The sequence below is a fragment of the Hordeum vulgare genome, chromosome 5H (genome assembly GCF_904849725.1).
Source record: "Hordeum vulgare subsp. vulgare chromosome 5H, MorexV3_pseudomolecules_assembly, whole genome shotgun sequence".
Taxonomy (NCBI): Eukaryota; Viridiplantae; Streptophyta; class Magnoliopsida; order Poales; family Poaceae; genus Hordeum; species Hordeum vulgare.
In genome coordinates this window covers 449,719,603-449,791,691 of record NC_058522.1, presented here as the reverse complement: position 1 = coordinate 449,791,691, position 72,089 = coordinate 449,719,603, and the positions used below count along the sequence as shown (strand labels likewise).

Genomic DNA, 72,089 nt, shown 5'->3' with positions numbered 1-72,089 from the left:
TGGTAATTTTGCGTGTAGGGATTGCCGCTCGTTTATTTATCCGTGTATAGGTTATTATCTCGCATTTTTGTGTGGCATTATTTTGTGTTGCAACCCCACATGTTTTATATGTTTTCGGGGTAGAAAAATCCCTGTGCAATTAGTTTTAGCTTGTGAGCAAGTTAGTTCGCGCGATATTTTGCCATGTTGCCCTCTTGTCTATTTCGTAGGATTTATTCCGTGCTTCGTTTGAAGGAGGTGTCAACTAGGGAGTTGTTCTTGGATGTTTACTCTAGCCCTGGTAATTTTGGTTGCAATAGAAATGCATGTTTAGGTGTGGTTTGCTTGCTCTCAAGTTGCTAGAAATAGTGCTGATTTGGAGGTGCTAAAATATTTCTAAGTCTGAGATCTGTTATATTTTGATGTTGTCTTTTCTTGCTTCTATCTTTTGTTCTGTAGCTCTTTTGAGGTTTGTGCAATGGAGTTAGTTGAAGACCTTGTGATTCTCTGGCATGCTGTGAATTTTCATGCCATTTAGAGTCCTGTAGCTATAGGTTTTGCTGCTGTCAATATGGCTTCAGATCGAAAACTGCACTTTCATGAAGTGTGATTTTCACTAAGTCTGAAATAGTGTGTGAGATGCCATTTTGTGTCTTCCTTCCCTAGTGATCCATGATGCCATGCTAGTTGTTGTTAGTTGTTTGTAGTAGTGCTTCTTGCCCTCTTTCGTGTCATGCCTTGCTTGAGTTTATCGGAGTTGTGTAGCCCGTAGTTGTGGGGCGTAGAAAATGCTATGTGGCTGATTTTGGCAGATTGTAGTGATTTCTAGTTTTGCTCGTAGTTTTTGATCCGTAGCTCCGATTTGATCGTGTCCTATATAAAACTTGCTTAGAATCTTGTATAGTTTCATTTTCTCTTGCTGTTTGTATGTTTTGAAGTGCTCGTGACCGTCGTTGCACACATGTTGCATTCATGCCCTCATATCTTGCGGTGCTTGTATCTTTTGACCCGTAGCTCCGTTGGAGATGTTCTCTATGTGTAAATTGCTTGTAACGACGCGTGGAATCACGTGAACCTATTTGTTTTTCTGTTTAACAACTAATTAAATGTGTTAGTTCAGATCTGGAAAGAATTGTAAATTAACATGTGAGGTCGTCTCGGAGATGCTATATGTCATTTCCGACCTCATTTAAAATGCCTAGATAGGTAGTTTAATTACGCTTCACCTCTTGCCATGTTCAACCACATTTAATATTGCCGTGTATCTAATCGGGATAAAGCTAAATTAATAATCGTGGAGTTTCGTCAATATGCAACTCGTTGCATATTGAACTTCACTTAATGTGTAGTGTTTGATTGTGTGAATTGTCATGTCGTGACTTGCGTGTATTCAGCTGCTCATGCATCATATATGTTGTGCATCGTGTGGTGAATTCCGTGTGTTGATTTGTGTTTCCGGCTTGCTTCGTCTCGATAGAGTTCCGCAGCATGTCGGATTGTGAGGACCCGTTCGACTACATCGGTTCTTCTGCTTCACGGAGGCATTCTTCTTCCAAGCGGGATCTCAAGCAAGATGACCATTTCCCCAGATACCATTACTATCATTGCCATGCTAGTTTTATCGCTTCTATCGATTATGTCTCGTTGCCTACCACATGTTAAATATCAGCCTCTCAATAATGCCATGAAAACCTTCAACCTGTTCAACCTAGCAAACCACTGATTGGCTATGTTACCGCTTCCTTAACCCTGTGTTAGCATTACTAGTTGCAAGTGCAGTTGCTTCCATGTGATAACATGGGTTCCTTGTTATATCACCATATAAATGCTATTTAATTTAATGCACCTATATACTCGGTAAAAGGTGGAAGGCTCAGCCTTTCTAGCCTGGTGTTTTGTTCCACCTTTGCCCCCTTAGTTTCGGCTACCGGTGTTATGTTCCATAAATGAGCGCTCCTAACACGATCGGGGTTGTTATGGGGACCCCCTTGATAATTCGTTTTAGATTAGCTGGTCTGGCAAGGCCCAACATTGCTACTATTTGCCCAACATAATAATTTGATAATACTGAAAATGCATAGGGAGTTAGCGCTACCCGAGGAGTAATTCTACATAATACAGGGAGGGCCAGTGCTGATGGTGCTGGTCCAAAACAGAGCACTGTGCGGGGCCACCGCGAGGAAACTCGAGGTTTGGCACTCATACGCGTCGCTTATTCGTCGTGTCCTAAGAACGAGATACGCGACTCCTATCGGGATCGTCAACACGTCGGGCGGCCTTGCTGGATTAGTTTTACCTTTGACGAGATATCTTGTGCATCGGGATACCGTTGATGCTTTGGGTAATCTTAGAGTTGAGGTTTTCCACTAAGGAATCCGACGAAATTGCGAGTTTCGTGATCGAGGATTTCTATGCGGCTTGTGGTAATTTGTGATGGACTAGTTGGAGCACCCCTGGAGGGTTAAATCTTTTGGAAAGCCGTGCCTGCGGTTATGTGGCAACGTGGAAACTTTGTTTAACACTGATTCGAGATAACTTGAAGTTAACTTAATTGAAATATGCCAACTATGTGCGTAACCGTGACTGTCTCTTTCGTGAGTTCTTTCTCCGATCGAGGACATGGTGGGGTTATGTCTGACGTAGGTATGTGTTCAGGATCATTTATTTGATCATCAGTAGTCACGTCCTTTATGTGTAGATCTTCCCCCTCTTATTCTTGTACTCGTAAGTTAGCCACCAAATATATGCTTAGCCACTGCTACAACCTCACCACTTAACCATACCTCACCTAATAAACTTTGCTAGTCTTGATACCTTTGGAAATGAGATTGTTGAGTCCCCTGTGGCTCACAGATTACTACAACACCAGTTGCAGGTACAGGTAAAGGTTACTTGACGCGAGCGCGTTGATTGGTCATTTGGAGTTTCTTCTTCTTCTTCATCATCGATCTAGGATGAGTTCCAGGCCGGCAGCCTGGGATAGCAAGGATGGACGTCGTTCTTCTTTTGTCGTTTGTTTTCATCCGTAGTCGGACCCTGCTCTTCTTCATGATGGTTATGTATTGTACTGATGTGACTCTGATGTAGCTTGTGGCGAGTGTAAGCCAATTCTATATATATATATATATATATATATATATATATATATATATATATCTTCTTTTCAGTACATGTACTTGTAATGATAGCCATTCTTGTGACACGACGAGATGCGCTTCTATCCCTGACGAGGCCTTCGTGCCAAATTGAAGATAGGGTCACATCCTGGGCGTGACAAGTTGGTATCAGACCAGTACCGACCTAGGAGCCCCCTTGATTGATCGAACTTGGCCGAGTCGAGTCTAGTGAAAAACTGCTTTGAGTCTAGTTATATATCGGAGAGTAGGATTCTTTTTTCTTCTCTTCTATGCTCTAGTGAGCAATCTTGACGTAATAATTTAATTATACTCCTCTTCTCACTCAAATTTTTTTTTAGGATCACGCGGATATTTTTGGAATCTATATGATGCCGATGTGACGGAGTTCTGTCTTGGTGCCTCCTAGTTGCTTTAAGTTTCAGGGGAGTTGAGCTCCAGGGGATTCTTCAGCACATCGTTATCATTCAGATTTCTTAGTATCTCAGAACGAAGGATGTTCGTGATTGCTTCAATACTAGTAGTGGCGAGATAACCCCGATGTCCCCAGTACTGGTGCAGATTGTTCGGGGGTACTGCCATACTTTGTATCGTTGTGATCACGAGGGTATGTTGTAGATGAAGGTCCGAGATTCTGGTTGTGTGTTGACGGATGTGATACAGGTGACGAGTTAGTATAGGAGTTGTGTGATATTACTCCTTGTATCCGTGTACCAGATTGCATGACCAATATTTCAGGAATTCATAGGTGGGAATTCAAGTAGTTACTTATAGGACGATCTTCCAACAAATTTGTGTTGCTTCGATGTCAAGTGGTGATTTCAGATCTTTTCTAAGAGGTGTTCTCATATTTTTATGAGAGTATTAATTCTTTTGCTCTATCAATTGTCTTATCAATTCCTTTCAACCGGAGTCATCGTATCAATTCCATTCAACCGGTGTGCTTCTCTTCAAGTGTAGTCTATCCTCTCTAATTTTGCAAGATCGTTCTCTCATTTCATCCGGAGTTCATCTCATCTGTCCCAAGTCGTCTTTGTTTTTCCCCGCCCTCCCGCCCTTTTTCTTTGGTGATTGGATTTCATCCAAGCGCATTCATTTCATTGTGCTTCCGCTATTCTTCTTCCTTTCGTAGCCGGTGATTCATTGTGAAGAGTCTGAGGAGCTTCGTGTTCATCTTTATTCAATCGTGTTATCTTTTCCGGTGAATTTAATTCAGTTGTCCGTGTTCATCATGTCCTTTTCATCCTTGTTAATTCTTTCCCATGTCGGAAATTTTTATCAGTCTATCTTGTTATTAATTCCTCTCTCTTTCTATCCTCAGTGTTAAAGATATTTCAGAAGTTCTGGTTTTCAATCCTTCAGTTATTTCGGAGTTCTCAACCTCATCTAGTTCTCTTCATAGCGGTGCAATATCTCTCTTCTAAGCAATCTTTTCTAACGGTGGTTTCTTTGAGTGGGCCCATAACCCACAGGTTCTTTCCCAGGATTTTACCTGGCTCTTTTAATCTTTTCCTGGAGATCATTAAATCGTTTCAACTATGACGTAAGTATGATTTCCATCAGTCATATTACTTCTTCAAGTTCTATTTGAATTAATTCTCATATTTGGCTCAACCTTTCTTTCTTCTTTATTCCGGAGTGTCTCATTATCCTTGGTGCTGTTTCTCGTCATCATCCTCAGCTTGCAAATTCGAAGGAGTGTTTCTCTCGAATCTTGGTCCATTCTATTGTAGATTCATCATTTCAGCTTGGTGTCGTCATCTTTTTTGTTCCCAGTCATGAGTAATCTCTTTCTTGCTATCCGGTGCTTTTCTGAGTTGTTTTCATTCTCGATCCTCTGAAGGCCATCATTTCAGAAGATTTTGTTCATTCTCAGCTTGCAGCTTTCATTCTCAAATTCTTCTCCATTGTTGTCTCTTCGTTCGTCTCTCATTTATTCTAGTGCCTTGTTCTAGTTTTCTCTCAGGTGGCTCATGATCTCTTCATTCTCATGTATCTCCATTCATTCATGGTTGCCTCATTATTTCAATTCTCACCGGTGTCTCCTTCAAGACTTCTTCTAGTTTGTGGTCATATCTCTCCTCGATCTTTTCAAGAAGAATAAGTTGTATGCTAGATCCGTTGCTTGTCATCAATTTAATTTGATGAAGGATGAGCATAACAATAATTCTTATTAGTGTCCTTCCTTCTTCCAAGAGATTTCAATTCTTCTTCCGGAGGGCTCATGATATCAATTCTTTTCTCAAGTGCTTATCTTTCTTTTCCGAAGTTCCAAGTCTATCAGTATCTCTTTGTGAAGCTTCATCTAAATCCTGGCAAGGTCGTAATCTTATTCTTTTCTACCTTCATATTTTTGCATCATTCATTTGTATACGGTGGTCCTTCATGGTGATTCATCAAGGTATCAATTCATTCTCAAAGTGTTCTTCAAGATTCTTGTTGGAGTACCTCAAGTATCCTTTCTCTTGCATTTCTAAGTGCATTTGTTCTTCCTTATCTTTTGAGGTGGTATTATAGCATTCTTGTTAGTGTAGGAGCCTCGAAGAGTTTTCCTTTCAAGTATGAGATAATTAAACCCACCAATTCTATGATCATGAGACATGTTTCATCCCATGATTTCTTCATTGAGTTATCTTGGTTTGGATTTCACCTAAAGCTTTTCCTATGGATTGTTGCTATCATGGTGCTTGTCATTAATCTAAGTTCTCAATGTATCCTCTTGGTGTAAGAAATTGTTCATATCTTGTTTCTCCCAATCAATCCTTGTTTCTGCTAGTGGTTGGTTGTCACTTCATTAGTTTGAAAGATTTCCATAAGTCCACTACTATCTTGTTCTTTTCGTTGTTGTTTTCCCAACAACTCCGTTCAATTCTTCTTGCAAGGGTGCTTGCCAAGTTCATTTGAGATAGTAGTTTTCATTCTTTTCTTGATTCTCTTCTTCCGCTTGAGCTAGTTCCTATTCTATTGTTCCGGAGGCTTTGTGATGTTGCTCTTTTGGGTCTATCATGTTGTTCTATCAAGATATTGGTGTTCCCTTGTTCTATTTAGTTGTTTGTTATGTATATTGTCTATTTCTTCCATCTTATCGAATTTTTTGTCCCATTTTCCTACCGAAGTGATGCCAAAATTTTCCGTGAATTCTTGCTTCTTTCCCATATCATTCCTCATCTCTTTGCAACCTTCAAGGATCGTTGGTTTCACTCGTTTGTCAAAGAAGCGACTAAGTTTTGCCTCTTGTTCTTTCTCATCCTCTCCCCCTTTCATTCTTGGATCTCGGGGCGAGATCCTCTTGTAGTGTAGGAGAGTTGTGACAGCCCGATGCCGACGTTCCAGAAGATTCCCCTCTCTTTCCGTTTTCGTCGTGTGTCTATTTTTTATTTGTCGCATCATCATCGCATCATGCGCATCATCAGCATTGCATCGCCGTTTCTTTGCCGCCAGTTTTCAAACTTGCGTCCGTTGTTAGTTGCCGGTTCTCGTCGTTGTTCGTTCTGAGCCCGTTCACACACGCACGCGCCCGCGGCATCGTCGTAACTCTGTTTTAAAAGTGTGCGTAAAATTGTCTCTGATCGGGGTGAAACTTGGCATGCGGACGTAATTAGTTATAGCTAGGCCGCCTGTCGAATTTTGTCGCGATCGGAGTTCGTCTGGTACCCGAACGGTCGACCGTAGCGGCACCATATTCGTTCTACCGTCAAACGTCTTTCGGTGTTATTAATTACTTTGCCGCGCCGCCCGCTTTCCCTCTCGTCTCCCGATACATACTCTACACAGATCACTAGTTCCACCTAGCCACTTCCTCCGTTCGTGGTCATCGTATCGTGATCGGACGGACGAGGTCCACCCCACCAGAGAAAAACCCTATATAAGAAACACCCCCCTAGAGAGAGCCCTCTCACTTCACTAGGGTTTCCCCTAGTCATTTTTGCAGCCACCCCCCTCAAAAACCCCACCTGCTAGCCCACACCCTTCAAATCCCGCAGCCCAAACCCTCTGGACAAATCTGGCCATTGGATTCACATCTAATGGCTCAGATTCGCCCAAATCCCCACCTACCGGACATGTCCGCGGTCAAACCGGACACGTCCGGATGTCCATAGTGCGAGCCGATCCCATCCCGAGCAGGAGCTCCGTGCAGCCTTGCCCGCGAGCGCCGGCGTGCCGATGCCGCTTCCTCGTCGGAACCAGGCCAGACCACCTCGCCCTGCTCCTCTCCTCCTTCTCCCTCCATCTCTCAGTACTCTCTCTCCCCCTCGCAGGTACTCAGCGCCATGGCCGGACCTCGAGGTCCCGAGCTCCCGATCTCCTCGCCACGGTGCTGCTTCGAGTCGCCGCCACAGGGAACGGAGTCCCCACGGCTGGATCCGGCCGGATCCGCCGGTTTCCCCGCTGCCTACGCCCCCCCCCCCCTTCGCCGGTTCCACTGCTCGCCGCCGCCTTCGTCGCCCGACGAGAGCGCCGCCAGGTCCCGTCCCGAGGTCCACGAGAGGAGAACGACAGCGCCTCCTGCGCCTGGCCTCGTGGGCCTGCTGTAGCCAGGCCGGCCCGGCTCCCTCCCTTCCCTCCAGGCAGCAGTAGGGCAAGGCCCAGGCGCCCCGAGGCCCAACCAGCTCCACCTCTCCTCAGCGACGCGCCGGCCAGATCCGGCCCAAGAGACTAGGTGAGAATCCCCCCTGTTGAGCCCCTCTATTCCTTGCCCGAGGCGTGTGACTCCCCTGTATGCCCATGTGTAGTTTAGGCCCATTAGATAATTAGGATTTTTACGAATTAGGAATATTCCAGAAATAGACATATATTAGAATCCCCGTATCTTTAAATCCGTAAATTAGATCGCGATGTGTAGTATATGGTTTTGGCGTAGATTTTCGCGTAGAATCCGTTTTTTGCAACATGTATAATTCTTTGACGTCGTTTAGAGTGCCTAACGCCTAGTTTAGCGTGCTGTCTCGATAGGTTTATTGTCGTAGTTATTTTTCGCGCATGTCCGGATTGCCCGAATGCCTTAGATAAAATGTCCATGTTTTAGGAACCCTCTTGCCATGTATTTTAGAGTAGACGTTGGTATTTTTGCGTGTAGGGATTGTCGCTCGCTTATTTATCCGTGTATAGGTTATTATCTCGCATTTATGTGTGGCATTATTTTGTGTTGCAACCCCACATGTTTTATATGTTTTCGGGGTAGAAAAATCCATGTGCAATTAGTTTTAGCTTGTGAGCAAGTTAGTTCGCGTGATATTTTGCCATGTTGCCCTCTTGTCTATTTCGTAGGATTTATTCCGTGCTTCGTTTGAAGGAGGTGTCAACTAGGGAGTTGTTCTTGGATGTTTACTCTAGCCCCTGGTAATTTTGGTTGCAACAGAAATGCATGTTTAGGTGTGGTTTGCTTGCTCTCATGTTGCTAGAAATAGTGCTGATTTGCAGGTGCTGAAATATTTCTAAGTCTGAGATCTGTTATATTTTGATGTTGTCTTGTCTTGCTTCTATCTTTTGTTCTGTAGCTATTTTGAGGTTGGTGCAATGGAGTTAGTTGAAGATCTTGTGATTCTCTGGCAAGCTGTGAATTTTCATGCCATTTGGAGTCCTGTAGCTATAGGTTTTGCTGCTGCCAATATGGCTTCAGATCGAAAACTGCACTTTCATGAAGTGTAACTTTCACTAAGTCTGAAATAGTGTTTGAGATGCCATTTTGTGTCTTCTTTCCCTAGTGATCCATGATGCCATGCTAGTTGTTGTTAGTTGTTTGTAGTAGAGCTTCTTGCCCTCTTTCGTGTCATGCCTTGCTTGAGTTTATCCGAGTTGTGTAGCCCGTAGTTGTGGGCGTAGAAAATGCTATGTGGCTGATTTTGGCAGATTGTAGTGATTTCTTGTTTTGCTCGTAGTTTTTGATCCGTAGCTCCGATTTGATCTTGTCCTATATAAAACTTGCTTAGAATCTTGTGTAGTTTCATTTTCTCTTGCTGGTTGTATGTTTTGAAGTGCTCGTGACCGTCGTTGCACACATGTTGCATTCATGCCCTCATATCTTGCGGTGCTTGTATCTTCTGACCCGTAGCTCCGTTGGAGATGTTCTCTATGTGTAAATTGCTTGTAACGACGCGTAGAATCACGTGAACCTATTTGTTTTGCTGTTTAAGAACTAATTAAATGTGTTAGTTCAGATCTGGACAGAATTGTAAATTAACATGTGAGGTCGTCTCGGAGATGCTATATGTCATTTTCGACCTCATTGAAAATGCCTAGATAGGTAGTTTAATTACGCTTCACCTCTTGCCATGTTCAACCACATTTAATATTGTCGTGTATCTAATCGGGATAGAGCTAAATATATAAACGTGGAGTTTGGTCAATATGCAACTCGTTGCATATTGAACTTCACTTAATGTGTAGTGTTTGATTGTATGAATTGCCATGCCGTGACTTGCGTGTATTCGGCTGCTCATGCATCATATGTGTTGTGCATCGTGTGGTGAATTCCGTGTGTTGATTTGTGTTTCCGGTTTGCTTCGTCTCGATAGAGTTCCGCAGCGTGTCGGATTGTGAGGACCCGTTCGACTACATCGGTTTGTCTGCTTCACGAAGGCATTCTTCTTCCAAGCGGGATCTCAGGCAAGATGACCATTTCCCCAGATACCATTACTATCATTGCCATGCTAGTTTTATCGCTTCTATCGATTATGTCTCGTTGCCTACCACATGTTAAATATCAGCCTCTCAACAATGCCATGAAAACCTTCAACCTGTTCAACCTAGCAAACCACTGATTGGCTATGTTACCGCTTCCTTAACCCTATGTTAGCATTACTAGTTGCAAGTGCAGTTGCTTCCATGTGATAACATGGGTTCCTTGTTATATCACCATATTAAATGCTATTTAATTTAATGCACATATATACTTGGTAAAAGGTGGAAGGCTCGGCCTTTCTAGCCTGGTGTTTTGTTCCACCTTTGCCCCCTTAGTTTCGGCTATCGGTGTTATGTTCCATAAATGAGCGCTCCTAACACGATCGGGGTTGTTATGGGGACCCCCTTGATAATTCATTTTAGATTAAAGCTGGTCTGGCAAGGCCCAACATTGGTACTATTTGCCCAACATAATAATTTGATAATACTGAAAATGCATAGGGAGTTAGCGCTACCCGAGGAGTAATTCTACATAATACAGGGAGGGCCAATGCTGATGGTGCTGGTCCAAAACAGAGCACTGTGCGGGGCCACCGCGAGGAAACTCGAGGTTTGGCACTCGTACGCGTCGCTTATTCGTCGTGTCCTGAGAACGAGATACGCGGATCCTATCAGGATCGTCGACACGCCGGGCGGCCTTGCTGGATTAGTTTTACCTTTGACGAGATATCTTGTGCATCGGGATTCCGGTGATGCTTTGGGTAATCTCAGAGTTGAGGTTTTCCACTAAGGAATCCGACGAGATTGCGAGTTTCGTGATCGAGGATTTCTATGCGGCTTGTGGTAATTTGTGATGGACTAGTTGGAGCACCCCTGCAGAGTCAAATCTTTCGGAAAGCCGTGCCCACGGTTATGTGGCAACGTGGAAACTCTGTTTAACACTGATCCTAGATAACTTGAAGTTAACTTAGTTAAAATATGCCAACTGTGTGCATAACCGTGACTGTCTCTTTCGTGAGTTCTTTCGAGGACGAGGTGGGGTTATGTCTAACGTAGGTATGTGTTCAGGATCATTCATTTGATCATCAGTAGTCACGTCTGTTATGCGTAGATCTTCCCCCTCTTATTCTTGTACTCGTAAGTTAGCCACCAAATATATGCTTAGCCGCTGCTGCAACCTCACGACTTAACCATACCTCACCTAATAAACTTTGCTAGTCTTGATACCTTTGGAAATGAGATTGTTGAGTCCCCTGTGGCTCACAGATTACTACAACACCATTTGCAGGTACAGGTAAAGGTTACTTGACGCGAGCGCGTTGATTGTTCATTTGGAGTTGCTTCTTCTTCTTATTCCTCATCGATCTAGGATGGGTTCCAGGCCGGCAGCCTAGGATAGCAAGGATGGACGTTGTTCTTCTTTTGTCGTTTGTTTTCGTCCGTAGTCGGACCCTGCTCTTCTTCATGATGGTTATGTATTGTACTGATGTGACTCTGATGTAGCTTGTGGCGAGTGTAAGCCAATTATATATATATATATATATATATATATATATATATATATATATATATATATATATATATCTTCTTTCGACACGACGAGATGCGCTTCTATCCGTGACGAGGCCTTCGTGCCAAATTGAGGATAGGGTCGCATCCTGGGCATGACAGCCTAGTTTCTAAGGAGTTTCACCCTTGAAGGTATAATTAGCGAGCATGGTGGAAATCTCAACCTCAGGTATCCTCCTCTTATTAGTCACAATATCTTTCATGTACTTAGCATACACAGACATTTTGAGCATATATGTCAAACGCATTTGCAGAAAGACAGGTCTAATAATTTCAACAAATCGCTCAAAATCCTCATCATCCTTTTTCTTGGATGGTTTGGGAGGAAAGGGCATGGGTTTCTGAACCCATGGTTCCCTTTCTTTACCATGCTTCCTAGCAGCGAAGTCATTATTATCATATCTCCTAGTCTTAGGTTGTGGATTATCAAGATCAACAGGTTCAATCTCCTCATCCTTATCATTGCTAGGTTGAGCATCTTCATGAACATCACTATCGATATTATCATTAGGCTCATGTTCATCGCCAAATTGCGTTTCAGCATCAGAGACAGAGACATCATTTGGACTCTCAGGTGTAACAGCAGCATGGTTGCTAGCATGCAAGTTCCTATCATCTTTATTCTTCTTCCTAGGATGACTAGGTGCATCAGTTCTAACTCCTTGAGAATCTTGTTCAATTCTATTAGGATGACCCTCAGGATACAAAGGTTCCTGAGTCATTCTACCACCTCTAGTGACGACTCTGACATAATTGTCATTCAACTCATTGAGCAAGTCATTTTGAGACTTAAGCACTTGTTCTACTTGAGTAGTAACCATAGAGGCATGTTTACTCAGAAGTTTAAGATCATTGACGTTTTTGTCCACACAAGCACTTAAATGACTAAGCACACGAGCATTCTGTTCCAATTGTGTGCTAACATAATCATTGAAACTCTGTTTTTTGGCAACAAAGTTATCAAATTCATCCAGGCATAAGCTAGCAGGTTTATCAAAAGGAATATCACTCTCATTGAATCTAGGAAGAGAATTTACTTCTACTACCTGTATCGGGTTATCAAGACCATGGATCTCTTCGATAGGTGGTAGATTTTTGACATCTTCAAATTTAATGCCTTTCTCTCGCATAGATTTCCTAGCTTCTTGCATATCTTCAGGACTGAGGAATAGGATACCTATTTTCTTAGGAGTTGGCTTAGGAGGTGGTTCGGGAATAGTCCAAGCATTATCATTGCACAAGATGTTATTCAATAGGATCTCAGCTTGTTATATAGTTCTTTCCCTGAAAACACAACCAGCACAACTATCTAGGTGTCTCTAGAAGCATCGGTAAGTCCATTATAGAGCATATCGAGTATTTCATTCTTCTCAAGAGGGTGATCAGGCAAAGCATTCAGCAGCTGGACGAGCCTCCCCCAAGCTTGTGGGAGACTCTCTTGTTCAACTTGCACAAAGTTGTATATTTCCTGCAAGGCAACTTGCTTCTTATGGGCAGGGAAATATTTTTCAGAAAAGTAGTAGATCATATCCTCGGGGCTACGCACACAACCAGGAGCAAGAGAAGTGAACCAAGTCTTAGCATCATCCGTTAGCAAGAAAGGAAACAGCTTGAGGATATAGTAGTTGAGGATCTTTTCCTCACTAGTGAATAGGGTGGCTATATCGTGCAGTTTGGTAAGATGGGCTACAACCGTTTCAGACTCATAACTGTGAAAAGGATCAGATTCGACCAGAGTGATTAACTCAGGGTCGATAGAGAATTCATAATCCTTATCGGTCACAAAGATAGGCGAAGTAGCAAACTTCGGGTCGTATTTCATCCTAGCGTTCAAAGATTTTTCTTTCCACTCGCGCAGTAATTTCTCAACATCATAGCTATCCTTACACACAAGAAAGTCCTCAGCTATCTCTCCCTCCATAACATAACCCTCACGCATATCAGGCAATTCATATCTAGGAGAGCTAGTTCTAGCGGGCAAAATAGCAGGTTCTACTTCAATAGTATCAGCAGTTTCCGAAGTATCATCACATCTAGCAGCAACTCTAGCAATTTTTGCATCAAGGAATGCACCTAGTGGCAAAGCAGTATCAAGCATAGCATCATCATAAGCATCATGGATAGCAGAAGTAGCATCATCAAGCACATGCGACATATCAAGATTTCTAGCAGGAGGTGGTGTCGCAAACTTGCTCATAACTGAAGGTGAATCAAGTGCAGAGCTAGGTGGCAGTTCCTTACCTATCCTCGTAGTTGAGGGCAAGACTTTTTTAGTTCTTGGATCTTTTGGATTCCTCATAGTGACCAGCAGACGTAAATCCCAAGTGACTCAGAGGATATAGCTATGCCTCCCCGGCAACGGGGCCAGAAAATAGTCTTGATAACCCACAAGTATAGGGGATCGCAACAGTTTTCGAGGGTAGAGTATTCAACCCAAATTTATTGATTCGACGCAAGGGGAAGCCAAAGAATATTCTCAAGTATTAGCAGTTGAGTTGTCAATTCAACCACACCTGAAAGATTTAGTATCTGCAGCAAAGTATCAGTAGCAAGGTAGTGTGATAGCAACAGTAGCAACGGTAACCAGTAGCAGCAGAGTAACAGCAGTAGTAACAGAGTAACAGTAGGAGAAGTGATAGCAGTAGCGGCAAAGTAACATAGCAAGGACTAGTTGGAAAAACTCGTAGGCATTGGATCGGTGATGGATGATTATGCCGGATGTTATTCATCATGCAACAGTTATAACACGGAGAGATAAGTAACTAGCTCCAGTTCGTCAATGTAATGTAGGCATGTATTCCGTATGTAGTCATACGTGCTTAGGGAAAAGAACCAGACCATTCCGTATGCCGTATTCCGTATGTCTCCTTTTAATAAAGAACCAGACCAACGCATTAATACTTAGTGAATACATGAACTCATCATACTATGGTCATCTCCGGGAGTGGTTCCGGCTATTGTCACTCCGGGGTTGCCGGGTCATAACACATAGTAGGTGACTACAACTTGCAAGATAGGATCAAGAACACACATATATTGGCGACAACATAATAGGTTCAGATCTGAAATCATGGCACTCGAGCCCTAGTGACAAGCATTAAGCATGGCAAAGTAGTAGCAACATCAATCTCAGAACATAATGCATACTAGGGATTAATCCCCGTCAAAACTAACTCGATTACATGATAGATCTCATCCAACCCATCACCGTCCAGCAAGCCTACGATGAGATTACTCATGAACGGTGAAGAGCATCACGGAATTGGCGATGAAGGAAGGTTGGTGATGACGATGGCGACGATCTCCCCTCTCCGGAGCCCAGAAAGGACTCCAGATCTGCCCTCCAGAGGAAGAACAGGAGGTGGCGGCGCCTCCGTATCGTAAAACGCGATGAACTCTTCTCCTTGATTTTTTTCCGGACGAAAGGGACTAAATAGAGCTGAGATTGGAGACGGTGGAGCTTCGTGGGCCCCACAAGCCTGCCACGCGCGGCTAGGGGGGCCGCGCCTGGTGGGCTTGTGGGCTCTCAGCTCCACCCCTCCGGTTGATTCTTGCGCCAGTATTTTTTATATATTCCACAAAAAATCCCCGTAAATTTCCAAGTCATTCCGAGAACTTTTATTTCTGCGCAAAAACAACACCATGGCAATTCTACTGAAAACAATGCTAGTCCGGATTAGTTCCATTCAAATCATGCAAATTAGAGTCCAAAACAAGGCCAAAAGAGTTTGGAAAAGTAGATATGGCAGAGACGTATGAAACACCAAGTTCATCGCTCCTTCTGACTTCCTTCCGTAGTGTAGCAGGTTTCAAATTGTGCTCATAACAGACTCAACCGCGTATATGAATCATACCTTTGGCCCGAAATGTACGCATCTCTTCCTTATCATTGATTCCATGATTGCTGATGTGAAGGGGGTACTGATGTATGCTTACTTCTGATCACTCATCCAGTTAGGATGTCCTTTATACTCAGGCTCGATATTCCCGATATAATGCATTCTGTTGAAAATGCCATATTGCTGAACTGAGCTACCAAATGACCGTCTCTTCACTAATTCCTTTGAGTCCAATGTTGGTGAACAACTTCCATAAGGGGAAAATAAAGTAACACCAAGGGCCCAAGGAAATCAGCAAACAACAAACACACAAAGCAGCAAGATCACACACAGGCCATGTCATATTCTACAACTATTCACAGCAATAATATGCATTCCTACTTAAGTACGAAAATCTCGCAAGAACTCTGGTACTACGGTCTAACATGCTGTGGCGGTGTGCACGAAGGTTAATCAATGTGTGGAAGGGGGTTGGTGTAAACAAAGCTACACCAGACAGGGGCTTACAGCAGTTCCGTCTGGACAGACACGGTGGCAAGGACGAACTTGGTGATCGTGGGTCAGAACACATGTTCTCGACCACGTCATCATCCAGCGTACGGAAGAGAACCGTACTCGTCCAGAGAATGAATGGCAGGGAAGGATAACTATGAAAAGAAGGGCTTGCGGGCATTACCCTTTTCTGATAAGCAAGATCAGTAAGGGTTACCAACACGGCTAGATGGATGGGCAAGATCAGAGATAGAAGCATGTCTATCACCGAAACAACAGGGCGGCTGAAGAGAATGCATTGGTGTGGTACCGGTGCATCAATCCGATAAGGGATCGACATTACCAGGCACCTTGGCATCACTCCGCTGAAGCGAAGGTGACACCACACCAAGGAAGAAGAAAGCAGGCTAGAGAGTGCATGTGGTGAATCGAAACCGATGCCACCTACACTCACCAGATCCACCGTTAGTAATAACATATCTAGTCTATATGCATGCTATGCACAATCAAATGCGACAAACAAGTGCAGCAGACCAATTGGATCCTATACTACCGATTACTAACTCTCGCGCGGTCTAGGGCGTCCTACAGCCAAACCTGCTCTGATACCAACTCTTGTGGCACCCCGGCTCAGAGGAAACCGGAATGCCCCGTATTCCAGCCCAAGGACAAGTCTTCTGGAATACGGAACCGTTGGCACCGAACAAATCAGCTCTTTATTACTATGAAAATATTACAAGGATGCATGGATTACATCGGCTTGGCGATACTACACCTGCCTATGGTAAATCCTACACTAGCAGCAGAACAACGACCGATGTGATGAACTCCACTCTGTAGGGACTCTGGCTGGAACGCGCATCCTAGCTCGCAACTCGGAATCCTTGACAAGCAAGCAATCAAGGCATGACCTTGATAAAAGGATACAAAAACATGAGTTCAATGTAGGTGATTATGTCTTGCTATACAATTCTCGTTTAAGATTTTTTTTTCCAGGCAAGCTTCTCTTTAATGGGAAGGTCCTTACATTGTTGAGGAAGTATATCGTTCTGGTGCCATCAAAATCAACAACGCAGAAGGTAATTTTCCGAGAGTTGTAAATGGGCAAAGAATCAAGCATTATATCTCAGGTACTTCCATAAATGTTGAAAGCAATATTATTAATACCATAACTCCGGAGGAGTACATAAGGGATATTTACCAGCCTGTTTCAGACTCCAAGAACGAAGAGGTATGTGATACGGTAAGTAAACCGACTCCAAAACTTTCCAGCATGCTTAGTGGTAATTAAAAAGAAAACCCAAAAAGATTTCCTGGTCTTCTTTTGCTTGTTGGGAGCTCTCAGGTGTAAATAGTTTTCTTTTTCTTTGGGTCGAGGTAGAAGACCATGATTAAAATGATTAGTGGCTCTCATATGCATTATTGTTTATTCATCACAAATCCATATTACTTTGTCTTCTCCTCTGAATTTGCTTGCAGATTCCAGCTTAGTCCAATGCATGAACACTCTTATTATTATTCACATCATTCGGTCGTGCAAGTCAAAGGCAATAATGACGATATATGATGAAGTGACTGAGCCTGGAAAAGCTGGTATGAACTCGACCTATTTTGTTATTGTAAATATGACTAGCTCATCGTTCCGAATTCAGCATTGTTATGAGAGAAACATGTTTGCAATGACAACTTAGAGATCATAGTTTCTGATGCCATGCTTAATTAGCTAGGAGCTTATAATGGTTTGTCTTGGATGCCAACATGAATTTCAAGATGATTATGATGTAGTATGATAGGATGGTATCCTCCTTTGAATGACTCTAGTGGCTTGACCTGGCACATGTTCACACATGTAGTTGAAACAAAATCAACATAGCCTCTACGATATTCATGTTTATGGTGATTTATATCCTACTCATGCTTGCACTCAACATTGGTTAATTTCAATGCATATTGATGACTCTTGTCGCTCTCTAGTTGGTCGCTTACCAGTCTTTTGCTAGCCTTCACTTGTACTAAGCGGGAATACTGCTTGTGCATCCACTTCCATAAACCCAAAGTTGTTCCGTATGAGTCCACCATACCTACCTATATGCGGTATCTACCTGTCGTGCCAAGTAAATTTGCATGTGCCACTCTCTAAATCTTCAAATAATAATCTATTTTGTAAGCCCGAATCGCTCATGTGGTGGCAAGGGGCGGTCAGTATCTTCCATGCTAGGCGTGTTATCCTCGACAAGCGTTTATTCACTATCACTCATGAGAAAGGGGCCGGTAATCGGAATGCCGAGTTCCATGCTCAAATCAAATCAAAAATATAACTGCAAACAAAACTCCCCCTGGATTGTTATTGGTATGGACGGCACCCGAGGATTCGGCTAGTCGTGGAGTGTGATTGATCGGTGGTGGTGGAGTCAAAACTTTACTATTCTGTTTGGGAACCACCTATAATATGTGTAACATGGAAGATGGTGAAAACTTTCATCGCGTTGACAATGAAAGCATGCCACCCAAAATTATTTATCTCTGTTTTAAAAGCTTGGGCTCTGGCACCTCTGCAAATCAATGCTTCCCTCTGCGAAGGGCCTATCTATTTACATTACTGTTGAGTCATCCTCTTCTTATAAAAGGCACCAATTAGAGTGGACCTCCGTCATTTTTATGCTTTGCTATTAATTGACATTGAGTATGACTGTGACTGGATCTTCTTTGCCATGAATTACAATGTTCAGTCAGCCCTTGGTCTTTGAAGGTGCGCTGCATTTATGTTTTGCGGTCTCAGAAAGGGCTAACGAGATACCATCTGTTCGTATTGTATCATGATTGTTTTGATTGAAGTGTTGACGTTTGAAACTTACTATTATTGCTCGCTCGTTGATTATGCCATTGATATGAGTACACCATGAGACCTAAATGTTATTGCTTATGTGGTTAGCGTATGATCTTGCTGAAAATCCGAATATGAGTTAGACATAATTACAACAACAAGATCAAACAAAGTTCGTAAAAGTTTTTCTTTTGTCTCTTTCACTTTGTCAACTAAATTGGTCGAGGACAAGCAAGGCTTTAAGCTTGAGGGAGTTGATATGTCTCCATCGTATCTACTTTTCCAAACTCTTTTGCCCTTGTTTTGGACTCTAATTTGCATGATTTGAATGGAACTAACCCGGACTGACGCTGTTTTCAGCAGAACTGCCATGGTGTTGTTTTTGTGCAGAAATAAAAGTTCTCGGAATGGCCTGGAAACTTACGAGGATTTTTTGTGGAATATATAAAAAACATTGGGCGGAAGAACTGGAGGGGAGCCACGAGGAGGCCACAAGCCTGCCAGGCATGGCCTACCCCCCCTGGGCGCACCTCGGTGGCTCGTGGGCCCCTATTGCCCCTCCGGCTCCCATCTTCTGCTATAAGGAGGGTTTTGTCCCAGAAAAAATCAAGAGAGAGATTTCGAGAAGAATTGCCGCCGCCACGAGGCGGAACTTGAGTAGAACCAATCTAGATCTCCGGAAGGGCCATCCTGCCGGGGAAACTTCCCTCCCGGAGGGGGAAATCGTCGCCATCGTCATCACCAACACTCCTCTCATCGGAGGGGACTAATATCCATCAACATCTTCATCCGCACCATCTCATCTCCAAACGCTAGTTCATCTCCTGTAACCAATCTCCGTCTCGCGACTCCTATTGGTACTTGTAAGGTTGCTAGTAGTGTTAATTACTCCTTATTGTTGATGCTAGTGGAGTACTCGGTGGAAGATCATATGTTCAGATCCTTAATGCTATTCAATACCTCTCTGATCATGAACATACTTATGCTTTGTGAGTAGTTACGTTTGTTCCTGAGGACATGGGATAAGTCTTGCTATAAGTAGTCATGTGAATTTGGTATTCGTTCAATATTTTGATGCGTTGTATGTTGTCTTTCCTCTAGTGGTGTTATGTGAACGTCGACTACATAACACTTCACCATTATTTGGGCCTAGAGGAAGGCATTGGGAAGTAATAAGTATATGATGGGTTGCTAGAGTGACAGAAGCTTAACCCTAGTTTATGCGTTGCTTCGTAAGGGGCTGATTTGGATCCACTAGTTTAATGCTATGGTTAGACTTTGTCTTACTTCTTCTTTCGTAGTTGCGGATGCTTGCAAGAGGGGTTAATCATAAGTGGGATGTTTGTCCAAGTAAGGACAGCACCCAAGCACCGGTCCACCCACATATCAAATTATCAAAGTAGCGAACGTGAATCATATGAACATGATGAAAACTAGCTTGACAGAAATTCCCATGTGTCCTCGGGAGCGCTTTACTTTATATAAGGGTTCATCCAGGCTTGTCCCTTGCTACAAAAGGGATTGGGCCATCTTGCTGCACCTTTGTTACTATTGTTAATTGCTACTCATTACGAATTATCTTATCACACAACTATATGTTTCCGATAATTTCAGTGCCTGCAGAGAATACCTTGCTGAAAACCACTTGTCATTTCCTTCTGCTCCTCGTTGGGTTCGACATTCTTACTTATCGAAAGGACTACGATAGATCCCCTACACTTGTGGGTCATCAGTAACCATTACATGATTTATGTCATCCATATATTTTTATCGCTGATCCATGTGCCTACACTTTACAAATACTGAACCTTGCTAAGTTACTACTGTTGTTACTGGCACACTTATTACTCAATTGCTATTGTTACTACTATTACCAATATTGTTGCTATCACTGTTACCGCTGCTGCTATTGTTTGCCATGCTACTAAATATTTTGTTGCAGATTGATGTCCTAGGTGCGGTCGAATTGAAAACTTAATTGTCAAGGCCTATAAATATTCTTTGGCTCGCCTTGTGCCGAATCAATAAATTAGTGTGAAATACTACCCGTGAAGACTGTCGCGATCCCCCATACTTGTGGGTTATCAAGACCTTTTTCTAGCATTGTTGTCGGGGAGCATAGCTCTATTTGTTGTGTTAACTTGAGGAAATCTAATTTCTACTATGAAGGATCTGAAAGATACTCGAACTAAGATCATCCCCACTCACACGAGAGGAGGTAAGGAACTGTCATCTAGCTCTGCTTTTGATTCACCTACTTTTTTGAATTTGCTTGTTATACCACCACTTGTTGCTCGTCCTAATATGTCATATGAAATTAATTATGATACTAGTGCTATATTTGATGAAACTAAAACTGTTCCACTAAATGAATTACTTGATGCTCATCTTGCTAAAGCTAGAGAACTTGAAAAAGTTGAAACTGATGAAGATTTTGAATCACCTGCTACACGTTGCTCTCCTAATAGATATGAATTGCCTTATGTACCTTAATGTTATGTTATGGATGGGAAGTAGCTAGGGACTTTCTTGCTTGTGAATATAGACATGATTTGAAGAATCTACTATGCAAACTAAAAGAAAAATCTATGATGGAGAAGATGAAACATGATCCTAAAGTTGCCACTTCTCATATATTTGTCACTCATAAGGATTATGAATTCTCTATAGACCATGAATTGTTTCCTATAGTTGAGTCCGATCCTTTCCATGGTTATGAAAATGAAACTCTTGTCAAACACCTCATGAAGCTGAATGATATTGTTGCTTTGTTTACAAATAATGAAAAGATATGTTACTATTATATCCTTAAGCTTTTTCCTATCTCACTAAAAGGGGAGGCCAAGGAACGGTTCCTTTCTATGCCTCGTGGTTGTATGTGTAGTCCCCAGGATATGCTTTATTACTTCTCTAAAAAAATATTTTCCTGCTCATCAGAAACAAGATGCCTTACACGAAATATTTAACTTTATGCAAATTGAAGAAGAGAATCTCCCTCAAGCTTGGGGGAGGCTTCTCCAGTTACTTAGAGCTTTGCGTGATCATCATCTTAAGAAAAATGAAATTATTGATATATTTTATAATTGGCTAACCGGTGCTTCTAGGATATTCCTAGATAGTTGTGCTGGTTGTGTTTTTAGGGAAAGAACTGTTGGAGAAGTTGAAGAATTATTTAATAACATATTGCAAAATGTCGATGATTGGAAACTCACTGAACCATCTCTAGAACCAATTGAAAATAAGATAGGTATTCTATTCCTCAGCTCTAAAGATATGCAAGAAGCAAAAAAGATCTATGAAATAGAAAGGTATTAAAATTGAAGATGTCAAGAAATTACCACCTATGTAAGAAATTCATGGACTTGATATCCCGACACAAGTAGTAGAGTTGAATTATCTTCATTACTTTAATGAAAGTGATATACCTTATACTAAGACCTTTAGTTAATGCATGGATGAATTTGATAATTACATTGGTAAGCAAAATAACTTCAATAACTATGTTAAGGATCAATTAAGATGAAATGCCATGATGATAGACCGCTTAGGTGACTTGATGTTAAGAATTGCTTATAATGTGAAAGGTCTAGGTAAACATGCTTCTTTGGTTCACACCCAACTAGACCAAGTTGCTAGGTAACAAAATGATTTGCTTGCTGAAATAAATAATAATATGAATGATCATGTTGTTAGAGTAATGACTACAAGAGGTAGGATGACTTAGGAACCTCTTTATCGTGAGGGTCACCCTAAAAGAATAGAACAAGACTCTCAGAGAATTAATGATTATACACCTAGTCCTTCTAAGAAGAAAAAGAAAAAGGAAAAGTGATAGGACTTTGCATGCTCCTAGTGAACGTGTTATTGAAAAAACTGTTGAGAATCATAATGATGTTTCTATTTCTGATGCCGAGACATGATCTGGTAGTGAATATGAACTTAGTGATAATGATAATGACAAAAATGATGTTCATGTAGAAGATCCATGAGATAGTAATAAGGAACCTAATAATGATGTAGAAATAGAACCTGCTGAATATCTCGATAACCCACACCCTAAGAATAAACGCTATGATAAAAGAGGCTTTGTTGCTAGGAAACAAGGAAAATAAAGAGAGCCATGGGTTCAGAAGCCCATGCCCTTCAATCGTAAGCCTTCTAATGGGAAGGACAAGGAAGAATTTGAGCGCTTTGCTGAAAAAATTAGAATTGTCTTTTTACGTACTCACATGACTAATATATTAAAAATGCCTCCATATGCTAAGTGTATGAAGGATATTATCACCATCAAGATAAAAATACCTGAAATAGAAATTGCTACTATGCTTGCTAATTATCATTTTAACAGTTGAGTACCTAAGAAATTGGGAGATCCTGGCATACCCACTATACCTTGATCTACTAAAGAAATTATGTTAAAACTCCTCTATGTGATTTAGGAGCCAGTGTTAGTGTTATGCATTTCTCTCTCTATAAAAGACAAGATTTGAATAAGCTTACACGCAATGAGATATATTTGCAAATGGCTAATAAATACAGTGCTTTACCTATAGGAATTTGCGAGGATGTTCCTATTGTGGTTGCAAATGTTACTATCTTAATAGACTTTATTATTCCTGATATGCCTAAGGATGACAATATGTCGATTATCCTTGGTAGACCCTTTCTAAATATTGCAGGTGATGTTATTGATTGCAACAAAAGCATGGTTATTTTTCATGTCAGTGGCAAGCAACATTTCATGTATTTTCCGAAGAAGAAAACATTGGTTAATAATATTAATGTCATTGAGCATATTGTCACGGTTATCAATGGACATTTGAAAATCCTTCAACCTACTGCCAATAAAAGATACTACAATCTTAGTATTGGGGAGATGCAAGTCCCCATTGACGTAACCTAGTGATATACGAAAATCCTTCGGTTTCATGTCAATCAGAAATGGTTATTAATAAGACTTGATCAGCCTTATTGATGGATCCTTTTTGAAATACATGTGATTGATGAATTGATTATTCACAACTCTTTGTATTACAAGTTTACCCTTTGTTATTCTTAATTAAGAAAAATTAAATGCCATGACTTACCTGTTTTCTGAGTTTTCGTGCAATATAAAAATGACCCATATGAGTAGTTGCTAACAATCTTGCAAAGTTTGACTAACATAATTTTGTGGTCCAAAAATTCAGAAATTTGTGTGTAGGAAAATGAACTTGTTCAGAAGGAGTTCCTTAAGGAGGCGTTGTTCGGGTGAATCATCGAGCGAGGGCTCAGTTCGGCAAGCTTATGCGGAACCCAGAGTTAGCCTGACAGTCATCTCAGATGCTAAATCATGTCGTTGGCCATGTGATACATTCATGAGTGGTGCAGGCATTAAGGAGGAATTCAATTAGATACCGGCCTCACCGACTTCCAACACTATAATCTTACTCGTACATTCATGCATGGATTTTGATATCACCCTCATACTTCTAGAGTGTTGTTTAATCTATATCATAAGTCCTTCAGTCTATCTTTAGAAGAATTTAGCGAGGCATGCAAACTCCCATATTGGGGCTCGCTAGAAAAACCACGAAAATATGATTATAATTTGTTCCTAGAGAGTCTTTGCATTGGAGAAGATAGAGGGTGACACAAGCTAGAGTAAAAAGTATTTAATTTCCCTCTGTTCTCTACTTTGCAATGTTTAATGGAAAATGTCTAGTGGGTAAGCAGGATTGTAGTGCATTGTGTGCTCCCGATCTAAGCCTTATTAACACAGCGATGACTGGCGAGACACATTATAACCTTGGTGCCATTGTTTCTCGTAGGTTGCATTCTAACGCAGGTAGTGGAGACCTATATGGCGGTATTTATGATGCCCATATAACTGCAAGCTTGAATATTTCACCTCAACCTAATGATCATATGCTATGTGAGAGATACTTAGACTTAAAAGCCATGCGTCGTCGTGACTTCATTACGGATAGTGCCATAGAATATGAGTATAACTTAATACTTAAAAAATATAATCATGTTCCTATCACTTGTCATGTGCCTGCTCTCTTTGATTTTCAGAATAAACAAAGATACTATGTTCTTGAGAGCGAGGTGCAAGAGAACAACGTTGTAGTGGAGGCAGCTCGTTTGGCAGAAGAGGCCGCACGGAATGCCTCCCCGAGCTACCACTTCGACTACTATCCACACTAGGGATGGTGATCACCAACCTAGGTAAATGCCTAAGCTTGAGGGAATACGTATTTCTCACGGACAATACATTCATTTTCACACACTTCATATAAATTGTTGGTGTTCATCCTCTTTTATTGTAAATCCATGTTAATTTATTTTTATTTTTTGCATACTTCTTGTATGTTTAAAAAACCTTAGAAAATGCAAAAATATTTCTTGCTTCTTTTTGGTTTTTCTTTCCCGTTTGATTAGTTGTAGTATTAAAAAGAAAACCCAAAAGATTTTCTTTACTTGTTGGAAGCTTTCCCACGTAAATATTTTTTCTCGCTTTTGTTTTTCCTTTACTTGTTTCCTTTGTTGAGAAAATCAAAAACACCAAAAACATTTCAGTGTGTTTCTCTGAATTTCTTTTGTTTTCTTTGAGTCGTTGAAAGGACAAGACCACGATGAAAATGTTGAGTGGCTCTCATATGCTTTATTGTTGATCTAATAAAGAGCCAATATTACCATGTCTTCTTCTTTGCACAAATACGTTGTAGATTCCAGCTTAGTCCATGACACACCTGCACTATTATTATTATCACATCATTTGGTTGTGAAAGTGAAAGACAATAATGAAGATATTTGATGAAATGATCGCGGTGAAGGAAATTGGTATGAACTCTTCTTGTTTTCCATTTTTGTAAATAAGTTTAGCTTGTTCGAGCTTGAATCAGTATCTCATGAGTAAACATATTTATGATGACAATTATTGATTATAGTTCCTCATGCCATGCTTAAATATCTAGGAGTTGATAATGATTTATCTTGTGTGTCAACATGCATTAAAATGGTTATGATGTGGTATGGTAGTATGGTATTTCCCTTTGAGTAATTCTAGCGGCTTGACTTGGCCCATGTGCAAACATGTAGTTGATTCAAAACCAATGCAACCTTTATGATGTTTAAATTCAGAGTGTTCATGTCATACTCATGCTAATATCCAATGTTAATTATTCTCAATGCATGTTCATGACCGTTGTTGCTCTCTAGCTTGTCGCTTCCCCTTCTATTGCTAGCCTTCATTTGTACTAAGCGGGAATGCTACTTGTGCATCTGAAATCCTTAAACCAAGTTATTCCACATGAGTCCATCATACCTATATGAAGTATTACCCTGTCGTTCCAAGTAAATTTGCATGTGCCACCTCTAAATATTTAAACAGGCATCTGTTTTGTGCACTACTCGTACCGCTCATGTAGTGACAGGGCAGTCGGTATCTTCCATGCTAAATGAGTTATTCTGAAGATGGGCGTTTATTCATCGTCATTGCACGAAAGAAGATTTCATCGCGTTTTACGAGACGGAGCCGCCGCTACCTCCCATTCTTCCTCGGGGGGGCTGATGTGGAGTCCGTTTAGGGCTACGGAGAGGGGGATTCATCATCGTTATCATTATCAACCCTTCTACATCAACAATTCCATGATGCTCACCATCAGGTGTGAGTAATTCCTTAGTAGGCTCGCTAGATGGTGATGAGGTTTGGATGAGATTGATCATGTAATCGAATTATGTTTGATAGGGCTTGATCCCTAGTAACCACTATGTTGTGAGATTGTTGTTGTTATGACTTTGCTCTGATTAATGATTATCACTAGGGCCCGAGTGCCATGATTTAATATCTATGCTTATTATGTTCTCTTTGGATATGAAAAGTATTTATATCCTATCTAGCAAGTTATATGCACCTATTACGTGTCTTGTTCCGCACACCCCAAGGTGACAATAACTAGGATTCCTTCCGGTGATTGTCGTAGTTTGAGAAGTTCATGTATTCACTATGTGTTAATGCTTTGTTCCGGTTCTCTATTAAAAGGAGTTCTTAATATCCCTAAGTTTCCAATAGAACCCCGTTGCCACGGGAGGGTAGGAAAAATATGTCATGCAAGTTCTTATCGCAAGCACGTATGACTATATACGGAATACATGCCTACATGATATTGATGAATTGGAGATAGTTCTGTGTCGCTCTAGTGTGTAACTATTACATGATTGATGCCATCCATATCTTTTTATTGTTGATCCATGTGCCTATGCTTCACAAATATTGAATCTTGCTAAGCTATTATTGTTGTTGTTGCTATCACACTTGCTACTCAATTCCTACTTTTACTACTATTACAAAGTTGTTGCTATCATTGTTACCGCTACTACTATTATTTGACGTGCTACTAAATCTTTTTAGGCATAGAGATATATCACGTACGGTTAAATTGAAAACTTAACTGTCAAGGCCTATAAATATTCTTTGGCTCCCCTTGTGTCAATAAATTAGGGTGAAATACTACCCTTAAGACTGTCGTGATCCCCTATACTTGTGGGTTATCACCATGCATGCATTTAAATACTTATTCCACTGCTAGTATTTTTTCACTAGTATTTTTTCACTTGACAAATTCCTTAACTAGTAATTCCTAAGTGACGAATTTGTAAAAATCGGCCTCCTCTAGTCGATATAATGCACTCTCAAGCTCTATACAAACCCAACTGCCAACATGGGAGAGAAGCTTCATCTTATTCTTTCATGTGGCATGGGCGGGTTTCAAAGCTCCATCCGGCCCATACACGCGCAACACACACAGATAATCACCGGTGAGGGGGGGATGACTGCTAACCACCCACCCCATTAATGATGCGGCCTCTCCCTCATATTCCTATGGTGGTCCTTCGGATGGATGACACGCGGCATCATCTCCCTACCGGCCGTGGTTATAAAAGCTCAGAGGAGAGCGTCCCAGTCATGAAAACATAGTCGCCGCCTCCCCCACCTTGCATGCTCCTCCCCTAGCCATTCCCCCCTTCTCACAACAAAAATATTATTACTCTCGAACACAACCTTTTGGTTGGACGTGCTGGTGGACTAGAACCTCCCATCCCAAAGGCCACACACCAACAGTGCAAACTCTCACCATGACGCACTAGCTATGGTAGCCGCCGCATCCTCCTCCGCAGAGGCGGGTGGTGATGGCGGTTGTCACGAGGGATCTGGCGCTTCCCATGGGGCTGACAGCTCCAGACATGAGATGCATTGTTTATCTAGTGCCTTGGGCGCCGTCGTCCCCCGTCAACAACACCATCCCCATCGACCCCACTGCCCCCTCATCTCATTCGTCCCCATCCCCATCAAGGCCCTGCTAAAGCTAGAGCCGGAGATCCAGCTCAAGGTCCCACTCGGGGTCGTGATGAGGTTCTGCGAGCTCGAAACGGCCACGCGCCACCATGAAGAGGAGCATATCCGTTAGTGCTTTGGACCTGCAACCCGCAACGACGATGAGGACGATGAGCAACAACTCACATTCGTTGCTCCGGGGAGGGGAAGATGATGACTTTGCCTACATCGACGAGTTGTTAGGCTTGGATGAGGAGGACGAGGGCTAGACGACAACCGCGATGGAGTAGTGTAATCAGTTGTAGCTAGCAATGTCGACATTGTATATTTTGAAAAAGTCACTTAATGATACTTCAAGTTTCAAAATATTTGAAAAAGTCGCCTATATAGTTGCTAATTATGTTTATCGTGTTTGATGACAATTATGAATTGTTTGGTTGGATTAAATGTCGCTTGATCTAAAAATAAAATCACGAGAGCACAAATAATAGTAATAAAGTAACAAATATGGAGGCCGCTGGATTGGAGATTCTGTTTTTGCGCACAGGCCCGACAATCTTCAAATCAGTATGGAGCGCGTTCGTTGCTCTACCAAATTTGTACTTTTTTCTTTATCATACATGAGAAAAAATAGCGTTTCTTGGAGTTGTTTTTAACAAAATTCTTGGAGTTCGGGACCACCTTTGGATGCTGAGAAGTTTTTTTGGTTCACACTTTACTAATTAACTTGACCTACACGCTATTGTCTCAGCTTGATTGTGGCAAAGTTAACTTCAACTAAAACTTGTACTCATGCCATTTCTTAGTACTCCATGAAGCACTCAGATAAAGGAGAAATTAAGAACTTCATGAAGCAGACTTGATGTTGAGTCTATGGTACTCATACTACTAGAATATTCAAGTTCACATAGCAGTACCACTAGCACGTGGGGTACAATGTATACTAGTACGAAAACTCATGAACTGACACCAATCATCCGGCTCACTATCCATTTCTTGAGTTCATGAACCAATGAACTCCAATCATCTCGCACATTCTATGCTGTTTCTAAATAAAAAAATCTAGTTCGAAAAGCCTTATCATCGGTCAGCCGAAATGTTGCAGATACTATATGGAGACTAACTTTTTGCAGCACCACATTTCCGCACTCATCTCGGACACTAACTGCACCCAGCAACGCCGAATTAAACAAAAGCTTTATGGATCTGAAATGGACGAAGAGGATCCACCACTTTCCGTAGTCTGTTTCGAAACGTGTCCACTGCTGCTATGAAGAAATTGCAGCCAGTGGTTCACATGCTTGTGCATGCCCCACTATGGATGATCCACAGACTTCCCAAAGAAAATATCTTGATTTTGGCACTGCATTGGATTGCGCATACTGTTCACCCAATAAAAGTAGCATATGTATCCCTTGCACTCGCTATTGGTTTTTGACACCAGGTCACTGCGAAGAGCTCCGAATAGATTTGGTGACATGCAGCTGTCTATTTACTATTCATATACATAGGTTTCAAGTTCAGATTCACTTAATGTAATTGTCATTTACTATTCGTATACATATCAAACTTTGGCGTAAATCAGAAAAGAGAAGGAAAATAATGAAAGCTTACTCGCAAGCATGTGTTCTTTTTGTGCTAAAATAGCTCGTGTTTGTTGTTTTCTATTAGCACAATCTAGTTTTGAAGATGGAAATTTTATATAGATGAGCTACAATATCCATATTTTTTTTATAAAGGATGAATTTTAATAACTTACGATGATGCATCAAGGAGATACAAATACAATGAACACACATCCAAACGCCACATAACTAGGATGCACACAGCCAACATCAAACACACACAAATAAACATATACAAGACCAACCTACGTCAAAGCTAGAGTATCCATATATAGATAAGTTGTAGAAAAGCAAAGTGGAAATTTCAATTATTTGGTGTCCATACAGAAGAATAAGTGTATGTTGCCATCGGAAAGCCGTCCCATTTTTTCTGATGGTGATCACCGCTAAGTTGAAAGTGCTTCCGTAACCTAACAGGAACAGTTATACAAGAATCATTCACGCATTTAACAAGTTATTTTTACTTAGTATAATTAAAAAACACGTCACATACATTGAAGTTTATCCCAAGCTCTCTCTCCTCTCCATATGTGTGTGTGTGTGTGTGTGTAGTTACACAGAGACGGCAAAAAATAAACTTGCGAACAAATGATATGCAATTGCCAATTTCAAATGGATCGATGAGATGTGGACAAATAGGAGCACTCCAACAGCTAGTGGAGGTGGGGAAAAGCAGCTAAATGGTTGGCTACTGCCCATTTCCACCCATTGGACTTTGTGAATTTCCATTACTCCTAACTTTTTGACTTTGGTACCTAGAAACGAGTGATCTAGGCGGCATGACATGTGCCCATAAAAGGGGGTCCAAGGCAGCAAGCACGAACATCAAACGGAGATCCCGCATATTCCACTTCCATTGAGGTTGAGGTTAGCAGTCAAGGCAGTACAACTGTTCAAGAGAAGAGAACAGCCTGCTGCATGCAATGGGGAGCTCAGCATCCCTCTGTCTAGTTATCACCTTGCTGGCATTCTACTTCTTGGTTCCCTCCAACGCTATACCACTCTCAAGTAAGGCGCACATCTCTGTACAAAAACTGCTCGTCTGCTCCTAAGATATTGTATCCTTGTGTGATCTAATTCTTACCATGCCGTTCAAATCGTTCCATTTGGGGTGTAGGAGTGCAGAGACAGGTGCCCTTGCAACATGTCGGTGATCAGGTGCCATGGGTCGAAGAAAGCACTCCAAAGCCAAAGGTATAGTAGTTTTTTTTCCTCTTCTTTGTTCTAAACTTTATAAGATTTGAAGGGTCTTTACAGCAAAAAAATCTTTCTGCATGGAATTACATTAAACACAACAATAATATTGGTGTGAAAATGTAAAATTTGAGATATTTTTTCAAGACATATATTGTGGAACGGAGATGGTAGCTCCTATGTTCTTCTTGTTGAACAAGTGATCATTTCTCAAGTTGGTCTGTCGCCTATAGGGATTTTGTGAATTGTTTTGGTTACTTCCTTCTGTAGCATTTTGTCAAAGTGTGGAGAGTGCAACAAGGTTGTTCATGCTTCATGGAATTGCTAAGATGTGTTAGTCCTTTGGGATTCATGTGGTTCGGCGTACTCAGTTATCAAAAGTTTGATTATAGTGATACACTGACACCATCTCCATTTGATATATATTTCAGATGGACATGGGTAGAGTGATCCCGGAGGATGCTGCAGAGAGCGTCAGTGCAAGGATGATGCTGGAGACGCAAGACTACGCGCCCTCGGGGCCGAACAACCACCACAAGCCACCGGGTTGGAACTGAGTTACGCCGCCACAACTTACATAAAATTGTATATCAGTGGTTTCATTTAGTTAACCAGCCGTGTTGTGCTGATCTATTGTGTGATGTGATGCTCACGGTCTTAAATTACACTAGGATATGCTTGAAAGATGCCAACTTATTTTACCATTGTAAGATTCATGTTTAATTGAGATATGACGATATTAATAAAAATTGGGGGTGGCTCAACCATGACCATTGTGCTGCCCATAGCTTGTTGTTCCTCCATCGATGTTGCTGCCGTTGACTTCTCTTATGCACTAACATCGTCACCGCCACCACTGATGCCACCTTCTCCTCCACCCCTAGCAACAGTTTCTCCTCATCTTGGGGGTGTCGATTTTAGTCGTCGGTTGATGGTACATATCTCACGCCTTTTCTTCCTCTCCTTTCTCTTCTTCGTGCCCCCTCTCTCAAGTTGTATGCGTCCGTCCGCCCTACAATCATATGCCAACGAGTCTCGTCTATTAAGAGTTTAAGACCAACTGGCGAATGTGTGTACATAGATTTCTTGATACTAAAGGATTAGTCAACAAAATCAGAACTAGATGACAAAAATTAGTAAAACAATTGTTGATTGCAAGGAGCTCAAAAACAGTAATAAAACACACACACGAGCAGCCAATTAAACAGCAACCTACTTTGCTAAAATAGCAAACTGCATCGATGATTAGAGCGACAAATATGACAACAACTTCCGCAAGAGACCTCATAATCGGATGGCGACTTAATCAGCATATTATCTCATTCTATATAAAACCTAATTAATATATTTTAACATACTTTTGAAAATCAGTTTTAAATAATGGAGACATATTTACAAGAACTATATTCATGTACCCAAAAAAAAATCATTGCATATTTAAAAGTATATTCCCGCGAACAAAAATAACCATTCATGTATTTAGAACATCATATGTTTCAAAAATTTATGCATATATCTGAGAATATATGCTGATGCGATCTTAAAAATGTCCACGTATTTCAAAAAACAAAAAGGTAACAAAATGTGAAGCAACAAAATAAAATGCAATATCCTAGTATGTGAGCACAACTAACATCATTGTAAGGCAGATAAAATATGAAGTTGAATCATCATGGTTGTTAATGGCTTCCTTAGATTTTTTATTTTTGCTTTTTATTGGTATTGTTTTCTTAGTAATCCAATAAAAATTTGCCAGATCTAAAATGGTGAGACAAACAACTCGATAAGTCTTTTGTGACCATGTGCTGCAAGGAGTACTCAAAAAACACTTTCTATTAAAATTATTTATTAGCCAAAGTAACTAAACTATTTATTTGATTAAAATATATTTTTGGAATTTATAAAACAAAACACAATATTTTCCAAAACAGAGATTTAATTACAAAACAGATTTAGTCTAATTCTCTATTTCTAAATACTTACAACTCACTATCTAATTTCCTCTTCATACAACAATGCCACATCACCAAGCCAGGCATATACTCATAAGTTTTTTCCATCAATTTAGTTATCCAGAACATGCCACCTTTTCAACACATGTATCCTTTTTTTAAGGCAACCAAGTCCTCCAAAATACTTTTACATTAGTGTTTATTTATTTAGCATTCATTTATGAATTTTTTAACAAGATTCTTGCAACAACACCTCTTCATTCACAAATGCCATATAATCAAGTCATGCATGTAGTCATAAGTTATTTTCTTGCATTGATTTATTCATGCAAAACACCCCACATTATCAACTCACGCATGCCCTTTTTAAGGGAGAATCAAATCATGCAAAATATTCTTACATTAGTTATTGTGTAGTTAGCATTAATTTATGGGAATGTTTCATATATGTAGGCCCTCTTTGGATACTCTAGCTTAGCTAGAGGTTAGAGTTAGTTTCTAACTCATGACTAACCCTAAACTAACTTTAACGAAAGAGGTGTTTGGATGACAGGGTTATATTGATAATAGATGCACTTGATGGAGAGAGAAAAGTGATTTTTGAGTTGGTCCCACGAGAACTAGCTCCAATTAGCACCTCTTGGATGGTGGGATAGAGAGAGAAAAGTGATTTTTTAGTGGACCCCATGAGAACTAGCTCCAATTAGCACCTCTTGGGTGGGATTTTTTTTGGGTGGGTTAGATGCAACTGGCTCCAATCTAACCCACATGTTTGGATACTTTAGGGCTATCTGAGCCCCAACTAGTTCAAACTAATTCTAACCCATGGATCCAAAGGGGGTCGTAGTCTGCAGAGACACCAGCGTCAGACCACTTGAAGGTCGTTGATTCCTCAAAATCTGCCACTCAAGATTCTGCTTTGTATGTAAATAAAAAATAGGAAAAATCCCAGAGTGTAAATCACGTGCGTAATCCTCTCTTCTCGTGATTCCTTCATTCCTAATCGCACACACTACCCAAGCTCTTCGTCCATCTCTCTCACCTCGCCCCACATCCGGTTCTTCATCCGCCTCGCCCCACTACCTCACCGCCTAGCTCCACCCGCCTCACACCGCAACCAAACCAGACAGCTGCTCCCCCTGCTACTACTTCTATCCTCTCCGTTGATTAGCACATATACCCCCTCGTCTTCTGCTCACATGCGACTATCGGGTAATGGTGCACCATTCAAGTAATAGGGGGTCGAGCCCCTCACCCTCAACTGCGATATGTGCTTCGTCGTGCTACTCATAGGTTGAATCGGTTGTGTTCGGGGTTGCACCAGCCTGACGGACAAGTGCAATGGGATGCCAAAATTCCTCCAATTTCAAAATGCTCAATCTCCAAATCGAAGGTATTGCATTCCATCGATCGCTAGAGATTTATAACTTTTTTGCAATGCAACTATGTATGTAATTCATCCAACAACCGCTTACTATTTGTTTTTTTAAGTTCATTTCCTGCCTTATATTGTTTCAATATTCCTTAATTGAAATATTTCTAGTGCTTCCAATATAGTTAACAAATGTTGACAAAATTATACTTCACTACTTCCTGCAATGCTTCATGTATATAGATCTTCCTATGTATCCATAGTTGGTGCTAAAAGATTGTTTCATGTTTCAAAATTTCATGCTTCCAAATATATGTGCAACATTTTGCACAATCTAACCATGCTTCTATTTTCTGTATTCTTGTTTAATATTTAGACAACATGAATAATACAAATAGTTCCTCAATAAAGTAAGTGTGTATCGTGATAACGGTTTCATCTCCACCATAGGGATTAGCTCGCATTTTTTTCATAATACCAAGAGGAATTTCATAATAAATAGTTTCAGTTGAAGGAGGATCCACTCTTACCAATTGTGCTCGTGGTGAAGATAACTTGAACAAGCCTCTCAAAACTTATTTTCCATAGTAGCAAGTGTAGATAAAATCCATCAAGTATGATAAATATTTCCTTACCAAATTGTGCTTGTGGTGAAGATACTACTAAGTAAGAGCGCTACACTCCCCGGCAACGCCGCAATAAAAGAGTCTTGATGACCCACAAGTATAGGGGGTCAATCATGGTCCTTTCAATAAGTAAGGGTGTCTAACCCAACGAAGAGCAGAAGGAATTGATAGGCGATTTTCTGTAAGGTATTCTCTACAAGTGTTGTAAGAGAATTTTGATGGATACTTTGATAGCAAGATAAATGGTAATAAGTAATAAGTAACAAAAGTAGCAAGGTGTAGCAAGTGGCTCAATTCATAATTATACTATTTAAGTACAAGTTGGTGATACTTCTTTATAGTGATTAAAATACCCTTGAGGAAACACCGGAATATTGTTAAGTTACTTTTACCATGATTCATCAATTTCATGTTCAATGCCTTGATAAGTTTACGTGGGTTGATGTGAGCTAAGAGCATCTCCAACAGCTGCGCTTCGCGCCGCGTCCAAAAAATGCGTTTGCAGCGCGCGCTTCAGCTGGTTTAGCGCGGGGATAGGCGTTGGCTCCAATAACCGCGCTATAATGCAGCGCGCTCACGCCGCTCCGGCAGTGCCCAAAAATGCAGCGCGCGCAGCACGCACAAACCACATATACACCACATATACATTTCAAAAAATAGGCGCAAAAACGATCAAACAAACAAAATAAATCAACAATAAATAGTCATTACAACTCAAACAAATAGTTTATCCTTCAGTACAATAAATAATGCAATAAACACAACCAATAGTTCATGAACAATACAATACAAATAATGCAATAAACACAACCAAATCATGCTCTTTGTCGTTCATGCCATGCCCACCACTCTTCAATCAGATCCTTCTGAAGATCATTGTGCGTTGCGGGACGCCGAATGGCATGATAGGAGGCAACAAAACGGGCTACCCTTTCAGCCCTTCGTCGCACTCGCACGGGATGTGCCAAGAGCGCATACTGTGAGTAATCTAAATCTTGGCCACGCTCATTCTCGATGATCATGTTGTGCATGATCACACAAGCGTGCATGATGTACCAAAGCATTTTTTGATCCCAAAATCTAGTCGGTCCTCTCACAATAGCAAATTGGGCTTGCAAAATCTCAAATGCTCTCTCCACATCTTTTCTAGAAGCCGCCTGAGCATTGTGGAAATCAAGATTTTTCTTACCTTCCGGCTTTTTCAACAGCTTCACGAAGGTTTGCCACTTTGGATAGATGCCATCCGCTAGATAATAGCCATAGTTGTACGTACGGCCATTTGCTACAAACTGCACCGGTGGCAACTCATCATCTGCAATCTTATTCATCAGTGGTGACCGGTTGACAAAATTGATATCATTCAAAGATCCAGGCATTCCAAAGAATGCATGCCAAATCCAAGTCTCTTGATCGGCCACCGCTTCAAGGATTATACTGGAACCCTTTTTTTGGCCGTGGAATTTCCCATGCCATGCCTTTGGACAATTCTTCCAACTCCAATGCATGCAATCTATTGAGCCAAGCATGCCAGGAAAGTCGCGAGCCTTGTTCATCGCCAATAGCCTTGCGACGTCTTCAGCAGTGGGAGATCTCAAATACTCCTCGCCAAACACTTGCACAATTCCCACTGCAAAGCGCTTGACACACATGATGGCTTGGCTCTCACCCATAGCCAAGTGATCATCAACTAGATCAGCCGGGATACCGTATGCCAACATACGCAATGCGGCTGTCACCTTCAGAAAGGTGCTATGCCCGAGCTCTCCGGCGGCATTCCTCCTTTGCTGGAAAAACCGGTCATGGCTCGCTAGTTTCTATGCAATGCGCTTGAACAAGTCTGTGCTCATCCTAAACCGGCGACGAAAATACGACTCCGGGTATGTGGGATTCTCCACGAAATAGTTCTTCATCAATCTGTTATGGGCATCAATCCTATCTCTCCAAATTTTCTCCCGACCCATAACCGAACCACCGTGCTTCGGTTTTTTATTGATATGCATAGCTATGATCATTGCAAGATCCTCCTCCTCTTCCATATCAAATTCTTCTTCGGAAGAATCATACGGCGAACTCATCTACAATGTTCAATACTATACTATAAAAACTACCATTCAAAACATGCACCAAATTCATAAGTTTGGAGCAATACATACCTTGTAGGCGTTTTGTCGAACACCTTGCGGGCGCGGCGCGGCAGCAAGCTCTCGGGCGCTGTTCCTCGGACGTCGGATGCGCGCGAGGGCCGGCCGGACTAGGAGGGGGTGGGGCGGAAGCGCGGCGGCGCAGGGAGGCCGGGGAAGCGCCTGAATGGTCGCCGGGGGGCGCGGGCGGCGCCCGCAGCGGAGACAGTCGGGGAAGCGCCTGAGTGGTCGCCGGCGGGCGCCGGCGGCGAGGGCAGCGGGGGGATAGGCCGGGGAAGCGTTGAACGGTCGCGGCGGCGCGGCCGGATGAGGGAGGAGCGAGCGCGGGAGCGCGGGAGAGAGCAGGAGCGAGCGCGGGAGAGTCGCGCGCGGGGGAGCCGGCGCAGCAAATAAGGGGCGCGGGATTGCGTTTCGGCCAGCACGCTGAACTGGAAATGGTGCGCGCGCCGTTTTTGCGCGCCCGCTGGAGCTGCCCGCCGCGTTGCGCGCGCGCTAAAACTGTCTTTTTTGCGGCGGGGCGCTTGTATAGCGCGCCTGTTGGAGATGCTCTAAGGTACTGTTCTTACTTGAACAAACACTTATTTATGATTATACCCTCCATGCAAGCATCCTCAAATACAGGAGAAGTAATTACGATAAATTTAGCATTAAACATGTGGATCCAAAGAAGCCCCTCATGGAATAATTTACAAACTAGTGTGGGCCAATTTTCCCAATTTATGAATAAACATGTCTAAAAGGGGTGATTAGACTACTTGACAAGATAAAAACTTAGCATTTTCCCAATTTTTAGTGTGGCCAGTTTTAACAACTATGACTATCATGTACACCCTACACTTGCATATCTAAGAGTATTGCAGCGAAAAGTAAAACATGCAAGTGTAAATAGAGGGTAAGGTAGGGACATCAAACGCAAAGGTTGACATGACAATTTTTTGCATGGTTCCGATAGGTGGCGATATCGTACGTCCATGTTAGTGAAGACTTAAACCCATGGAGGGTAACGGCTGTGAGAGTCCACGGAGGGCTCCACCCACAAGGGGTCCACAAAGAAGCGGCCTTGTCTATTCCACCATGGCTTCCGTCCACATAGGACTAGCCTCACTCATGGTAGATCTTCACGAAGTAGGCGATCTCCTTGCCCTAACAAACATTTTTGTTCAACTCCACAACACGAAATAGGAGGCTCCCAAGCGGCACCTAACCAATCTAGGAGGCACCACCCTTCAAAAGGTAATAGATGTGGTAGAACGATGAACTCCTTGCTCTTGTGCTTCTAAAGATAGTCTCCTCAACACTCAATCACCCTCTCTCATATTTGGCAGGGTTAGGAGAGATTGATCTTAAGGAAAGCAACTTGGGGAGGCTAGAAATCAAGGTTCAAATGGTTGGAATGGAATCTCTTGATCTCAACACATGAGTAGGTGGCTCTCTCTCAGAAAATGAATCTGACAAGTGTAAGTGTGTTCTGAGTGCTTCCTCTACGAGTGAGAGGTAGGTCGAGGGGTATATATATGCATCTCCCAAAATCCAACTGTTACAACATTATTGGCCAACTCAGTGACACCAAAATGTTGATCTCGATGGTACCGAGTTGCACTAAATGTGGCAACTTTGAATTCTCGGTGAGACCCATATATGAATCTCAGTGGTACCGATACGACGACCTAGAATGGTTTCCAAACTCAGCGAGACCGACTTCAAACTTGGAAATTCCAAAAATTGAAATTATCTTAACCGAAAGTTGTTCACCCAATCTCGGTGGCACTGATAGGAATGTTGGTTGTACCGAGATGGTGGGTTTGGCATAGGATTTGTCTAAGTGTAAAATCGGTATAGCCGAGTGGGAAATGTTGGTGGCATCGATTTTGCATATTTGGCTTGGGACAGATATATTTTGTGGGAAAGTGGATGAGTATTTTTGGTAGCTATCTGTAAGCACTTGAGCAGCCAATTCATCATAATACCTCGTCCCCTTTTAATAGTATTGGATTTCCTATGGACTCACAAAGTGTAAAATGAAGAGTCTTCTTGCTTGAAGCTTTAACCAATCATATTCCTTCCTTGCATCAAAGGGGCATCTTCATACAATCCTATAGCCAAAGCATCTTTGAAATTTTCTGAAATGTACTTGGATAAATTCATTAGTCCAATGATGCATATGTTGTGATTAATTACCAAATCCACATTAAGGAGCAAATGTGCTTTCAGAAGTCCTGAACCTGAATTAGCTGAGGCATTGGCCCTTCGGCGAGCGGTTTACCTTGCACACGAAAAAGGATGCAACTCACTGGTCTTTGGCTCCGATTGTCTTTCGCTGATGCAGAGGATCTATTCTCATATCAGCGACTGTTCACTTATGGGTGTTGTGGTCTCAAATATCAAAGATGACGTGTCGGATATCCCTTCTACTCGGTTTAACTTTATTAGTTGGCAATCTAATGTTTTAGCTCATAACTTAGCTAAGTCGTGTTTGAATTGTAATGGTCTTTGTGTTTTCACTTTTACTCCGGAGTGTATCCGGAAGAATCTTTGTAATTATGTTGCTTGATTAATAAAGTGCCGACGTTTTTTAATAAAAATGTGCATTTTAATCTAGTTTATGGACCGACCACTGGGGCATTTCACTCCAGCCCAGCCCAACAAAACCAGCCGCGGTCCACTTGCGCAAACGGCGTGACGGCTACGAGCACGAGCACTCAGCACTCCATGGCATGGCCCCTTCCCTGGCCGCTCTCATCGCCGGCGCCGCCACCGTGCAGCAAATACGGCAGCTCCACGCCAACCTACTCACTTCAGGCCTCCTCCCCTCCCTCGGCTCTATCCTCCTCCGCCGCCTCATTTCCCTGCCCTCTCCCCACCTCCACCTCCACCTCGCGCAGCGCCTCCTCCTGTCCCTCCCCTCTCCGCCCCTCGCGCTCTTCAACCTCCTCCTTCCCCCACTCGCCTCCTCGCCCGATCCCGCCGCAGCCGCTCGCCTCTTCCTCCACCTCCGCCGCAGCGACCTACGCCCTGACGCGCACACACTCCCGCACGTTCTCAAGGCCCTCGCGCGCCTCGCACCGGCATCCCTTCCCCTCGTCGCCTCCACACACGCGGAGGCCGTCAAGGACGGCTTAGACTGCGCCGTGGTCTACGTACGGAACGCCCTAATGGCCGCCTACTCGGCCTGTGGCCAACCGGCGCGCGCCATGCAGGTGTTCGACGAAATGCCGCGCCGGTCCGTGGTGTCCTGGAACACGGCGCTCACTGCCTGCGTGGACAACCACTGCCACGACCGGTGCGTTGGCCTGTTCTCTGCGATGGTAGAGGCCGGGTTCGAGCCCGACCAGACCACGTTCGTGTGCATGATGTCCGCCGCCGCTGAGCTTGGCAACTTGCCGCTCTGCAAGTGGGCGCATGGGCAGGTCGTCGCCCGGCAGCTGGACATGACGCTTCAGCTTGGCACGGCGGCAGTGAACATGTACGCGAAGTGTGGCTTGGTAAGTTATGCCTGGCGCTTGTTTGAGAGGATGCCGGCGCGGAATGTCTGGACCTGGAGCGCAATGATCCAGGGGTTTGCACAGAATGGATTGGCCCTGGAGGCGCTCAAGCTGTTCGAAAGGATGAAGGACGCATCAGTTGCGCCCAATTATGTCACATTTCTCGGGCTGCTCTGCGCATGTAGCCATGCTGGGCTGGTCGACGAGGGACGTCAGTTTTTCCGTGAAATGCGGCATGTATACGGGATCGAGCCAATGATGAAACACTACAGCGCCATGGTCGATGTCCTAGGGCGCAATGGTCGCCTCCAGGAAGCTTATGACTTTGTTATGGACATGCCTCTGGAGGCTGACCCAGTTGTATGGAGGACATTGTTGGGCGCCTGCCAGATGCACAGCTCCAAGGACTGCATTGACATTGTCAGCAAGGTGCAGGAGAGATTGCTTGAGCTGGAGCCCAGGAGAAGTGGGAACTATGTGATGGTGGCAAACATCTACTCTGGCATTGGATCATGGGACGAGGCGGCGAAGGCGAGGAGGGTGATGAGGGAAGGGGGGATGAAGAAGATGGCAGGTGAGAGCTGCATTGAGGTCGGGGGCCTGGTGCATCGCTTCATCTCCGGGAATGATTCCTGCCTAGAATATGATCGGGCTTGTAGCGTTGTCCATGAATTGAATCTCAACATGAGAAAATGTGGACTTATTGACGGGATTTCGCTTATTGATGCTGAGTGATTATATAGTCTGCATTCTTTACCTGATCGTACGTTTGCATCTGTTGATTGTGTGCCGTGTCTTACTCATTGATGAAACAAAATTGCTTTGTGTCGGACATTTTCAGTAGAATTTCTGTACGTGATGCAACTTTGCTGATAACTGAACAACCAAGTTTTATCAAAAATTCTGGATTTTCCCCTGAAAACAGGAACATCAACCATCTGATCACCAACAATGGCCAAAGTTGGTTGTAGATTATCTGGATCTCCTTCAGCGGTACTGTTTGTGGAAAAGAAAACTATGTGAGATTTATTTTAAACCATCAATGGATGTCACTCTTGCAAATCAACCACCGGGTAAAAAAAATCAGACAAGAACTCATTGAAGAAAACATAGACAACTTCTCTCGAAACAGGCTTACACCCCGCTATATTAATATAGCAAACACCCGATACATCCAACGATAGGTGTTGGGATGGAACCAGCACAAACACGTCCAAAAAAGGAAAGAGAAAATACAAAAGAAACAAATGCCAACAACGACGGATCAACAAAAACAAAGAGGCCTCGCAACCGCTGCGTCCACCGAAGATCTCCCACTAAGCTCCTAGCCTCCTAGTTTAAAAAAACTCCCAGCCTTCGAAGCGCCGATACCAATCAACACATCCAAGAAAGGACGCGTCGATGCCGCCGCTGTTGCGATGGGTTTCCGTCTGTACACGGCGAGGAGAAAGGAAGGTGTCGGGGGGATAACCCCGGGGTAGGCTCATCGAGCCTACTCCTTCATTTCCTGCCCAAAGGATATGAACAAACACAGTTTCCCAAGGCCCAAGTCTTCTGGCTGGCTAGGCCGCGCCTACCGGCTGGAGGACGAGGCGGACATCTCTCTGGCCAGCCAGGCAACCCCTGCCGGCTAGAGTCGAGACGGTTACCTCTTCCTGACCAGCTTGGTCAATCCAGCCGGTCAGGAACGAGGCGGACGTGCCCAAGCCGGCTAGCCAAGCAGGCTAGCCGGCCGAGGATCACAAGTCACATCACATCGTAGGTCAGGATGAGACCTTACGATTAAAGGTAGCTACGCGTCAGGAAAGGTACAGGATCGGAGCGCCCGGCAGGTACGAGCGTCGGCGGCCACACGCCCACACCGCTGACCTACCCCGGCTCTGATCCATCACCTAGCATAGTGTCGGACCGTCACACTCCCACTCCATTACTGCACTCGACGTGGGGAACAGTGGAGGCGGTCGTACTACTTACCCATGACGAATCTCGCTGGACGACGCTCGACGTACAGCGCGTGCTCGGCGTCAACCTTACGCGAGAGATCCATTGGCCAGCCGGCGGGTCCCACGGCCAATCGAGACCATGCAGCCGGCGGGCCCCTCAAGCGACAAGACAAGACTCTCATGGGCCCCTGGTCAGCCGGCGAGGATGCCAGCCGGGTCCACTCTTGTACCCTTTATCCATATTGTAGGCCGGTGGGTTCGCCTATAAAACCCCCCGGTCGCCCTCCATGCAGGGGGGCGATGATTCCACGGACGAACAACACTACACACTCACCAACCACATAGAGAGAGGCAGAGACGAGTCGGCTGCTCCCCTCTTCCTCCTCCCAACACAGCTCCAGGAGCAACCCTGTAATCCGTTCATACGCAGCAAACACTCCGGGAGGACTAGGGGTCTTATCTCTACGGAGAGCCCTGAACCTGGGTACATCGTGCGTTCCATGCTTGTACCAACCTCGTTCCCAGCGCCCTCCTTTGCCCCTTCGGTTCTCACCGACTTTAGCCTACCTATGGCATATGTTGTGAGTATTCACCGACAGAAGGGTAGCACCCGACGCCCTCCAGGTGTTGAAAATATGAGCAATTTACCATATGATTTTATTAACAGAAAAGGTAGATAAAACATGACTAACATAATAGAGATGAAATAAGGCAAGTAATATAAAGACGAGACAGCAAAAGGCATGTGCACATATGATCTAGAAGAGAACATATATAGAGTCGTTCTATATATGCAAGAAGGCATCTGAAGAGATGAGCAGAAACGGAACATATCTAGAAGAGAAACTAGAACAAGAAGTCGCGGCAGGAACTCAAACAAAAAGAACACGAGCACGTACTGAGTTGCAGCAGCAACAATAGGGTTGGTGTTGGCATTTGTCATTAGCCATGTTACCGAAGAGGTGGTCGACGTCGGGGAAGAAATTGTCGTCCGGAACATGGTCGTTGGTGTCCGTGATGAAAGCCAGTAGTCACGCTGAGCGCTCCCCAAAAACCTTATCGCCCTTCTCCACTCGAAGAGACGGAGTTTGGAGCGACCTCCCTTTTATAGGCGCAAGAGAAGGAGGCGAGAGGCCAGCGAGGGGAGCCGAAGAGAACGAGGGAGACGAAACGAACAGACAACAGCTCATACATGACTAACATCCTCCTGCAACCCGTCGTGACGAGGCGAGGCGAGCGATGGAGGAGGAGGAGCGCGCGTGTATGTCTCTCTTGTTCTCAAGCTCATACATGTGTGGAAACATCCTCCCTTATAAGGAGGTCCAACTCCCACTAAACTAACAATGTGGGACTAAACTTTTCCACCTCTTGCCTTGCACGAATGGGCTGCGTGGGCCTCCAGGATTTATTAGGAATTTCTGAAATTATTATTGGGCTAGCCCAAAATATATAAAATTCCAGCAATCCCCCACCATATCCCAGAGGCACACAAAATTTGCCTTTGGTTCCAAAACACTGTTTTATATACTGATACTTCAGTGGAGACTGTTAAGTTGAACTTTGATGACCCACAAGTATAGGGGATAAATCGTAGTCCTTTCGATAAGTAAGAGTGTCGAACCCAACGAGGAGCAGAAGGCTTTGATAAACCGTTTTCAGCAAGGTAATAACTGCAAGCACTGAAAGTAGCGGTAACAAGTGATGGTGTAGCAAGGTGAAACGTAGCAAGCGAAAAGTAACAAGTAAGAAGTAGTAGCAACGGTGCAACAAGTGGCCCAATCCCTTTTGTAGCAAGGGACAAGCTTGAACAAAGTCTTATAGGAGGAAAAACGCTCCCGGGGACACAGGGGAATTTCTGTCATGCTAGTTTCATCATGTTCATGTGATTCGCGTTCGTTACTTTGATAGTTTGATATGTGGGTGGACCGGCGCTTGGGTACTGCCCTTACTTGGACAAGCATCCCACTTATGATTAACCCCTCTCGCAAGCATCCGCAACTACGAAAGAAGAATTAAGACAACGTCTAACCATAGCATTAAACTAGTGGATCCAAATCAGCCCCTTACGAAGCAACGCATAGACTGGGGTTTAAGCTTCTGTCACTCTAGCAACCCATCATCTACTTACTACTCCCCAATGCCTTCCTCTAGGCCCAAATATGGTGAAGTGTTATGTAGTCGACGTTCACATAACACCACTAGAGGAAAAGACAACATACAGCATATCAAAATACCGAACGAATACCAAATTCACATGACTATTATCAGCATGACTTATCCCATGTCCTCAGGAACAAAAGTAACTACTCACAAAGCATAATCATAATCATGATCAGAGGTGTAATGAATAGCATCAAGGATCTGAATATAAACTCTTCCACCAAATAATCCAACTAGCATCAACTACAAAGAGTAATCAACACTACTAGCAACCTTACAAGTACCAATCGGAGTCGCGAGACGGAGATTGGTTACAAGAGATGAACTAGGGATTGGAGAGGAGATGGTGCTGATGAAGATGTTGATGAAGATGACTCCCCTCCGACGAGAGGAGTGTTGGTGATGACGATGGCGACGATTTCCCCCTCTGGGAGGGAAGTTTCCCCGGCAGGATCGTCGTGCCGGAGCTCTAGATTCGATCTGCTCAAGTTCCGCCTCGTGTCGGCGGCGAAACCACGAAAAAGCTCCTCCTTAATTTTTCCTGGAACGAAACCCTTCATATAGCAAAAGAGGGGGGCCAATGGGCCCTCAGGGAGCCCACAAGCCTTGTAGCCGCCACCAGGGGGTGGCGGCTACCCGGCTTGTGGGGCCCTGGTAGCTCCCCTCTAGTACTTCTTTCGCCCAGTATTTTTTATATATTCCCAAAAAATTCCACGTTGATTTTCAGGGCAATTGGAGTTGTGCAGAATAGAGGACTCAGACTTGCTCCTTTTCCAGTCCAGAATTCCAGCTACCGGTATTCTCCCTCTTCAAATAAACCTTGCAAAATAAGAGAGAAAATGCATAAGTATGGTACCACAAGGTAATATAACAGCCCAAAAAGCGATAAATATCAACATGAAAGCATGATGCAAAATGGACGTATCAAACTTCCACCTAGAATTGTATGTTACAATAGTAAGCAACTTGAACAGTGGACTAGTGTGACAGCCCGATGCCGACGTTCCAGAAGATTCCCTTTCCTTTTCGTTTTCGTCGTGTGTCTATTTTATTTTGTCGCATCATCATCGCATCATTCGCATCATCTGCATTGCATCGGCATCTCCGTTGCCGCGAGTTTTCAAACGTTGCATCCGTTGGTAGTTGCCGGTTAACGTCGTTGTTCGTTCCGAGCCTGACCGCACACGCACGCGCCCGCGGCACTGTCGTAACTCTGTTTTTAAAGTGTGTTTAAAACTTTCTCCGATTGAGCTGGAATTTGTCGCGCGGTTTTATTTATATATAGGTAGGCCGCCTGTCAAATTTCGTCGCGATCGGAGTCCGTCTGGTACCCGAGCGGTCGACCGTAGCGGCTCCGTATCCGGTCTACCGTCGGACGTATGTCCCCGTGGGCCTCGCCTCCCTCTCCAGCGCCTCGGCCCAGCCCCGTCGAGACGGCCCACCGCCTCCTCAACTGACCTGAGCCCACCAAGGTGAGCTGCCCACTATCCCCCGCCTAGGCGTAGCTTAGATCATTCGCGCCGCTCCGCTAGGCCCGTTAAGCGTCGGATTCGGCCCGAGTGGCATTTTTCTATTATCTGGCGATTTATTAATTCCAGAATAATTGCTAGATTTTCTTTTGCCCGTAGTTTCTAATCCGTATATCGGATCGCAACGAATTAGATATGTATCTCGTGTAGAATTTCACGTAGATTACGAATTTGAAACTTGCATAATTGTTTGACATCGTTTAGCGTGCCGGATGCCTAGAATAACGTGTTGTTTTAATAGGATACGTCCCGTATTTAATTTTCGCGCAAGTTCGGATTGCTCGAGTGCCTTAGATAAAATGCCCATGTTTTAGAAACCATTTTTCCATGTATTTTAGAGCGGTCATTTGTATTTTTACGTGTAGGGAATTGCCACTAGTTTATTTTCCCGTATATAGGTTATTTTCCCGCATTTATGTGCGGCATTATTTTGTGTTGCAAACCCCACATATTTTATATGTTTCCGGGGTAGAAAAATCCCATGGATTTTTCTGTGCAATTAGTTTTAGCATTAGAGCAAGATAGTTCGCGTGATATTTTGCCGTGATGCCCTTCTGTTTATTTCGTATGATTTATTTTGTGCTTTGTTTGATTAAGTTGTCAACTAGAGAGTTGATCTTGGATGCTTTGTTTAGCCCCTGGTATTTTTGGTTTTAATAGAATTGCATGTTTAGGTGTGGTTTGATTGCCCTCAAGTTGCTAGAAACAGTGCTGATTTGGAGGTGCTGAAATATTTCTAAGTCTGGAATCTGTTATATTTTGTTGTTGTTTTGTTTTGCTTCTAGCTTGTGATCTGTAGCTCTTTTGAGGTTGGTCCAATGGAGTTAGTTGTACCCCTTGTGTTCCTCTAGCATAGTGTAAATTTTCATGCCATTTGGAGTCCTGTAGCTATAGGTTTTACTGCTGTTAATATTGCTTCAGATCGAAAACTGCACTTTCATGAGGTGTAATTTTCACTAAGTCTGAAATAGTGAGTGGGATGCCTTTTTGTGACTTCTTTCCCTAGAGATCCATGATGCCATGCTAGTTGTTGTTAGTTGTTTGTAGTAGTGCTTCTTGCCCTCTTCCGTGGCATGCCTTGCTTGAGCATATCGGAGTTGTGTAGCCCGTAGTTGTGGGGTGTAGAAAATCCTATGTGGCTGATTTTGGCAGATTGTAGTGATTTCTTGTTTTGCTCGTAGTTGTTGAACCGTAGCTTCGATTTGATCGTGTCCTACATGAAACTTGCTTAGAATCTCGTGTGGTTTCATTTTATCTTGCGGGATGTATGTTTTGAAGTGCTCGTGATCGCCGTTGCACACATATTACATTCATGCCATCATATCTTGCGGTGCTTGTATCTTTTGAACCGTAGCTCCGTTGGAGATGTTCTTTATGTGTAGATTGCTTGAAATGACGCGTAGAATCACGTGAACCTATTTGTTTGCTGTTTAACAACTAATTAAATGCATTAGTTCAAATCTGGACAGAATTGTAAAGTAACATGTGAGGTCGTCTCGGAGGTGCTATATGTCATTTCCAACCTCATTTAAAATGCCTAGATAGTTAGTTTAATTACGCTTCACCTCTTGCCATGTTTAACCACATTTAATATTACCGTGTACCTAATCGGGATAGAATTAAATAATTAACGTGGAGTTTCGTCAATATGCAACTCGTTGCATATTGAACTTCACTTAATGTGTAGTGTTTGATTGTGTGGATTGTCATGTCGTGACTTGCATGTTTTCAGGTGCTCATGCATCATTTGTGTTGTGCATCATGTGGTGAATTCCGTGTGTTGATTTGTGTTTCCGGTTTGCTTTGTCACGATTGAGTTCCGCAGCATGACGGATTGTGAGGACCCGTTCGACTATGTCGGTTCGTCTGCTTCACGGAGTTCTTCTTCCAAGCGGGATCTCAGGCAAGATGACCATTTCCCCATATACCATTACTATCATTGCCATGCTAGTTATTTCGGTGCTATCGTATATGTCTCGTTGCCTACCACATGTTAAATATCAGCCTCTCAATCATGCCATGATAACCTTCAACCTGTTCGACCTAGCAAACCACTGATTGGCTATGTTACTGCTAGCTTAACCCTGTGTTAGCGTTGCTAGTTGCAGGTGCAGTTGCTTCCATGTGATAACATGGGTTCCTTGTTATATCACCATATTGAAATGCTATTTAATTTAATGCACCTATATACTTGGTAAAAGGTGGAAGCTCCGCCTTTCTAGCCTGGTGTTTTGTTCCACCTTTGCCCCCTTAGTTTTTCGGCTACCGGTGTTACGTTCCATAATTGAGCGCTCCTAACACGATCGGGGTTGTTATGGGGACCCCCTTGATAATTCGTTTTAGATTAAGACTAGTCTGGCAAGGCCCAACTTTGGTACTACATTTGCCTAAACACCTAATAAAATTGCATAGGGACTTTCCGGACCCCGAGGATAATTTAATCAACCCCCGGGCCAGTGCTCCGCATGAGTGTTGGTCCAAATTGGCAGACTACGGGGCCACCGCGGGGCAACCCGAGGTTTGGTTCTCCTAGTGTGACCCATCCGTCGTGTCCTGAGAACGAGGTACGCCACTCCTATTGGGATCGTCGACACGTCGGGCGGCCTTGCTGGGTTAGTTTTACCTTTGACGAAATATCTTGTGCATCGGGATTCCGGTGATGCTTTGGGTAATCTCAAAGTTGAGGTTTTCCACTAGGGAATCCGACGAGATCGCGAGCTTCGTGATTGAGGATTTCTATGTGGCTCGTGGAAATTTGTGATGGACTAGTTGGAGCACCCCTGCAGGGTTAAATCTTTTCGGAAAGCCGTGCCCTCGGTTATGTGGCAACGTGGAAGCTTTGTTTAATACTGGTTCTAGATAACTTGAAGTTAACTTAATTAAAATATGCCAACTGTGTGCGTGACCGTGACTGTCTCTTTCGTGAGTTCCTTCTCCGATAGAGGACACGGTGGGGTTATGTCTGACGTAGATAGGTGTTCAGGATCATTGCTTTGATCATTAGTAGTTCACGTCCGTTATGCATAGATCTTCCCCCTCTTATTTCTTGTACTCGTAAGTTTAGCCACCAAACATATGCTTATCCGTTGCTGCGACCTCACCACTTAACCATGCCTCACCCATTAAGCTTTGCTAGTCTTGATACCTTTGGAAATGAGATTGATGAGTCCCGTGTGGCTCACAGATTACTACAACACCAGTTGCAGGTACAGGTAAAGGTTACTTGACGCGAGCGCGTTGATTGTTCATTTGGAGTTGCTTCTTCTTCTTCTTCTTCTTCATCATCGATCCAGGATGGGTTCTAGGCCGGCAGCCTGGGATAGCAAGGATGGACGTCGTTCTTATTTTTCTCGTTTGTTTTCGTCCGTAGTCGGACCCTACTCTTACTCTTGATGATTATGTAATGTACTGATGTGGCTCTGATGTAGCTTGTGGCGAGTGTAAGCCAACTCTGTATATATAACTCTTCTTTTTAGTACCTGTACTTGTAACGATATCCATTCTTGCGACACGACGAGATGCGCTTCTATACCTGACGAGGCCTTCGTGCCAAATTGAGGATAGGGTCGCATCTTGGGCGTGACAACTAGGCCTCGAACTGCAAGTTTTTTGCGAATCTAGCTTCACACACAGCCTTGACCGATACTAGGCTATCATGGGACTTCCGCGCTGGTGGAGCTTATGTGCCATACTCCGAGACCTTTCATGAGTTTACTAGAGAGCACCCTAGTCTCATAGATTGCGATGTTAACAATCAGACTCATATAGGTGTGTTCTTCAAAAGATGTTCTGGAGGACAACATCTCTGCTTCAATAAGCCGCTTAGAACATATTAAGATGTATGTCAACCTGCCATGCAGTTTAGGAAAGTATTGCATATTCATGGAGTGGTATTATCAATGATAAGGATATTTTCCTCTCAGTTGACCAACAACTTGTCTTCCACATCTAACTCACGGGATCTCCGATCACAAAGAATAGGTTACGACTGTGAACAACTCATATTGTGGGTCTCATACCCATCTCCTTCGATGCATTATATATCACATTCCGTGATAGACCCTTAGTCAAAGGATCTGCCAGATTTTTAGATGTTTGGATATAATCCAATGCAATAACTCCGGAGTTTCTCATTTTCCTGGCAGATTTTAACCTTCTCTGAACGTGTCTTGATGACTTCATGTTATCCTTTGAGCTGCTCACTTTCGTGATCACAGTTTTATTGTCTCAGTTCATAAGGATACTAGTACAGGTTTCTCAACAACCGGCAAGTCATTCAAGAGCCGGCGAAGCCAATCTACTTCGACCGTAGCTGTATCTAGCGATGTGAGTTCTGCTTCCATTGTTGACCTTGTTAAGATAGTTTGCTTGCAAGACTTCCAAGAAACAGCGTCACCTCCATGAGTGAATATATATTCGCTCGTGGCCTTTATCTCATCAACATCAGAGATCCAGTTTGAATCGATGTACCATTCAAGCACCTTTGGATGTCCAGTATAGTGAATTCCATAATTTGCAGTGCCTTTCAAATAAAGGAAAACTCTCTAGACCTTTCCAATGCACATCTTCTGGTTTTGAGACAATCCGACTCAGTTTGCTAACAGCAAAAGAGATGTCAGGTCTTGTAGTATTGGATAAGTACATAAGCGAGCCAATAATCTGAGAGTATTTCAATTGATCTCTACCAATTCTTCGATTCTTTCGAAACAGCACACTGGCATCATATGGTGTTGGAGAGGGCTTGCAATCACTATATCCAAAGCGACTCAAGATCTTTTCCACATAGTGAGATTGAAGCAATGTAATCCCACCACCATCGTCTCTCAACAACTTGATGTTCATAATGACATCAACCACTCCTAAATCCTTCATCTCAAAACAGTGAGATAGGAAATCCTTGACCTCCTTAATAACATTCAAATTTGTTCCGAAAATCAGTATGTCGTCAACATACAAGCAAAGGATAACTCCCTCGCCCCCACCATGGCGATAGTACACACATTTATCAGCTTTATTTACAACAAAGCCCGCAGGTGTTAAAGTTCTTTCAAACTTCCCATGCCACTGCTTGGGTGCTTGCTTAAGTCCATATAAAGACTTCAACAACTTGCACACTTTTCCTTCCTGACCATCTACTACAAACCCATCTGCTTGTTCCATGTAAATTTCCTCATCCAACTATCCATTTAGGAAAGCAGTCTTAACATCCATTTGATGAATGAGAAGACCATGTGAGGCGGCTAGTGAAAGTAGTAATCGAATAGTGGTCAGTCGAGCCACATGTGAGTAAGTATCAAAGAAGTCTTCACCTTCCTTTTGGGTATAACCCTTAGCCACGAGTCGTGCCTTGTACTTCTCGATAGTACCATCAGGACTAAGCTTCTTCTTGAATACCCATTTGCATCCTATAGGTTTGCACCCATAAGGACAATCGGTGATCTCCCAACTTTCATTTGCCAAGATGGAATTCATCTCACTATGGACCGCTTCCTTCCAGTAGTCAGCATCTTTAGATGCATAGGCCTCTGAAATAGAACTGGGAGTGTCATCTATGAGATACACAAGAAAATCATCACCAAAGGACTTTGCAGTCCTCTGTCTCTTGCTCCTGGTAGGAACTTCATTGTTCTCCTCCACAGAATTTTCAAAGTGTTCATTGAAATGATAGGTTCAGTAATTGTAACTAATTCATGATTCAATGAATTAGGAATCTCCTGGTTAGATGTGGTAGCCATATCCTTCATGGGAAAGATTCTTGGGGAACATTGCATGGGAAACAAAAAATTTCCTACGCACACGAAGACCTGTCATGGTGATGTCCATCTACGAGAGGAGACTTGATCTACGTACCCTTGTAGATTGCACAGCAGGAAGAGTTAAGAAATGTGGTTGACGTAGTGGAACGACTTCACGTCCCTCGAACCGTCCCACGAACCATCCCGCGATCCGTCCCACGATCCGTTCCGATCTAGCGCCGAACGGACAACACCTCCGTGTTCAGCACACGTACAGCTCGACAATGATCTCCGCCTTCTTCATCCAGCAAGCAAGACGGAGAAGTAGATGAGTTCTCCGGCAGCGTGACGGCGCTTTGGTGGTGGTGATGATCTACTCCTGCAGGGCTCCGCCCCGAGCTCCGCAGAAATCCCATCTAGAGGTAAAACTACGTGGTATAGGTTTGAGTTGCACGTGGCAAAGTTGTGTCTCAAAACAGCCCTAAACCACCAATATATATAGGAGGAAGGGGGAGGGTCTAGCCTTGAGGCACAAGGCCTCAAGGTGCGCTGGCCAAGGGGGAGGAGTTGGACTCCAACCCCAATTCGGTTTCGTGGGGAAGGAATCCACTCCTTCCTTCCCACCTCCCTTTTTCCTTTTCTTTTTCTTTTCTTTTTGGTATTTTCTTATGTGGCGCCATAGCCCTCTTGGGTTGACTCCACCAGCCACACTAAGGACTTGTGGCGCCACCCTAGGGCCTTGGGCTCACTCCCGGGTGGGTGGGCCCCTCCCGGTGAACACCCGGAACCCATTCATCACTCCCGGTACACTGCCGGAATTGCCCGAAACTTTCCGGTGACCAAATGAAACCATCCTATATATCAATCTTCGCTTCCGGACCATTCCAGAAACCGTCGTGACGTCCGTGATCTCATCCGGGACTCAAAAAAACATTCGGTAACCACACATATAACTCAATTATACTAAAACATCATAGAACCTTAAGTGTGCAGACCCTGCGGGTTCGAGAACTATGTAGACATGCCCCGAGGCACTCCTCGGTCAATACCCAATAGCGGGACCTAGATGCCCATATTGGATCCTACATATTCTCCGAAGATCTTATCGGTTGAACCTCGGTGTCAAGGATTCATATAATCTCGTATGTCATTCCCTTTGTCCTTCGGTATGTTACTTGCCCGAGATTCGATCGTCGATATCCGCATACCTATTTCAATCTCGTGACCGGCAAGTCTCTTTACTCGTTCCGTAATACAAGATCCCGTGACTTACACTTAGTCACATTGCTTGCAAGGATTGTGTGTGATGTTGCATTACCGAGTGGGCCCCGAGATACCTCTCCGTCACACGGAGTGGCAAATCCTAGTCTTGATCCATACTAACTCAACGGACACCTTCGGAGATACCTATAGAGCGCCTTTATAGTCACCCAGTTACGTTGCGACGTTTGATGCACACAATGTATTCCTCCGGTGCCAGTGAGTTATATGATCTCATGGTCATAGGAATAAATACTTGACACACAAAAAACAGTAGCAATAAAACAACACGATCAATATGCTACGTTCATAGTTTGGGTCTAGTCCATCACATGATTCTCCTACTTATGTGATCTAGTTATCAAGCAACAACACTTGCACATAGTTAGAAAACCTTGACTATCCTTGATCAACTGGCTAACCAACTAGAGGCTTGCTAGGGACATTGTTTTGTCTATGTATCCACACATGTATCTATGTTTTCATTCAATACAATTATAGCATGGATAATAAATGATTATCATGAACAAAGAAATATAATAATAACTAATTTATTATTGCCTCTAGTGCATATTTCCAACATTCTCCCACTTGCACTAGAGTCAATAATCTAGTTCACATCACCATGTGATTTTAACGAATCCCAACACCCGTACAGTTCTGGGGTTTGATCACGTCTTGCTCGTGAGAGAGGTTTTAGTCAATGGTTCTGAATCTTTCAGATCTGTGTGTGCTTTACAAATCTTAATGTCATCTTATAGATGTTGCTACTACGAGCTATTCGGAAATACTCCAAATATCTACTCTACTATACAAATCTGTTTTACTACTCAGAGTTATTCGAATTAGTGTCAAAGCTTGCATCGACATAACCCTTTACGACGAACTCTTTAATCACCTCCATAATCGAGAAAAATTCCTTAGTCCATTAATTTACTAAGGATAACTTTACCGCTGTTTAGTGATTTAATCCTGGATCACTCTCTGTACCTCTTAACAGACTTGTGGCAAGGCACACACTAGGTGCGGTACACGGCATGGCATGCTTTAGAGTCTATGGCTAAGGCATAGGAGACGATATTCGTCCTTTCTCTTTATTCTGCCATGGTCGGGTTTTGAGTCTTTACTCAAATTCACACCTTACAACACAGCCAAGAACTCCTTCTTTGCTGATCTATTTTGAACTCCTTCAAAAACTTGTCAAGGCATGCATTTCATTTGAAAGTTCTGTTTAGCATTTTGATCTATCTCTATAGATCTTGATGCTCAATGTTCAAGTAGCTCTATCCAGGTCTTCCTTTGAAAAAACCCTTTCAAACAACCTTTATGCTTTACAGAAATTCTACATTACTTCTGATCAACAATATGTCAACCACATATACTTATCAGAAATTCTATAGTGCTCCCACTCACTTCTTTGGAAATACAAGTTTCTCATAAACCTTGTACAAACCCAAAAGCTTTGATCATCTCATGAAAGTGTATATTCCAACTCCGAGATGCTAGCACCAGTCCATAGAAGGATCGCTGGAGCTTGCATACTTGTTAGCATCCTTAGGATCGAAAAAATCTTCTGGTTGTATCACATACAACCTTTCCTCAAGGAGACCGTCGAGGAAACAATGTTTTGACATCCTATGTGCAATATTTCATAAATAATGCAGCAACTACTAACCTAATTTCAACAGACTTCTAGCATCGCTGCGATTGAGAAAGTCTCATCATAGTCAACTCTTTGAATTTGTCGAAAACATCTTTGCGACAAATCGAGCTTTTCTTAATGGTGACTTTTCACCATCATCGTCTGTCCTTTTAAAGATCCATCTTTACTTAATAGTCCTATGACCATCAAGTAGTTCTTCCAAAATCTACACTTTGCCTTCATACATGGATCCTCTCTCGGATTTGATGGCCTCCAGCCATTTGTCGGAATCCGGGCCCACCATCGCTTCTCCATAGCTCGTAGGTTCATTGTTCTTCAACAACATGACCTCCAAGACAGGGTTACCGTACCGCTCTGTAGTAGTACGCGGCCTTGTCGACCTACGAGGTTTGTAGTAACTTGATCCGAAGCTCAATGATCACTATCATCAGTTTTCCACTTCAATTGGTGTAGGCGCCACAGGTACAACTTCCTGCGCCCTGCTACACACTGGTTGAAGTGATGCTTCAATAACCTCATCAAGTTCCACCACCTTCCCACTCAATTCTTTCGATAGAAACCTTTCCTCGAGAAAGGACTCGTTTCTAGAAACAAACACTTTGCTTCCGGATCTGAGATAGGAGATGTACCCAACTACTTTAAATATCCTATGAAGATGCATTTATCTGCTTTGGGTTCGAGCTTATCAGACTAAAACTTTTTCACATAAGCGTCGTAGCCCAAACTTTCAAGAAACGACAGCTCAGGTTACTCCAAACCATAGTCTATACTCTGTCATCTCAACGGAAATATGCGGTGCCCTATTTAAAGTGAATGCGGTTGTCTCTAATGCATAACCCATAAACGATAGTGGTAATTCGATAAGAGACATCATAGTATGCACCATATCAAATAGGGCGCGACTTTGACGTTCGGACACACCATCACACTATGGTGTTCCAGGTGGCATGAATTGCGAAACAATTTCCACATTCTCTCAACTGTGTACCAAAACTCGCAACAAAGATATTCATCTCTATGATCATATCGTAGATAGTTTATCCTCTTGTCACGACGATCTTCACTCTGAAATATCTTTGAACTTTTTCAATATTTCAGACTTGGTGATTCATCAAGTAAATACTCATGTATCTTACTCAAGTCGTCAGTGAAGTAAGAACATAATGATATCCACTGCGTGCCTCAGCACCCATTAGACTGCACACATAAAAAATGTATTGTATTCAACAAGTTACTTTCTTGTTCCATGTGGTATGATTTTGCATGTCAAGTGATTCAAAATCAAGTGAGTCCAAACGATCCATCTGCATGGAGTTTCTTCATGTGTTTTACACCAACATGATTCAAGCGGCAGTGCCACAAATAAGTGGTATTATCATTATTACTTTGTATCTTTTGGCACTAATATTATAAACATATCTAACACTACGATCGAGATTCAACAAACCATTGAAGGTAATTATTCAAGCAAATAGAATAACCATTATTCTCTTTAAATGAATAATCGTATTGCAATAAACACGATCCAATCATGTTCATGCTCAACGCAAACACCAAATAACAATTATTTAGGTTTAACACCAATCTCGATGGTAGAGGGAGCGTGCGATGTTTGATCACATCAACCTTGGAAACACTTCCAACACTTAATTTCACCTAGCCTTTAGCTAGTCTCCGTTTATTCCGTAGCCTTTATTTCGAGTTACTAATCACTTAGCAATCGAAACGGTATCTAATACCCTCTTGCTACTAGGAGTACTAGTAAAGTACACATCAATATCATGTATATCAAATATACTTCTGTTGACTTCGCCAACCTTCTCATCTACCAAGTATCTAGGGTAGCTCCGCCTCAATGACCGTTCCCCTCATAACAGAAGCACTTAGTCTCGGGTTTGGGTTCAATCTTGGGTTTCTTCATTAGAGCAGCAACTGGTTTGTTGTTTCATGAAGTATCCCTTCTAGCCCTTGCCCTTCTTGAAACTAGTGGTTTTACTAACCATCAACAATTGATGCTCCTTCTTGATTTCTACTTTCGCAGTGTCAAACATTGCGAATCGCTCAAGGATCATCATATCTATCCTTGATATGTTATAGTTCATCACGAAGCTCTAGCAGCTTAGTGGCAGTGACTTTGGAGAACCATCGCTATCTCATCTGGAAGATTAACTCCCACTTGATTCAAGCGATTGTTGTACTCAGACAATCTGAGAACATGCTCAACAATTGAGTTTTTCTCCATTACTTTGAAGACAAAGAATCTTGTCTGAGGTCTCATACCTCTCAACAAGGACACGAGCATGAAATCTCAATTTCATCTCTGAGAACATCTTTTATGTTCCGTAACGTCTCAAAACGTCTTCGGCGCCTTGCTTCTAAGCCATTAAGTATTACGCACTAAACTATCACGTAGTCATCAAAACGAGTATGTCAGATGTTCGCAACATCCACAAACGACGCTCGAGGTGCAGCACACCGAGTGGTGCATTAAGGACATAAGCCTTCTGCACAGCCATGAGAACAATCCTCAGTTTTACGGACTCAGTCCGCAAAGTTGCTACTATCATCTTTCAACTAAATTTTCTCTAGGAACATATAAAAAATAGTAGAGCTATAGCATAAGCTACATCATAATTCGCAAAGACCTTTTGACTATGTTCATGATAATTAGTTCAATTAATCTTATTACTTAAGAAGTCCCACTCAAAAAGTACATCTCTCTAGTCATTTCAGTGGTACATGATCCAAATCCACTAACTCAAGTCCGATCATCACGTGAGTTGAGAATAGTTTCAGTGGTAAGCATCTCTATGCTAATCATATCAACTATACAATTCATGCTCGACCTTTTGGTCTCATGTGTTCCGAGGCCATGTCTGCACATGCTAGGCTCGTGAAGCTTAACCCAAGTGTTCCGCGTGTGCAACTATTTTGCACCCGTTGTATGTGAACGTTGAGTCTATCACACCCGATCATCACGTGATGTCTCGAAATGACTAACTGTCGCAACGGTGCACAGTTGGGGAGAACACAATTTCGTCTTGAAATTTTAGTGAGAGATCACCTTATAATGCTACCATCGTTCTAAGCAAAATAAGGTGCATAAAAGGACTAACATCACATGCAATTCATAAGTGACATGATATGGCTATCATCTTATGCTTCTTGATCTCCATCACCAAAGCACCAGCATGATCTTCTTGTCACCTGCGCCACAGCATGATTTCCATCAATGTGTCACCATCGAGGTTGTCGTGTTATCTATGTTATTACTACTAAAGCTACGACCTAACAATATAGTAAACGCAACTGCAAACACAAACGTTAGTTTAAATACAACCCAATGGCTCCTGCCGGTTGCCGTAGCATCAACGTGCAAGTCGATATTAACTATTACAACATGATCATCTCATACATCCAATATATCACATCACGTCATTGGCCATATCATATCACAAGCATACCGTGCAAAAACAAGTTAGACGTCCTCTAATTTGTTGTTGCATGTTTTACGTGGCTGCTATGGGTATCTAGTATGATCGCATCTTACTTACGCAAAAACCACAACGGAGATGTGCAAATTGCTATTTAACCTCTCTCCAAGGACCGCCTCGGTCAAAACCAATTCAACTAAAGTTGAAGAAACCGACACCCGCCACTCATCTTTATGCAACGAGGTTGCATGTCAATCGATGAAACTAGTCTCTCGTAAGCGTACGAGTTATGTCGGTCCGGGCCGCTTCAATCCAACAATACCGCCGAATTGAGAAAAGACTAAGGAGGGAAGAAAATCGAACATCACCGTCCACAAAACCTTTTGTGTTATACTCCAGATAACATCTACGCATGAACCTAGCTCATGATGCCACTGTTGGGGAACGTTGCATGGGAAACAAAAAAATTCCTACACACATGAAGACCTATCACGGTGATGTCCATCTACGAGAGGAGATTTGGGTCTATGTACCCTTGTAGATCGCACAGCAGGAAGCGTTATGAAACGCGGTTGATATAGTGGAACGTCTTCACGTCCCCCGAACCGTCCCGTGATCCATCCCATGATCCATTCCGATCTAGCGCCGAACGGACGGCACCTCCGCGTTCAGCACACATACAACTCGACGATGATCTCGGCCTTCTTGATCCAGCAAGCAAGACGGAGAAGTAGATGAGTTCTCCGGCAGCGTGACGGCGCTCCGGTGGTGGTGATGATCTACTCATGCAGGGCTCCGCCCGAGCTCCGCACAAATCCGATCTAGAGGTAAAACTACGTGGTATAGGTTTGAGTTGCACGTGGCAAAGTTGTGTCTCAAAATAGCCCTAAACCACCAATATATATAGGAGGAAGGGGGAGGGTCTAGCCTTGAGGCACAAGGCCTCAAGGTGCACCGGCCAAGGGGGAGGAGTTGGACTCCAACCCCAATTCGGTTTGGTGGGGAAGGAGTCCACTCCTTCCTTCCCACCTCCCTTTTTCCTTTTCTTTTTCTTTTCTTTTTGGTATTTTATTATGTGGCGCCATAGCCCTCTTGGGCTGACTCCACGAGCCCACTAAGGACTTGTGGCGCCACCCTAGGGCCTTGGGATCACTCCCGGGTGGGTGGGCCCCTCCCGGTGAACACACGGAACCCATTCGTCACTCCCGGTACACTGCCGGAATTGCCCGAAACTTTCCGGTGACCAAATGAAACCATCCTATATATCAATCTTCGTTTCCAGACCATTCCGGAAACCCTCGTGACGTCCATGATCTCATCCGGGACTCCGAACAACATTCGGTAACCACACATATAACTCAACTATACTAAAACATCATCGAACCTTAAGTGTGCACACCCTGCGGGTTCGAGAACTAGATACCTGTAGAGCACCTTTATAGTCACCCAGTTACGTTGCGACGTTTGATGCACACAAGGTATTCCTTCGGTGCCAATGAGTTATATGATCTCATGGTCATAGGAATAAATACTTGACACGCAGAAAACAATAGCAATAAAACGACACGATCAATATACTACGTTCATAGTTTGGGTCTAGTCCATCACATGATTCTCCTAATGATGTGATCCAGTTATCAAGCAACAACACTTGCACATAGTCAGAAAACCTTGACTATCCTTGATCAACTGGCTAGCCAACTAGAGGCTTTCTAGGGACATTGTTTTGTCTATGTATCCACACATGTATCTATGTTTTCATTCAATACAATTATAGCATGGATAATAAACGATTATCATGAACAAAGAAATATAATAATAACTAATTTATTATTGCCTCTCGGGCATATTTCCAACAAAGATATCTTCGAAGAAAGTCGCATCATTTGACTCCATGATTGTACCGACATGCATGTCAGATACCTCAGATTTTACAACCAAGAATCTATATCCAATTCTATGAAAAGCATATCCGAGGAAAACACAATCCATAGTTTTTTGTCCTAGCTTGCGCTTCTTTGGAATTGGCACATTGACTTTCTCCAAACAACCCCAGGTTCGTAGATAAGAGAGTTTTAACCTTTTCTTCTCCCATTCCTCGAATGGAGTTATCTCTTTCTTCTTTGTGGGAACTTGGTTTAGGACATGACATGCAGTCAATATCGCCTCCCCCCACCATGCCTTGGAGAGACCCGATGTGTCTAACATGACGTTAACCAAATCAGTTAGAGTATGGTTCTTTCTTTCGGCTACCCCATTTGACTGAGGTGAATAGGGAGGCGTCCTCTCATGGATTATACCATGTTCCAGACAAAAAGAATCAAATTCATTTGAGAAATACTCTCCACCACGATCGGTCCTAAGCATCTTGATCTTTTGATCAAGTTGGTTTTCAACTTCGGCTTTATAAATCTTGAAATAGTTCAAAGCCTCATCCTTAGATTTCAGAAGATACACTTGGCAGTATATAGTGGAGTCATCAATTAACATCATGAAATATTTATTTCCACCTTTTGTCAAAAATGCCATTCATTTCACATAGATCTAAATGTATGAGCTCTAGTGGTGCAAGGTTTCTCATTTCGGCAGTCGTGTGAGACTTACGAGGTTGCTTGGCTTGCACGCAAACTTGACACTTAGATCCCTTGACAGTGGTAAAACTAGGGATTAAGTTCAATTTGGCTAGTCGCGACATGCAACCAAAATTAACATGACAAAGACGTGAATGCCACACATTTGATTCACTATTGTTGCAAACATGATTGACAACTTTATTACAAACATCTGCCAAGGATAAACAAAACAGGCTTCCTGACTCATAGCTTTTACCAACAAAAGTTCCATACTTGGATATTACAAATTTATTTGACTCAAAGACAAGCTTGTAGCCATCTCTACATAGAAGAGATCCGCTAACAAGATTTTTATTGATGAAGGAGACATCATGCACGTTCTTCAGCCGCACGATCTTCCCCGAAGTAAACTTCAGATCGACCGTGCCAACACCACGAACAGAAGCACTTGAATCGTTGCCCATCAGCATGGTGGAAGTCCCTGCGGTCCAGCATCCTTCATATCAGTGTCACCAATGACAACATTAGCGGTCTTGCCGCCTTTCCCATGTTGACGCTTGTCATAATGGTTAGGGCAACTAGGTGCCCAATGATCAGGATCTCCTCAGACATGACAAACACCTTTCTTCTTGTCAGTCTTCTTCTTGAAGTTGGTGTGCTGCGAAGCCTTATTCTTCCCATCAAACTTGCCCTTGTTCTTGAAATTGTGGGGCTGGAAGTTTTTCTTCTGTACCATATTGGCACTAGATCCTCCTCAATACCTTGAGCACGTGTGTCGTTTGCTCTCGCCTTTTCTTCCACATCAAGAGTACCAATGAGATTCGGAACGGAAAACTCCTGCCTCTTATGCTTCAGTAAGGTAGCAAAGTTCCTCCATGACGGAGGAATCTTAGTGATGATGCCTCTGGCAAAAAACTTGTCCGTTAGCATACAATTGAAGTTCTCGATTTCTCTAGCAAATGACTGTATCCCGTGAGCTTGCTCAACCACGGAGCGCTCTTCAGTCATCCCGTAGTCATAGAATTGTTCCATGATGTACAACTCACTGCCAGCATCCGAGACCCCAAACTTGGCCTCGAGTGCATCCCACATATCTTTTCCATTATCAGTTGACGCATAAGCATCAACTATGTTCTCACCAAGAACACTCAAGAGAGCAGCCTTAAACATGGTATCCATTTTCTCAAAAGCTTGTTCCTATTGAGCATCATAATATCCTTCAGGTTTGCCAAGAGTGGCGTCATAGCAGCTCATGGTTTGAAACCATAGAACGGCTCTCACGCGCCACCTCTTATAGTAGATACCCTCAAACACATGAGGTCTCATGGAAGCAGCAAAACCACTCGGGGAAAATTGCCTATAGTAAGGTTTTTGGATTGTTGGAAATATGAGCAATTTACCTTAGGATTTTATTAACATAAAAGGTAGATAAAACATGACTAACATAATAGAGATGAAACAAGGCAGGTAATATAAAGATGAGACAACAAAATGCATGTGCACATATGATCTATAAGAGAACATATATAGAGTCGTTCTATATATGCAGGAAGGCATCTAAAGAGATGAGCAGAAACAAAACATATCTAGAAGAGAAACTAGAACAAGAAGTTGCGGCAAGAACTCAAAAAAAAAGAACACGAGCACGTACTAAGTTGCAGCAACAACAATAGGGGTGGTGTTTGTTGGGGAACGTCGCATGGGAAACAAAAATTTTCCTACGCGCACGAAGACCTATCATGGTGATGTCCATCTACGAGAGGGGATGAGTGATCTACGTACCCTTGTAGATCGTACAGCAGAAGCGATAAGAGATCGCGGTTGATGTAGTGGAACGTCCTCACGTCCCTCGATCCGCCCCGCGAACAATCCCGCGATCAGTCCCACGATCTAGTACCGAACGGACGGCACCTCCGCGTTCAGCACACGTACAGCTCGACGATGATCTCGGCCTTCTTGATCCAGCAAGAGAGACGGAGAGGTAGAAGAGTTCTCCGGCAGCGTGACGGCGCTCCGGAGGTTGGTGATGATCTCGTCTCAGCAGGGCTCCGCCCGAGCTCCGCAGAAACGCGATCTAGAGGAAAAACTATGGAGGTATGTGGTCGGGCAGCCGTGAGAAAGTCGTCTCAAATCTGCCCTAAAAGCCCCATATATATAGGAGGAGGGAGGGGGACCTTGCCTTGGGGTCCAAGGGAACCCCAAGGGGTCGGCCGAGCCAGGGGGGAGGACTCTCCCCCCCAAACCGAGTCCTACTTGGTTTGGTGGGAGGGAGTCCTTCCCCCTTCCCACTTCTTCCTTTTTTTTTCTTTCTTCCTTTGATTTTTCTTCTTTGGCGCATAGGATTTGGTGGGCTGTCCCACCAGCCCACTAAGGGCTGGTGTGACCCCCACAAATACCTATGGGCTTCCCCGGAGTGGGTTGCCCCCCTCCGGTGAACTCCCGGAACCCATTCGTCATTCCCGGTACATTCCCGGTAGCTCCGAAAACCTTCCGGTAATCAAATGAGGTCATCCTATATATCAATCTTCGTTTCCGAACCATTCCGGAAACCCTCGTGACGTCCGTGATCTCATCCGGGACTCCGAACAACATTCGGTAACCAACCATATAACTCAAATACGCATAAAACAACGTCGAACCTTAAGTGTGCAGACCCTGCGGGTTCGAGAACTATGTAGACATGACCCGAGAGACTCCTCGGTCAATATCCAATAGCGGGACCTGGATGCCCATATTGGATCCTACATATTCTACGAAGATCTTATCGTTTGAACCTCAGTGCCAAGGATTCGTATAATCCCGTATGTCATTCCCTTTGTCCTTCGGTATGTTACTTGCCCGAGATTCGATCGTCAGTATCCGCATACCTATTTCAATCTCGTTTACCGGCAAGTCTCTTTACTCGTTCCGTAATACAAGATCCCGCAACTTACACTAAGTTACATTGCTTGCAAGGCTTGTGTGTGATGTTGTATTACCGAGTGGGCCCCGAGATACCTCTCCGTCACACGGAGTGACAAATCCCAGTCTTGATCCATACTAACTCAACTAACACCTTCGGAGATACCTGTAGAGCATCTTTATAGTCACCCAGTTACGTTGCGACGTTTGATACACACAAAGCATTCCTCCGGTGTCAGTGAGTTATATGATCTCATGGTCATAGGAATAAATACTTGACACGCAGAAAACAGTAGCAACAAAATGACACGATCAACATGCTACGTCTATTAGTTTGGGTCTTAGTCCATCACGTGATTCTCCCAATGACGTGATCCAGTTATCAAGCAACAACACCTTGTTCATAATCAGAAGACACTGACTATCATCGATCAACTGGCTAGCCAATTAGAGGCATGCTAGGGACGGTGTTTTGTCTATGTATCCACACATGTAAATGAGTCTTCATTCAATACAATTATAGCATGGATAATAAACTATTATCTTGATACAGGAATTATAATAATAACTATACATTTATTATTGCCTCTAGGGCATAATTCCAACAGTCTCCCACTTGCACTAGAGTCAATAATCTAGCCCTCACATCACCATGTGAATTACATTGTAATAAATCTAACACCCATACAGTTCTGGTGTCGATCATGTTTTGGCCGTGGAAGAGGTTTAGTCAGCGGGTCTGCTACATTCAGATCCGTGTGCACTTTGCATATATTTACGTCCTCCTCCTCGACGTAGTCGCGGATGAGGTTGAAGCGTCGTTTGATGTGTCTGGTCTTCTTGTGAAACCTTGGTTCCTTTGCTAAGGCAATGGCACCAGTGTTGTTACAGAACAAGGTTATTGGATCCAGTGCACTTGGCACCACTCCAAGATCCGTCATGAACTGCTTCATCCAGACACCCTCCTTAGCCGCCTCCGAGGTAGCCATGTACTCTGCTTCACATGTAGAATCTGCTACGACGCTTTGCTTGGAACTGCACCAGCTTACTGCACCCCCATTAAGAATAAATACGTATCCGGTTTGCGACTTAGAGTCGTCCGGATCTGTGTCAAAGCTTGCATCGACGTAACCTTTTACGGCGAGCTCTTCATCACCTCCATACACGAGAAACATCTCCTTAGTCCTTTTCAGGTACTTCAGGATATTCTTGACCGCCGTCCAGTGATCCACTCCTGGATTACTCTGGAACCTACCTGCCATACTTATGGCCAGGCTAACATCCGGTCTAGTGCACAGCATTGCATACATGATAGAGCCTATGGCTGAAGCATAGGGGACGGAGCGCATATGCTCTCTATCTTCATCAGTTGCTGGGCACTGAGTCTTACTCAATCTCGTACCTTGTAACACTGGCAAGAACCCTTTCTTGGACTGTTCCATTTTGAACCTCTTCAAAACTTTATCAAGGTATGTGCTTTGTGAAAGTCCTATCAGGCGTTTTGATCTATCCCTATAGATCTTAATGCCTAGAATGTAAGCAGCTTCTCCTAGGTCCTTCATAGAGAAACTTTTATTCAAGTAACCTTTTATGCTCTCCAAAAGCTCTACGTTGTTTCCAATCAGTAATATGTCATCCACATATAATATTAGAAACGCCACAGAGCTCCCACTCACTTTCTTGTAAATACAAGATTCTCCAACCACCTGTATAAACCCAAATGCTTTGATCACCTCATCAAAGCGTTTGTTCCAACTCCGAGATGCTTGCACCAGTCCATAAATGGATCGCTGGAGTTTGCACACCTTGTCAGCATTTTTAGGATCGACAAAACCTTCGGGTTGCATCATATACAACTCTTCCTTAAGGAAACCGTTAAGGAACGCCGTTTTGACATCCATCTGCCAAATTTCATAATCGAAAAATGCAGCTATTGCTAACATGATTCTGACGGACTTAAGCATCGCTACGGGAGAGAAAGTCTCATCGTAGTCAATTCCTGGAACTTGTGAGAAACCCTTTGCCACAAGTCGAGCTTTATAAACGGTCACATTACCGTCAGCGTCCGTCTTCTTCTTAAAGATCCATTTGTTCTGAATAGCCTTGCGGCCCTCAGGTAGTATCTCCAAAGTCCATACTTTGTTCTCATACATGGATCCTATCTCGGATTTCATGGCTTCTAGCCATTTGTTGGAATCTGGGCCCACCATTGCTTCTTCATAATTTGCAGGTTCATTGTTGTCTAACAACATGATTGTCAAGACGGGATTACCGTACCACTCTGGAGCAGCGCGTGATCTCGTCGACCTGCGTGGTTCAACAGAAACTTGAACTGGAGTTTCGTGATCATCATCATTAACTTCCTCCTCAACCGGCGTCGCAATCACAGGGGTTTCCCCTTGCCCTGCGCCACCATCCAGAGGGATGAGAGGTTCGACAACCTCGTCAAGTTCTATCTTCCTCCCACTCAATTCTCTCGAGAGAAACTCCTTCTCGAGAAAAGTTCCGTTCTTAGCAACAAACACTTTGCCCTCGGATTTGAGATAGAAGGTGTACCCAACTGTCTCTTTTGGGTAGCCTATGAAGACGCACTTTTTCGCTTTGGGTTCCAGCTTTTCAGGCTGAAGCTTTTTGACATAAGCATCACATCCCCAAACTTTAAGAAACGACAACTTTGGCCTTTTGCCATACCACAGTTCGTATGGTGTCGTCTCAACGGACTTCGATGGTGCCCTATTTAAAGTGAATGCAGCTGTTTCTAATGCATAACCCCAAAACGATAACGGCAAATCAGTAAGAGACATCATAGATCGCACCATTTCTAATAAAGTACGATTACGACGTTCGGACACACCATTACGCTGTGGTGTTCCAGGCGGTGTTAACTGCGAAACAATTCCACATTGTCTTAAGTGAGTACCAAACTCGAAACTCAGATATTCACCCCCACGATCAGACTGTAGGAACTTGATCTTCTTGTTACGATGATTTTCTACTTCACTCTGAAATTGCTTGAACTTTTCAAATGTTTCAGACTTGTGCTTCATTAAGTAGACATAACCATATCTACTCAAATCGTCAGTGAAGGTGAGAAAATAACGATATCCGCCGCGTGCCTCCATGCTCATCGGACCACACACATCGGTATGTATGATTTCCAACAAGTCACTTGCACGCTCCATTGTTCCGGAGAACGGAGTTTTAGTCATCTTGCCCATGAGGCATGGTTCGCACGTGTCAAGTGAATCAAAGTCAAGTGACTCCAAAAGTCCATCAGCATGGAGTTTCTTCATGCGCTTTACACCAATATGACCCAAGTGGCAGTGCCACAAAAATATGGCGCTATCATTGTTTACTCTAACTCTTTTGGTCTCAATGTTATGTATATGCGTATCGCTATCGAGATTCAATATGAACAATCCTCTCACATTCGGTGCATGACCATAAAAGATGTTACTCATAGAAATAGAACAACCATTATTCTCAGACTTAAAAGAGTAACCGTCTCGCAATAAACAAGATCCAGATATAATGTTCATGCTCAACGCAGGCACTAAATAACAATGATTTAAGTTCATCACTAATCCCGATGGTAGTTCAAGTGACACGGTGCCGACGGCGATTGCATCAACCTTGGAACCGTTTCCTACGCGCATCGTCACTTCGTCTTTCGCCAGCCTCCGTCTATTCCGCAGTTCCTGCTTCGAGTTGCAAATGTGAGCAACAGAACCGGTATCGAATACCCAGGCACTACTACGAGAGCTGGTTAAGTACACATCAATAACATGTATATCAAATATACCTGATTTTTCTTTGCCCGCCTTCTTATCTGCCAGATACTTGGGGCAATTGCGCTTCCAGTGACCCATACCCTTGCAATAGAAGCACTCTGTTTCAGGCTTAGGTCCAGCCTTGGGTTTCTTCGGCGGATTGGCAACGGGCTTGCCGCTCTTCTTCGAATTGCCCTTCTTGCCTTTGCCATTTCTCTTGAAACTAGTGGTCTTGCTCACCATCAACACTTGATGTTCTTTACGGAGTTCAGACTCTGCGACTTTCAGCATCGCAAACAACTCGCCGGGAGACTTGTTCATCCCTTGCATGTTGTAGTTCAACACAAAGCTTTTATAGCTTGGCGGCAGTGATTGGAGGATTCTGTCAGTGATAGCTTCTTGCGGGAGTTCAATCCCCAGTTCAGCTAGACGGTTTGAGTACCCAGACATTTTGAGCACATGTTCACTGACAGACGAGTTTTCCTCCATCTTGCAAGCATAGAATTTATCGGAGGTCTCATACCTCTCGATCCGGGCGTTCTTCTGAAAGATGAACTTCAACTCCTGGAACATCTCAAATGCTCCATGACGCTCAAAGCAACGTTGAAGTCCCGGTTCTAAGCCATACAAGACTGCACATTGAACTATTGAGTAGTCCTCCTTACGCGCTAACCAAGCGTTCTTAACATCCTGATCAGTCGTAGCGGGTGGTTCATCTCCTAGCGCAGCATTAAGGACATAATCCTTCTTTCCAGCTTGTAAGATTAGCTTAAGATTACGAGCCCAGTCTACAAAGTTGCTTCCATCATCTTTCAACTTAGCTTTCTCTAGGAACGTATTAAAATTGAGGATGACACTTGCGTGAGCCATGATCTACAACACAAATATATTCAAAGTGGACTTAGACTATGTTCAAGATAATTAGAGTTCAACTTAATCAAATTACATGCTAAACTCCCACTCAAAAAGTACATCTCTCTAGTCATTTGAGTGGTTCATGATCCACCTACACTATCCCAAGTCCGATCATCACGTGAGTCGGGAGTAGTTTCAGTGGTAAGCATCCCTATGCTAATCATATCATCTATATGATTCATGATCGACCTTTCGGTCTCATGTGTTCCGAGGCCATGTCTGCACATGCTAGGCTCGTCAAGCTTAACCCGAGTGTTCTGCGTGCGCAACTGTTTTGCACCCGTTGTATGTGAACGTTGAGTCTATCACACCCGATCATCACGTGGTGTCTCGAAACGACGAACTGTAGCAACGGTGCACAGTCGGGGAGAACACAATTTCGTCTTGAAATTTTAGTGAGAGATCACCTCATAATGCTACCGTCGTTCTAAGCAAAATAAGGTGCATAAAAGGATTAACATCACATGCAATTCATAAGTGACATGATATGGCCATCATCACGTGCTTCTTGATCTCCATCACCAAAGCACCGGCACGATCTTCTTGTCACCGGCGCCACACCATGATCTCCATCGTCATGATCTCCATCAACGTGTCGCCATCGGGGTTGTCGTGCTACTTATGCTATCACTACTAAAGCTACATCCTAGCAAAATAGTAAACGCATCTGCAAGCACATATGTTAGTATAAAGACAACCCTATGGCTCCTGCCGGTTGCCGTACCATCGACGTGCAAGTCGATATTTCTATTACAACATGATCATCTCATACATCCAATATATCACATCACATCATTGGCCATATCACATCACAATCATACCCTGCAAAAACAAGTTAGACGTCCTCTAATTTTGTTGTTGCATGTTTTACGTGGTGACCAAGGGTATCTAGTAGGATCGCATCTTACTTACGCAAACACCACAACGGAGATATATGAGTTGCTATTTAACCTCATCCAAGGACCTCCTCGGTCAAATCCGATTCAACTAAAGTTGGAGAAACCGTCACTTGCCAGTCATCTTTGAGCAAAGGGGGTTACTCGTAACGATGAAACCAGTCTCTCGTAAGCGTACGAGTAATGTCGGTCCAAGCCGCTTCAATCCAACAATACCGCGGAATCAAGAAAAGACTAAGGAGGGCAGAAAAACGCACATCACCGCCCACAAAACCTTTTGTGTTCTACTCGGGAAGACATCTACGCATGAACCTAGCTCATGATGCCACTGTTGGGGAACGTCGCATGGGAAACAAAAATTTTCCTACGCGCACGAAGACCTATCATGGTGATGTCCATCTACGAGAGGGGATGAGTGATCTACGTACCCTTGTAGATCGTACAGCAGAAGCGATAAGAGATCGCGGTTGATGTAGTGGAACGTCCTCACGTCCCTCGATCCGCCCCGCGAACAATCCCGCAATCAGTCCCACGATCTAGTACCGAACGGACGGCACCTCCGCGTTCAGCACACGTACAGCTCGACGATGATCTCGGCCTTCTTGATCCAGCGAGAGAGAAGGAGAGGTAGAAGAGTTCTCCGGCAGCGTGACGGCGCTCTGGAGGTTGGTGATGATCTCGTCTCAGCAGGGCTCCGCCCGAGCTCCGCAGAAACGCGATCTAGAGGAAAAACTATGGAGGTATGTGGTCGGGCAGCCGTGAGAAAGTCGTCTCAAATCTGCCCTAAAAGCCCCATATATATAGGAGGAGGGAGGGGGACCTTGCCTTGGGGTCCAAGGGAACCCCAAGGGGTCGGCCGAGCCAGGGGGGAGGACTCTCCCCCCCCCAAACCGAGTCCTACTTGGTTTGGTGGGAGGGAGTCCTTCCCCCTTCCCACTTCTTCCTTTTTTTTTTCTTTCTTCCTTTGATTTTTCTTCTTTGGCGCATAGGATTTGGTGGGCTGTCCCACCAGCCCACTAAGGGCTGGTGTGACCCCCACAAATACCTATGGGCTTCCCCGGAGTGGGTTGCCCCCCTCCGGTGAACTCCCGGAACCCATTCGTCATTCCCGGTACATTCCCGGTAACTCCGAAAACCTTCCGGTAATCAAATGAGGTCATCCTATATATCAATCTTCGTTTCCGGACCATTCCGGAAACCCTCGTGACGTCCGTGATCTCATCCGGGACTCCGAACAACATTCGGTAACCAACCATATAACTCAAATACGCATAAAACAACGTCGAACCTTAAGTGTGCAGACCCTGCGGGTTCGAGAACTATGTAGACATGACCCGAGAGACTCCTCGGTCAATATCCAATAGCGGGACCTGGATGCCCATATTGTATCCTACATATTCTACGAAGATCTTATCGTTTGAACCTCAGTGCCAAGGATTCGTATAATCCCGTATGTCATTCCCTTTGTCCTTCGGTATGTTACTTGCCCGAGATTCGATCGTCAGTATCCGCATACCTATTTCAATCTCGTTTATCGGCAAGTCTCTTTACTCGTTCCGTAATACAAGATCCCGCAACTTACACTAAGTTACATTGCTTGCAAGGCTTGTGTGTGATGTTGTATTACCGAGTGGGCCCCGAGATACCTCTCCGTCACACGGAGTGACAAATCCCAGTCTTGATCCATACTAACTCAACTAACACCTTCGGAGATACCTGTAGAGCATCTTTATAGTCACCCAGTTACGTTGCGACGTTTGATACACACAAAGCATTCCTCCGGTGTCAGTGAGTTATATGATCTCATGGTCATAGGAATAAATACTTGACACGCAGAAAACAGTAGCAACAAAATGACACAATCAACATGCTACGTCTATTAGTTTGGGTCTTAGTCCATCACGTGATTCTCCCAATGACGTGATCCAGTTATCAAGCAACAACACCTTGTTCATAATCAGAAGACACTGACTATCATCGATCAACTGGCTAGCCAACTAGAGGCATGCTAGGGACGGTGTTTTGTCTATGTATCCACACATGTAAATGAGTCTTCATTCAATACAATTATAGCATGGATAATAAACTATTATCTTGATACAGGAATTATAATAATAACTATACATTTATTATTGCCTCTAGGGCATAATTCCAACAGTGTTGGCGTTGTCATTAGACATGTTACCGAAGAAGTGGTGGACGTCGGGAAGAAATCGACGTCCGGGAAGTGGTCGTCGGTGTCCATGATGAAAGCCAGTAGTCGCGCTGAGCGCTCCCCAAAATCCTTATCGCCCTTCCCCTGTACAGGACTTCAAGAGATGGAGTTTCGAAGGCCTACTGCCACGACCTACGGTGCACGCCGCAAGCCGGGATGGGGAAGAACATAGCAGCACCACAAAGAATGGTGATACGTCCCGAACGTATCTATAATTTTCGCTTGTTCCATGATCTTTTGGGTGACATTGTTATATGTTTTGCCACACTTTTATATCATTTTACACATATTTGGACTAACCTACTAACTCAGTGCACCCAGTGCAAGTTTCTGTCTGCTGATGTCTATTTTGCATGGGCTTTTACCCAATTTTCCGAAGCCTGAAAAATTCCAGAAAAATTATATAAAAAATCAGCGAAACGGAAGCTTCCAGATCACCGAAGATGGGCCAGAGGGGGGGCAGGGGCCTCCCAGGCGACCTGCTGGCTAGGAGGCCGCCTGGGTGGGTCCCACCTCCTCCGGTACCCTTCTTTGGCCTATATTTGGAGTCCCGAGAGGAAACCCTTGCAGACTTTCTGGAATCGTGAAGTTCTCCATCGTTCCGCGGAGGTGCCGTCCGTTCGGCACTTGATCGGGACGGATCGTGGGACGGATCTGGAGACGGTTCGTGGGACGGATCTTAAGATGGTTCATGGGACGGATCGTGAAGACGTACCACTACATCAACCGCGTTTATTAACGCTTCCGCTTAGCGATCTACAATGGTATGTGGATCCGATCTCCCTCTCGTAGATGATCATCACCATGATAGGTCTTCGTGTGCGTAGGAAATTTTTTGTTTCCCATGCTACGTTCCCTAACAAGGAGATCCCTTCATTGCCAACACCACCCAGGCCAAATCCGAGGGCGTCCACCGACGGCGGCAG

The 72,089-nt window shown here is 43.5% G+C and overlaps 2 protein-coding genes across 2 annotated transcripts; both read left to right on the top strand.

The window, feature by feature from the left end:
• Nucleotides 1–30,213: 30,213 nt before the first annotated feature.
• Nucleotides 30,214–31,397, top strand: LOC123396037. Its single transcript, XM_045091068.1, has 3 exons — nt 30,214–30,410; nt 30,520–30,596; nt 31,028–31,397. The coding sequence occupies exons 1-3, from the start codon at nt 30,326–30,328 to the stop codon at nt 31,151–31,153; spliced, it is 288 nt and encodes a 95-aa protein (XP_044947003.1). The 5' UTR covers nt 30,214–30,325; the 3' UTR covers nt 31,154–31,397.
• A 7,966-nt stretch (nt 31,398–39,363) lies between these two features.
• LOC123395781 (pentatricopeptide repeat-containing protein At2g36730) lies at nt 39,364–40,925 on the top strand. The gene has a single exon (XM_045090811.1). The coding sequence runs from the start codon at nt 39,402–39,404 to the stop codon at nt 40,902–40,904; it is 1,503 nt and encodes a 500-aa protein (XP_044946746.1). The 5' UTR covers nt 39,364–39,401; the 3' UTR covers nt 40,905–40,925.
• Nucleotides 40,926–72,089: the final 31,164 nt, after the last annotated feature.

What these genes read in the sequence shown, in the direction of transcription:
- LOC123396037 (XM_045091068.1), top strand. Translation starts at nt 30,326, where the DNA reads ATGGGGAGCTCAGCATCCCTCTGTCTAGTTATCACCTTGCTGGCATTC. An exon ending in CAACGCTATACCACTCTCAA is followed by an intron (nt 30,411 to 30,519) that starts GTAAGGCGCACA and finishes TTTGGGGTGTAG; the next exon opens with GAGTGCAGAGACAGGTGCCC. An exon ending in AAAGCACTCCAAAGCCAAAG is followed by an intron (nt 30,597 to 31,027) that starts GTATAGTAGTTT and finishes TATATATTTCAG; the next exon opens with ATGGACATGGGTAGAGTGAT.
- LOC123395781 (XM_045090811.1), top strand. Translation starts at nt 39,402, where the DNA reads ATGGCCCCTTCCCTGGCCGCTCTCATCGCCGGCGCCGCCACCGTGCAG.